This window comes from Cetorhinus maximus, chromosome 11 (genome assembly GCF_964194155.1).
Source record: "Cetorhinus maximus chromosome 11, sCetMax3.hap1.1, whole genome shotgun sequence".
Classification (NCBI taxonomy): Eukaryota; Metazoa; Chordata; class Chondrichthyes; order Lamniformes; family Cetorhinidae; genus Cetorhinus; species Cetorhinus maximus.
In genome coordinates, this window is record NC_135889.1 from 13,639,091 (window position 1) to 13,710,682 (window position 71,592).

Below are 71,592 nucleotides of genomic sequence, written 5' to 3' on the forward strand. Positions count from 1 at the left end.
ATTAAAAAGTCTCTTACCCGTCTGTCCGTTGCGCCCGTGCACTGACCCGAAGATCGCACGGGCGCCTGAAAATTGCTGTCGATTGACGAATTAAGGGCCTTAACTAGCCCATTAATTAATGGTGGGTGCGTGTTGAACTTCATCGCGCGCCCGCCCGGTGAAATATCGCGATAGCGCGTGGTGACGTCGGGGCACTCGGCCAACATCACCACGCGTCATTTTACGCGCTGACGTGCAGGGCCCACCCCCCCACCCCCCCACATGTCAAGCGGGAAATTCTTCCCCTAATTAGCACTAATGCTAAGGGGGACGAATTCCTGGAATGTATACGCCATACTCGAACAGTATGTTAAGAAACCAACTAGGGAATGGGCTATTTTAGATCCAGTATTGTGCAATGAGAAACGGCTAATTAATGATTTCATTGTAAAGAAGCCTTTAGGGAAGAGTGATCATAATATGATGGAATTTTACCACAAAGTTTAAAAATGATGTAGTTCAATCCAAAACTAGGGTCTTTAATCTAAACAAAGGAAACTATGAAGGTTTGAGGGGCAAGTTGGCTGAGGTAGATTGGGGAACTACACTAAAAGATATGATGGTAGACAGACAATATCTAGCATTTAAAGAATTCTTACATTATTTGCAACAAATTTACATTCCTTTAAGACACAAAAAGTCATTGGGAAAAGTGATCCAACCATGGCTAACAAGATAAGTTAAGGGTGCTATAAAATCAAAGGAAGAAGCATATGAAGTTGCCAAAAAAAAGTAGTAAGCCTGAGAATTGGGAGCGTTTTAAAATTCCGCAAAGGAGAACCAAGAAATTGATAAAGAGAAAATAGAATACGAAAGTAAACTAACGAGGAACATAAAAACAGACTGTAAAAGCTTCTAGGGGTTTGTAAAAAGGAAAAGGTTAGGAAAGACAAATGCGAGCCCATTACAGGCAGAGAATGGAGAATTTATAATGGGTAATAAGGAAATGGTGGAGAAACTAAACAAATACCTTGTGTGTCTGTCTTCACAGAGGAATATACAAAAAACCTCAGTGAAGTATTGGGGAGTCAAGGGACTAGTGAGATTGAGGACCTGAAAGAAATTAGCATCAGTAAAAAAAGTAGTGCTGAATAAATTAATGGGACTGAAAGTTGATAACTCCCCTGGACCTGATGATCTAAGTCCCAGAATGTTGAAAGAGGTGGCTATAGAGATAGTGGATAGGTGATCATCTTTCAAAATTCTATAGATTCTGGATCAGTTCCTGCAGATTGGAAGGTAACAAATGTAACCCCACTGTTTAAAAAAGGAGGGTGAGAAAACAGGGAACTACTGACCTATTAGCCTGACATCGGTAGTGGGGAAAATGCTAGAATCTATTCCAAAGAATATGATGACTGGGCACTTAGAAAATGAGAGTTGGGCATAGTTAACATGGATTTATGAAACTGAAATCATGGCTGACAAACCTGTTGTGAGTTTTTTGAGGATATTACTAGCAGGATAGATAAGGGAGAACCAGTGGATGTGATGCACTTGGATTTTCGGAAGGCATTTCATAAAGTCTCACACAGGTTAGCAGAATGAAAGCTTATGGGATTGGGGGTAATAGACTGGCATGGATTGAGGATTGGTTAACAGACAGAACAGAGTAGGGATAAACAGATCGTTCTCAGTTGGCAGGCTGTGACTCGTACTGCAAGGATCAGTACTTGGGCTCCAGCTATTCACAATCTATATCAATGATTTGGATGTAGGGATCAAATGTATTATTTCCAAGTTTGCTGATGGCACAAAGCCTGGTGGGATTGCGAGTTGTAAGGATGATTCAAAGAAGCTTCAGGGAGACTTAGACAAAGTGAGTGGGCAAGAACATGGTAGATGGAATATAATATGGAAAAATGTGAAGTTAACTATTTTGGTAGGAAAAACAGAAATGCTGTGTATTTCTTAAATGGGAAGTGTTGATGTCCAAAGGGACCTGGGTGTTCTTGTTCATATGTCACAGAAAGCTAACAAGCAGGTGAAATAAGCAATTCAAGCGGCAATTGGTATGTTAGCCTTCATTGCAAGGAGATTTGAGTGTAAGAGTAAGGAAGTCTTACTGCAGTTGTATAGCACCTTGGTGAGAGAACACCTGGAGTATTGTGTGCAGTTTGGGTCTCCTTACCCAAAGAAGGATATCCTGGCCACAGAGGGAGTGCAACAGAGGTTCACCAGACTAATCCTGGGGATGGCAGGATTGTCCTATGAGGAAAGGTTGAGGAGACTGGGCCTGTGTTCTGTGTTTAGAAGAATGAGAGGTGGTCTCATTGAAGTGTACAAAATTCTTACAGGGCTCAACAGCGTGGATGCAGGAAGTATGTTTCCCCTGGTTAAGTGGGTCTAGAACCAGGGTACACAGTCTAAGAATAAGAGGTAGGCCATTTAGGACCAAGTTGATAAGGGATTTCTTCAGAGGGTGGTGAATCTTTGGAATTCTCTACCCCAGAGGGCTGGAGGCTCAGTTATTATGTTCAAAGCAGACATTGATAAATTTCTAGATACCAATGACATCAAGGGATATGGGGATAATGCAGGAAGATGGCATTGAGGTAAATGATCAGTCATGATCTAGTTAAATGGCAGAGCAGGCTCGAGGGGCTGAATTGCCTACCCCTGCTCCTATTTTCCTATGCCATGCCTTCTTATCCAACTTCTCCTGCCACCTTTCAGGATCTGTGGACATACATTCCAAGGTCCCTCTGTTCCTCCACACTACTCAGTATCTTTCCGTTTATTTTGTATTCCCTTGCCTTGTTGCAACTACCAAAATGCATTACCTCCGGATTAAATTCCATTTGCCACTTTTCTGTCCAACTAACCAGAGCATCTAGAACTCCCGACAGTCTGAAGCTTTCCTTCCTACTGTCAAGTACATGGCTAATTGTTGTATTATCTGCAGACTTCCATATCATTCCCCCTACATTAGAGTCTAAACCATTGACATGAACCACTAAAAGCACAGTTCTGAAGAAGAGTCATATGGAATCAAAACGTTAACTCTGTCTTTCTCTCCACAGATGCTGTCAGACCTGCTGAGTTTTTCCAACAATTTTTGTTTCAGATTTCCGGCATCCGCAGTATTTTGCTTTTAACTAAAAGCAAGGGACTGAGCAATGAGCCCTGTGAAACCTCACAGTTAACAACCTTCCAGTCACAAAAAAACCTGTCAACCAATACCCATTGCTTCCTGCCACAAAGCCAATTTTGGATCCAATTTGCCACACTCCCTTGGATCGTAAGGGCTTTTGCTTTTTTGACCAGCCTGCCATGTGATACGTTATTAAAGCCCTGACAAAAAATCCAATCAAGTTAGTCAGATGTGATCTTCCTTGAGCAAATCTATGCTGACTTTGTTTATTAATCTATGCCTTTCTAAATTAGGGCTGATACTCTCAGTATTGATTCCAATAATTTGTCCACAGCCAAAATTTTGTTCCATGATGCTCCTGTGAAGTGCCTTGGTATGTTTTATTATATTAAAGATGCTATATAAATGCAAGTTGTTATTGTTGGTTAAAGGATTAGATATGGGTGAGCTTAGGTCTTGCAGCTTCAAAGCTTTAGCTTTAGTGAGGTTGACTGAGTTGAGATCAGAGATGCAATGGCACTTTCATCCTCTGGCAGATGTATCTCTGTTTTAATGTCAGATACCTGTTATGATGCATGATCCAAATGATGAAAGATATTGATCAGTCACCCAAAGAATACATTTCACTGGCTTCACCCTTGAGACATAGATTTATTTTCCATAAAAACCTGGTAGCAGAGTTGCAAGAACTTCTGTTACCTTTGAGGAGGTTTGATAAACACACGAAAGCAACAAGTGACTTGAACACGAGTCAGCATAATCACAAGCTTATTACACAGCCCGATTCCATACTAAACTATTTGAATTTCATTTGGAAGTTTATATTATTTAACACGAGAAATATTAACGATATTATGATGTCGTGTAGCACGTAGATGGGTAGAGTGTGATGTGTCTTTCTACCCACATTGAGCAGCTAAGTACACAGTCGGGTGTGAATTCTGTCTTTATTTGAGGCCTGTCCTTTATACATATTTACGCAGAATTCAGCTACAGCAGTCTAACATGGATGTTTTGACGTCATATTCTTAGTATGCGTTAGCAGATGGAATGCTCGTCCACTGCGCTGGCTCCTTCAGTAACTGCTTTGACACACTTTGCCATCGTCTGGGAAGCTCTGCTGATTGGATCTGAAGGAAAAGGGGAAGCGGTAAGAGAAAAGGTTTAGAGAAGCTTGAACAAGTCCAGGTTCCTGCTGAAACCTGTTGCACAAATACAGTGGAGCCCTTTCCCTGGAGCAAACAGCACACAATATTAAACAGGATTCTTCATAAAAGAAAACAACCCATGAACGCAACACTATTATTGCTGGATATCTCCCTCAAGTCAGAACAGGACAGCCAAGAGTATTCACACAATGATGCGTGTGCCATATACAGCCTCGGAGCTGTGACAATCCGACCCACAAAGTTCAGTCCTATACTCACTCACATTTCTCACAGGCTGGTTCCTCCAGTTTGAACTTTGGAGGTTTGGAAAAGGCAGTTCTTAGTGCTGCTGCCTCAGTGGTGGATAAATCCTAATTCAAAGTCATAACACCTTCAGGTGTATATGCAGATTAAGGGAAACAAACAAAAACATTTAAATCTATGGCTCTTTGAAGCTCCATAATATTAGTTTAATGTCTCCAGGGTCCATAAAGAACTGGTCATTTCTGATCTCGGCTAACAATCCAGGACAGTGTAATAATGTTGGAGATCCAGTCCTCTAGATGAGCTGTTCCAATGGTTCTATAGCATTATTTGAACAGTAGGAAGTTCATTGATGTCCTAGCCAACATTCCTGCCTTAACCAACAATGGCAAAAAATGGATCAACTGATTATTCATCTCATTTCTGTTTGTGTGATCTTACTCTGCACATCATGGCACTGTGCTTGTTAAAATAACAGACACTCAACTCGAGGTAATTTATTCTCTGCGGTGCCTCAGTACATATCTGAATTTGATAAGGTGCTATATGAATGCAAGTCTTTCTTTCACTGGATAATGTATGCACTGTCTTTGTCCATACCACTGTGACCTCCGGACTCAGTTAATCCAATGCACTTCCAGCCAGTCTCCCATCCGTCACCCTCCATCAAAAGCAGCTTATCTAAAATTCTGCTACCCCTATCCAATCCTGCATTGACTTCTGCTCACCTTGCACCCCTGTTCAAGTTCCATCATGTCCTTGCCTATTCTGATTTCTATTCTCTCTTCTATTTCTATGACTCTCCGAGAATGCTATTTCTGGTCCCTTGGTCCCCATATTGATGGCCATCGGGAATTGCCTCCTTAAACCCCTTTACCTCTGCACTTGCCTCTCCTCCTTCAGGACTTTTCTTAAAACACCTTTGACCAAAATTTGAGCTCCCTCTCTGAATATATCCTTCGTTAGATTGGTGTCAACTTTTCTCTGATTGCACTTCTGTGAAGCATCTTGGGACATTTATCCATAATGCAAGTTGAGTTAGTCATGTCACTGATTTATGCATACCTTGTAAATTTCATAAAAGTACTTTTTTAACACCTAAACTTGTGCAGTAATATATTGGCCTTAATTTTGCAGTCAGCCATGAAGCAACAGCACTAGCTACTAACCTCGAATAGAACTGCCCACAGAGATTGAGCAACCTCTGGGCCACACACTTGCCCTTTAAATTAAAAACCCAGGTACACCTCAGTCAACAAGGTGCAACTGTCTCAATTACTTTTATTGGGAGACTAACAGTGTAAAAGTGGAAATTCTCGACTGCTTGGGGATTGCGCTCTCTGGAAGGGGTTGTGTGTAGGGAGGGGTCCTCAACCCTCTGCAGAAGCATAGAATTATTGACACAAACTTCTGGATTTCAGCATTATTCTGCGCACATGCGGACTCCAAGTGTTTCTGTCGGTTTCAGTGGCGTAATGACAGTAATGCTGACATTTTTGCCATCTCTATACTGCAAAATCCAGGCCTTCCAAAGAGAATGGTATGGAACTAATGCAGAGAAGGTGCCCCATGTCCATTAAGTGCAGCTACTGCTGGTAAAAAGCACATTTAAGCTGTTAACCAAAAGAAGGAAAATTCCAGATTTTATCCTTATATGACCACAATTACTGCTGGTTCCCAAACAATATCCCAGTGAATATTTGAGTTATACATACCAGTCATGTAAAAATCTTTAATTGTAAGTTGGGGTGGAACAAGTGGTTCAGTTAGGACCTGTTGATTCACCAGCTGTAAGAAAGCAGAGAGAATGGTCAGAGGGTGCCTCGAGGAATGGAACAAAATAGAAGAGCATTAATTAGAATACACATGGCATGAAGTATTCTGACTGTTTAGAAAACTACACTTTCCCAAACACCAAGTCCCACTCATTTATCACCTCAGTTCTTATTGACCCAGATCATTCCCCAGAATGCTTCAAGATTTAAAATTCTCATGACCTTGTCTCTCCCAAGTCTGTAACCTTCTACAGTCTTACCATTGCTATGAGAAGCCTGTATTCCTGTAAATTTAACCCTTGTATCTCCTTCACTGTGAAAATGGCTGCTATTTCTTTATCCATCCAGGCTCTATGCTTTGGAATTTCCTGCCTAAACATCTCAGTCTCTCTCGTTCTCTCTCTCTCTTCTCCTTGAAGATGTTTTTTAAAACCCATCTGCTAAATGCAGCCCCGCAAACTTCTCCTGCTTTTGTCGGATTAGGATTCAATGAAGTGACTCTACATTAAAGGTGCTGTATAAATGCAAGTTAATTTTGTTATAGCCCCATGCATTCTTAACGTAGGCTGCAGAACAAAGTGCGTATATACGTGTGTAAACTCTACCAGGTTAATAGTGAAATCACGCTGACCTTTGCAAGCTCGTTTGCCTGTTTGAAGAAATTGGCCTCCTCTACATCATTGTAGCAGATCAGGTTTGGAGATATCTCGGCCAGCCTGTCACGGACCTCATCCAGAGTATCATATGGAAGTGTTACACCAGCCACCTGTGGAGGGACAAAGTATTACGAATGCACAAGACCACACTTTCAAATTCAAATTAAATCACGGCTGTTCTATTGTCACTGGTCAACCCTTCGGAAATTCGATGTGGATAAATATGAAGAACTCATTAGGTTTTAAACTGAAAGCAAAGTAAGAGTTTTCATGCAGATTCTCTCGAGAGTTCAACAGGATAAGTATACCGCATGGTGTTGTACTAAAACATACATATCAGGAAGATAAATTCCAGACTTGATCCTTGGTGTCAGATATGGTTCAGAAGATTGGGGGTTCAAGTCACAGCCTAGAGATTTAAGCACAAAATCTATGCCCAGTACCCAGGGAATGCTTCCCTTTCAGATCCACCACACAGGTTACTCCTTCAAAGAACTCTAATAAATTGGTTAAACATGACTTCCCTTTCATAAAACCATGCTGACTCTTACCTATTACCTTGAGCATTTCTAAATGCCCAGCTGTAACCTCTTTAATGATCGACTCTAACACCTTCCCCATGACGGACGTCAAGCTAACTGGCCTATAGTTTTCTGCCTCCCTCCCTTCTTGAATAGAAGGGTTATATTTGCTACTTAAAAGATCCAGCGTATTATTTCAAACAAGACCAGGGTCTTGGGCATTACTTGCACATATTAGAAAATAGGTTATCTGATCTTTATCACATGGGGCAGAATTTTGAGTTCAATGGGCAGGCGTGGTTGGCTGGGATATGGGCCGCCACCCGCGATCAGCTCCCAATGGCAGCAGGCCAATTAAGGCCTGCCCAGCATGAAACGCGGCTCTCCAGTGGTCAGGAGGGGCCGAGTGGGGGCGGGGCCCTGTCAGCTTTCGGGTCCAATGGTGACCTAGCGCCTGATTTTAAAATGGCACAAGCAGCCCTTGAAGGCCGCCACGGAAGGATGTCGCCTCTGCATTGTCAAAATTCAAGTTATGGAGTCGAGTGTGTCTGGACACGGCAGGTGGCAGGGCAGGTCAGGTGGGCATTCAGCTCCCCACTTTTTGGATGAGTGCCTTGCTGTCCTCCTGGAGGAGGTGGCTGCCAGGAGGGACACCCTTTGTCCTAGATAGGAGGAGAAGGCCACCGCACCCCACAAAGAGGGCATGGGAGGAGGTTGCAGCGCTGGTTAGCAGCCATGATGTGGTGCGCTGCATATGGATGCAGTACTAGAAGAGGTTCAATGACCTTCTGCGCTCAGGAAGGGTGAGTACCGTGTTGGCATGGGTCAGTGTGCAGAAGTGTTAAAGTGTGGCCATCCCACTGTGGACCTCAGGGTTGCTACAGTCTGAGTGCCAGCTGTCAATGATGCCAGAGCTGGCCAAGAGGGTGAGTCCTGGCTGCTTGGACTGAGTGCCTTGCAGCTTGAGGGTCATGACTCAGATGTGCCCTGCGAGGTGTTCCTCAGCTGCAGTTGGCCAGGCTGCAATGGCGCTGCAGGTAGAAAGTGGACTAATCAATGCCTTTCAGGCGAAAATAAGCCATAACCAATTAGGGAGGTCACGTATAAGCGGAGGCCCAACCAAACTGCTGCTACTCACTAGGACACCCTTGAACTGGAGAGCCGGCACGCTCCACGTGCAACCGGATATGGAGAGGTGGGAGTGCCAGACGAAGGTAAGAGATTAATGCACAGAGGTCAGAGTTTCGGATTGTGCAACCATTCTAGTTTAGTCTTTTCTTTGATGGGAGCCTCAAATCTGGAGTCCCCATTGATCACTGAAAGATGATGGCACCATGATGCAGATCTCCATTGTCTCACCAGGATGCCTGGCAGGCACAGTGTCAGTGTGATGACTTAAACTAATGACATGTCCTTGTTCTCCCTTTTAGATTTGCCAGCATGCACTCCCTCTCTGAATCCCGAAGGGCCACCCCTGACGCTAGAGGACCACTGGGCTTCATTTGCACCTGCGTCACACCCGTTCTTTGAACCAGGCACCAGCGCAGATACCAGCACCTCGGATGGGCATTAGATCAGCGGTTAGAATGTCGGTGCACAGCGGTGAGGGCACTTCACACTTGCTTGAGGTGTAAGCGGAGGCAGAGAGTGCTCAGGGCGCTGGTAGTCGGAGGACTGCTGGGGACCAGGATGACGCTCAGTCGAAGGCTGATGATGAGCCACTGGAGTCGTCCATTTGGTGGCAGATGCTGGATGTCCAGCGGGATGTACAGGAGGATCTGGCAGAGATCCATGAGGGTCTGCTTGTCGTGGTCTCTGTTGTGGAGATGTCCATGCGCAGCATAAGCACTGTGTTGACCCTCATAGCCCAAACTCACTGCCTCCTCCATCGAGAGAGTGGTGACTCTCATGGAGAGGCAGCTCCAGGAACAGAATGAGGGGTTCCTGGGGTTGTGCTTGGACCTGCAAGCCCTCACACAGGCACTGACCTTAGGTGGTCAGTGCCAGCGTGGGAGGTGGATGAGGCACCAGTATCACAACCAGATGCTCATCCATCAATGGTGAGCAGGGAGGTCCAGAGCGACCTCACGTTGGCACACGAGCTGCTTATCGTCTTTGCGGGCTTCTCTCAGGGCGCTCTGGAGGACGGCAGTAACTCCTCCACCCCTCCGTCAGTGATGAGGCTGCAATGACTGGGGGGGGATGCCAGCCATGGCACTGCTGCTGACTCCCAGGCACCTTGCCAAGGTCATCAAGGCCAACAAGACAGCAGAGTCAGCGGGCTGTCTCCAATGCCAGTGGCAGTGGGGTGGGGGGGGGCACCAAGACATAGCACTCGGATACGCAAGTTAAAGGCATTATGAGCACAAGAGGGACAGGTCACAGGTGATTTTCTGTTCATTTATGTTTGGTTTATATGTCCGCTGGTGTGGACATTAACACCAGTAATGGTATTTCATTATGCATTCAATGTGACAATAACATTAAATTTGATTTGGTTCGGATGGCCTGAGTATGCTTCACTGTCTTTCTTTCTGGCGCAGGGTATGCCCGTATGTAATGCTGGGCGTGAATGGCTGGATTTTTTTATTGCACAGGCATTGAGTGAACTTTGGGTGCAAATAAAAGGGTCATTTCAGACACCCAGGATGAAGGCGGCAGTCCTGGCATGAGGTGGAAGCTGATCTTTGGTAGCCTAGCTTAAGGAGCGTTGGATTAAGGCATCCCCCGCCTCCCTGGAGGTTACCGAGGTCTGCCTCCATGCCTTCAGCATTCTCCTCACTGTGCTTCTCTTCTGACTCACTACTAGACTGTGGCCTGTGCAGCTGCGTCAAGATCCTCTTCCTCCAGTGGGTCCCCCCTTGCCAGTGCCAGATTGTGGAGAGCACAGCATGCAACCACCATCAGTGACACCCGCTCTGGGGGGTATTGTAGTCCACCCCCTGAACGGTCCAGGAATTGGAAGTGCATCTTGAGAAGACCTATGGTCCTCTCTACCACCGCCTTTGTGGGGGCATGGCTCCTATTGTATCACTGCTCTGCCTTGGTTCTTGGGTGGCAGAGAGGCGTCATGAGCCACCTTTTCAATGGATAGCCCTGGTCACCCAGCAGCCATCCATCCGGTCAGGCTGGAGTACTGAACAGCCTCGGCGCCTGGGAGTGTCTGAGGATGTATATGTCACGGGAGCCGCCAGGGTACCTTGCACAGACTTGCAGAATCTGCATCCTGTGGTCACACACTATCTGCACGTTCATGGAGTGGAATCCCTTCCTGTTGACGAAGGCACCAGGCTGACCCGCTGGCGCTCTGATGGCCACATATGTGCAGTTGTTGGCACCCTGGACGTGGAGGGAACCCAGCAATTGCTGCAAAGCCTCTGGCTCGCTCAGCCTGGCTGGCCTCTTCCATACGGTAAAGAATAAAGGTCAGTACCTGCCTGAACAGAGCTTCTATTACCAGCTTGATGAAACTATGGCTGATTGGGAGACTCCACACAGGTCCCCCATTGACCCCTGGAAAGAGCCGGAGGCATAGAAGTTGAGGGCCACTGGCATGGGGTGTCCACCCACACAGTTGGAGCTGATCTCAGGGCCAGATGGTGGCCACTGTCTCCCTTGAGAAGCAAAGCCTCGTTCGGCAATGCATCTCAGACATATTGAGGTAGCTGCATCGCTGCCTGTAAACCCTGGCAGCAGGATTGTAGCATTTTCTGTGGCCCCTTTCACCTTGGACTTTCTGCTGGCCTTGCACCCCTTGAGCCTGTGCCTCTCCTCCCACAGGTCCTTCCCCTGGATGCTGCATTGGGATACCTGGCGTCCTCTCCCTTCTGCCCCTTTCTTCCTCCTCAGATGAGGCGCCACCAACGGAGACCACAGTCCCCATTACCAGGGTAAGGGAAGGCTGTCTGATACCTGGAAAGGTCCACACAATCTGAATCCTCCGGGGGGCCTTAGAGACACCAAAAAGTCCTTAAATAAAGCCTGGAAACGCTAAGAAAGAAGCCCCGAACAGAGATGAAGCTGTCAAGTACCAATAAGCGGCCAGCAGCAAACCATCTCTAAAACTCCTCACTACTCACACTGGCAATGTTGCTGACCCTTTTTATCCTGCCCTTGGATGAGGTTTAGCAAATTTTAGCCTGCCCGTTTTCCCTACGTGACGAACGCGAAATCTCACAGGCAGCATAAAATCCAGCTTAATTGACTTTTTAATAGCCTTAACCGGCCTTGTAATTGATGGAGGGCGCGGCTCCGACTCCAACATGTGCCCACCGACCAAAATATCACGCGAGTGCGCAATGATGTCAGGATGCTCACCTGACATCATCACGTGCCATTTTACGCTTGAGCGGGTCAAGTGTGCACCCGCTCGCTCAGCGAAAAATTCTGCACGTGGTTTGTGAGAGCTTGCTGGTTGTGGGAGATTTCTGTACACAAATTGGCTGCTGCATTTCCTACAGTACAACAGTAACTACACTTCAAAATTACTTCGTTGGCTGTAAAGCTCTTTGGGGCTTATGAGGATGTGAAAGATACTGTATAAACGTAAGTCTTCCTTTGTACCACAGTCAACAGTGTGTTTCATTAGGGGATTTTGTCAATTTGACTGAGTTAGGTCCAGAAGGTAGTGGATTATGGACTCACTCCAGAGCTGAAGAGTATGACACCCATCACCAATTTGAGAAAGGACTGGCGGGTGCTACAAGAGCAAGGATCAGTGCGAAAATGGCCATTTTAAAGTAGCCAGTCTTAGACAGGCTTTCTCCCCTGGCATGTTGGTTACTACAAACATTCATATATGCAATTTCTTTAGGGAACACTATTTAAAGATAAAAGACTTAATTATTCCTTTATGTACTTTTAAGAGAATTTTATTGAATTTTTCAATTTGTCCTGGTTTCTCATGGAATTGGACTTGCCAGTTTGGGCCCTGCTTTATATTTGGGGAGGAATGGGATAAAGGAAGACAAGGCAAGGACCGGATTTTCACTGTCCCCAGGGAGACCAAACGGAGCAAGGGCCTGAAAAAAATGGTCGCCTAGTAGGGCAGCTGGAGGTCCCACCTCCATTTCTGCCCTTGGCCATTTTCACGAGGGTAGGATATACAAGCATACAAATTAGGAGCAGGAGTAGGCCACTTGGCCCCTTGAGCCTGCTCCATCATTCAGAAGCAGCGGGCCCCAGAAACCTATCCAATCCTATTAAGGAGGCAACTGGCAGTGTCATGAGCTCATTGAGGCCTTGTCCCAGGTAAGATTTTTTGTTAATTTTCATGGGGGTGGGTGGACTTCAGCAGCTGTCAAGTTTTACAGCAGCTGCATTGCGGTGGGAAGAGGTTAATAGGTATGTAAAATAGTTTTGCCTTCTTTCCAGTTCATGATGAAATGCTGTAGCATGAGTTGTATCTGTGTTCATTAACCTCAATCCACAGTGCAATGATTGGACAATGTAACTACCCCTTGGACAATGTGTGTGCCAAATTGTTACTTCAGGCAACTGGTAAACTGTGAAGTAAAAGATCAACATCGCAAATGTGGAAACATTTCTGGATGAGTTAAAAAAAAGTCTGTCTAATGGATAAAAAGGTGGAGTACATTTCAGACTATGAAAGGATAGTCCATTATGATAACAATCAGTCTAGACATCTTTTGAGATAACAATTCTAAGGTCAGTTTGTTTATTTGGGAGGTTTTATGGGTTCTTGGCTGCAATCCAACTGTCTAAACTGTTTTATAATTGCTTGACTTGGTTTACACAGTTGGCTCGAAGAGTTTGTTTGTTTACGCAGGGAGTTTTAAGGACTATTCAATGGCTTCCAACTGTTATAAGGCTTCTGAGGTCTGTTCATGAATGGATAACGGTTGGGGGGCGGGGGGGAGACGCACTGTGTGGTGAGGGTGAGGCGGTTGGTTGAAAGGTTCAACAGTATATATATGGGCCACTGACTGCATCGGGAGCACCAGGCCAAGGCTTTTTGGGAACAGAGGCAGGCCTTTTAACCTGCCCGCTTTGGACTTGCCCTGTCTCCAGATCTTCGGGCCTGAACCCCCAGAAAATCCTGCCACCGCCAGTCTCGAGACAGAGGTGGGATTGTGACAGCAGAATTAGTCCCATCTCCTGATTCCCACCTCCAACATGAAGATCTGGCCCCAAGCCTTTGGTATAATTTGGTGCTCATCAGTGAAGGTTAATACTAGTGAAAATCTGGAACTGTCTACTCCAAAAGGCTGTTGAGGCTTTTGAGGGAAAATTTCTAAACTGCAATTGATAGATTTTTGCTTGATAAGGGTATGACAGGATAGGAAACTATGCTGGGGAAAGGAGGGAGGGGTGGGGTGACGTGGTGTAGATGAGTTTAAGATACATATCAGTCACATTCTAATCGAATGGCCAAACAGGTTTGAGGGCTGAATGGCCCGCTCTTGTTACAATGTTACGATTCCATGCACACTCCATTTTACCTCAGAAAGTGCACGTATAATTTGCCAATCTTCCCTGGCCATACCCGGTGCAGTTACTGCCACTCTGGTCTGCTGGGCACGGCCCTCTGTGTTGACATATGTGGCTGCCTTCTCTGTGTAAGCAGCTCCAGGTAGAACAACATCTGCCATGGGTGCTCCGACATCTCCGTGGTGTCCTAGTTGGAGAATATGAACAACTCGTGACATTTGACATGGCTGTGTGTGAAATCCATGACTTTTAAAAAAATTTCATACTCAAGCTGAGGGATATCAGCGCAAAGCAAATACAAAGTTGGCAATCACAGTCAGCATCAAGGTATCATGCAGCTAGTTGCATGATAGAGGATAGCTCTGTCTATTTCTGTCTGACAGGTTTTAATCTCAAATTCAAAACGGTGCCATTTATTGCTCTCTTACATTATTTCTATTTCCTACACCTGTCAGTCTTATGGACTCTCAGAATGAGACTTCAAGGAGTTCCCAATCATGGTTGGGTTTTACTGTGGACTTGCATCCATAGTGGATCTGTTATGTGTCTGCTTTGGCAGCATTTTTGCCCAAGCTAGAAGGTTGTGGGTTTAAGTCCTGCTCCAGAGACTTGAGCACATAATCCAGGCTGACATTCCAGTGCAGTGCTGAGGGAGTGCTGCATTATCTTTTGTCATCTTTTGGATGAGATGTTAAACCGCACCCTATCTGCCCTCTCAGATGGACGTAAAAGATCCCATGGCACTATTCAAAGAAGGGTAGTGGACTACTCCTGGCGTTGTGGTCAACTTGTATCTCTCAACCAACATTTAAATCAGATGATTTGGTCATTTAATTCATTGCTGTTTGTGGGAACTCACTGTATAAATATTGGCTGCTGTATTTCCTACATTACAACAGCGACTACACTTCAAAAAGTACATAGTTGGCTGTAAAGTGCTTTAGGAAGTCTTGAAGTAGTGGAAGATGCTATATAAATGCAAGTCTCCCTTTCTTTAGCTACTGGCATTAGGTAATGGCTGTCAGAGACTAGAACTTCCTCTCCCTTGACTACATTCTGCCGGGTTGCTTAGCTAAAGCTGCTGAAATCTGCCATGATACTCAATTGCTGCCGACAATTGGAGATGGGATTTTGGTCAGGATGTAGCAATGAAGATAAAACAGCTGAGGTTTTCCTGATGCAAGGCTGTTACATATGAACAAGCAAAAATGACAGGCAGGAAAAGACCATCAAGGGTACCCCACGCCATGAAGGACGAATAATCACGGGTGAACACATCCTCCCACATCCCCCCACCCCAACACAGTCATACAATTGCCAAAAGGAAAAAAAGAGAAAAAACAGGGGGCCTCCTGTGACTGAAAGCAGTCCAGGAGATCCCATCAACCATGTGTTATCTATACTTGCCTATAATTCAATCTCTGCCTTAGTCAAGAACTCTTCATGGCATGTAGAGAGTCAGCACCTAGCATACCAGCCAGCAATGCATGCCAAAGGGTCACCAGTATATGTAGATGACAGTAGCCCTGACACTTACCCTGATAAATGACGAAGCAGTCCTTTGGAAGATCCTGTCGTGTGATGCAGCCACTGTCTGCTCCAAGAAGGAACAGGACTTTTGGTGGATTTTTCCGGATTACATCGATACCAGCTTTGTATCCCAAATCCAGAGCTGCTACTTGACTGGCCACCCTGAAGGAAGACACAGATAGTAGCTTTGTTACTTCGCAACAAATAAACAACCACCAATGGATTTCAACATAGGCCAGATCCAGGGCCACAGCTCTTGTCACCATGCCTCAATAAAGTTGCTGAGTTTAACCTCTAAGTGCTGATACTTTCATAGAAACATAAGCTCAGGATATGGCCATTCAGTTAATTGTGCTGGCTTTTTGAAAGAGTTATCCAATTACCCCTTCGATCTTTCAGTCATAGCCTGGCAAATACTTTTGTTTGAGTTTAGACGTTTGAAAGTTACTATTAAATCTACTTTCATCACCATTTCTGGCAGTGAATTCCAGATCGCAACTCACTGTATAGAAAGAAAATCTCATCTTCCTTCGAGTCCTCCGATTACTAACACTCCTGCCAGTGGAAACAGTTTCTCCTTATCTCAAAATCTCTTCATAATTTTAATCACCTCTATTAAAAAGCACGTTACCACTCTCTGCTCCAAGGAGGTGAACAATCCCAACTTCTCTAGTTTCCCCACATAGCTAAAATTCTTCATCCCTGCTTTCATTCTTTGAAACTGCGATTAGTGAGTTAGAACATTTCAATTAAAGGGTTTGGAGGATGACACCAATGCTGAATTCAAATGCGGAAAATCATTTACAATTTCCACTTCAACCCCAAATTCACTGCTGCTACATTTATGTTGTGCTTCAGAGTGACAATCTTGGATTCCTCCAAGTATGTGCCTGCAGCTCCAATGGGGAACATATAAAATAGTGCCATAGAAACTGGTCACAGCAAAAACGACTGTTACACCTGCATGCGCTGCTGGTTCACCCAGTACTCTTATCTACATCTGCTGGCGTGAGGGCTAAAACAGGCTTCTTGCATGACTGATCTTGGGATCTGCATCAACTGCAGGAATTGTTCCTTCAGTAACTATCAGGAAAGACTGAACAGGCTAGGGCTCCTCTCTCCAGAAGAGAGAAGACTGAAGAGTGATTAAAATTTTGAAGTTGTTCGTCAGGGTATACGTAGGGAGACCATTTCCACTTGTGCAGAGTCAAAACTCAACATCATAAATATAAGATATAAGCTATTTCATTAAGGAATTCAGGATAACCTTCTTTACACAAAATGGTTAGAATGTGGAACTCGCTTTCGCATGGAGTATTTGAGGCAAATAACAGGGGTATTTAAGGGGAAGTTAGATAGGGACATGAGGGAGAAAGGAATAGAAGGATATACTGATAGAGTGAAATGTAGTAAAATGAGAGGAGGCTTGTGTGGAGCATAGACCAGTTGGACTGAATGGGTCATTTTTGCTTTGTAAATTCTATGTAATGTAACACAACAATTAAAAAAATAAATGTCCAGTAATTTAATCATATTATCATAGATTTGCCAGTTTGATGGCCAAATGGCCCCACTCCAGACCTCAAGCACATTATCTCAGTTCAGTGCAGTACTGGGGGAGTCCGATGTTGCTGGGGGCCTGCCTGCTTTAAATGAGATATTAAACTGCATTGCAGTCCCTCTCTTCCTGGGAGTCAGCCAACATTAAAGATCTGCCAGCACCATTCGAAAGAGCAAATTTGCATTCATATTGCACCTTGCACTTCACAACCAATTAAATAGTTTTTGAGAGACAGTCAATGTAGTAATCTAAGCAAACCCAACTGTGAAGTACTGAAGATAGCTGGGATGGCCTGTAAGTTTCCAATGTTAGGCCAAAGGCTGGTTTTCTTTTGTCTAAAAGATCATTTTAACAAAATAGGATACTTTGAATTGTGATGTCTTGTGTGTGTCACATTCAAGAGGTACTTTAATGGCTATAATGTGTAGAAAGTCACGTATACATTGTATACTTCCCATAAGCATCATACTTATTTCCTGCTAGATTTTTGCTACAAAACTGTATATTGCCTGGCTATCTATCAATAGTGCCATAGGAGATCTGCAGTTTGTAGGGGTGTGTTATAAAAGTGCAACACGCTTCAGCAGCTCTCAAGATCGAGGACAAACTATAGGCAAGTCACTAGATCATTGAAATAGTGTTGTAAACCATAAATCATTGACTCAATATTGTATTACAGCTGTGGCTGAGTGGCTAGCACTCTCGCCTTGGGTTAGAGGACCCCAGTTCAGAGACATGAGCACAAAATATAGGCTGACACTCCAAAACTGAGGGAATGCTGCAAAATCAAAGGTGCCGTGTTTCAGATGTGAAGTTTGACCAAGACCACCCTCTCAAGTCTAAAGATCCCACAGCACTATTTGAAGAGCAGGAGAGTTCTCTCCAGTGTCCTGGCCAATATTTATGTCTCAACAAACATCCCTAAAGCAGATTATCTGGTCATTATCACATTGCTACTTGTGGGATCTTGATGTGGACAAATTGCCTGCTGTGTTTCCTACACTGCAATAGGACTCAAGGTACTTCATTAGTTGGAAAGCCCTTTGGGGTATACTGAGGCTGTGAAAGGTGCTATAAAAACTCAAGTTATTTCAGTATTGCAAGTGAAGTTACATGAGATCCTGTGCTGTAATCTGACTAAATTCAATACTGGTTTGCCTAGGAGGAGTTATCATTGGGCAATGCCTAAACTGGAACCTGTGAGATTTAGGGAGCAGTCCACTTAAAACACCAAGGCTCACACTCAAATTACAAAATGCTTTCACTGTGTCATTGATCACATCGCTAACCTCTGGAGGACATTTAAAACTTTCCAGTCATCTCCGACTCCACTGCCTGCTCGAGCATTCTGTGCAATGGTGCTGACTGTAGCATGTATAGCTGCACCGTCGCTCCGCTGGAGAATCGAACTGCCCACCACCACCATGGGCTTCTTTGCTTTACTCAGGACCTGTTATGCGGTAGAGGTGGAATAAGAAGAAGCAAATGTCAGTGTACCTGTTTGCTTTGCCCTTCAATTTAGGAACAATTTTACAGTTTTCTAGTCACACCCTAAGTTGTACCTAGACCTGTGCTAAACTACTATTCTGATAATTATACTTTCTTGACTACAGGAATGATTGACTGTCTGGATCGAAATGGAGATATTTACCTAGCTGAAACAAACATCTGGTAATGGGACATTGAACAACTAATAATTCATTGGCTTTTGTTCTTTCAACTAAATTGTTCCCCAGACAGTAAACCAAAATAAACACACAAATCTGTTTTATGACTGTAATAAGAACTCCAGTATTTCACAGACCAGGGTCTAAGCGACCCAAGTAACTGCATATACAAAAACACAGCACACCCCACTAACATGCCTGTGCAAGCATGAACAGAAAGTGTCACAAATATGAATTTTGCTTATATTGTTTAAAATAAAGCTCAGGTGGGTGTTTGTTGAAGAGATCAAAGGGGTGCTTTGCTGTTCAATCGAAGGAGTGTTAAATTGCTAATGGGAACATAGTTGTAAGAGTTGGGATCCAAATGAGTTGGAATTATCCGGAAACCCTGTGATCTGAGTCAATCTTTAGTGACAAGAAGGGGTATTCTGTTGGTGTGCATGTTTGCAGAGCTCTGAATTTGCATGACTGTATTTCAATTGCTTAACAAAGCATGGTATTTCAAATTTTGAACTTGTTAAGTTTTTCTATCTGATCACTCAATTTAAACAAGCCAAACAGTTAAAGATAGGAGCATCCAAAGGACAGTGGATCGATCATGAACTTCTCAGCATTGGGAGCTTGTGCTGAAAAGAATGGAAAAGGAAGCTAGCTTTTCACAGTGAATATTTAAGAACTTTGACAAATTCATTGACAATGTGGAAAGAAGTCAGGAGCTTACTCTTTTCACACAAATTAGTTTTGCTTGGAAGTTACAAAGAATTTTTAACGTAGGCCGGCTTTATCTGACACCAATATTTGCCAACAGTTGTGGGTGCTCAGCTCCTTTTTAAACTGTAAATTAGTAGCTTACTGAGGTTGGTCCAAAAATTTACTACATTTAATATTCATCAATTGAAATACTTAAACAGAAGACAACATTAAATCCAGTAAACATATTATTGAAGAAATGGTAAATGTTCATGCTCAGTGATACACAACTCTCTATGGGAAGATTACTGAAAAAGTAGTTTCTAAATAGTGAGCGATCAGATCCGTTTACAGAAACCATTGTGAATCAGAGAGGAGACACAGTTCTATGAACACGCTGAATTGTTATAGAAGCATATTAGTTCACTCAATCAAGGTCCTGTTTTAGAAGTCTTCATTTAACATGTCCCAAGGGCAAATCACTCTACTCCCTGATGATATCTAGCCAAATTTCTTAGAGTTCTAAATGAATCAACTTTCAATATGCTAGGACAGAAGTCAATTCCATGCCAATGCCACCAAGTTCATAGCAGTTGCTCCATCAGCAACGTTATTAACTGAAATGTGTATAATGCATGGATTAAAATAAAATGAAAAAGTATGAACTTCTCATGGTCAGGAAAAGCATTACCTGGCTGAAAGGGTGCTTCCCTGAGGCAATCTCCTGTAACACCTGTGGAGAGTCTCCAAGGTGATTGTAGGTGTAGCTCAAATCCACATTTGTCCCAACTAAAGCCACTTGGAGATCATTGTGCAGCCAGCTGTAAAAAGGCAGAAACAGTTGGAAGGAATGAAACAACTTATATGGTGTGCTGCTACACATTGCCCGATTACTGGGTCCTTAACTGTTTCAATGCAATGGAAAATGCTGGAAATGTATGGTTAAGTAGCATTTGAAAGAATAATGATGTGGGTGCAGATCCTTCAGAATTTCTCCACAGTTAACATTTCTTTTTTCTCAATACCTTATCTGTAGTTGGCTTCCAGGCATTGTGCTTGCACTCTCCTTGCCCCCCCGCCAACCTGGGCTATCAGAGACTGAAAGTTTGCCATGTGGAGATTGCAAAGGTTTAGTTGTGGTCCAAGGATAAATACTAGATTGGACAGGTTAGTGAAGGAAAAGGGGTGAAAACAATATAGGGAGCAGGGTGGGTAAATGCGATCAGGACGATTTACTTGCATTGAGGGCAATCAGTGAGACAGATAGGTTGGGCCAAATGGCCTGTTATTGTGGTTGTAACTTCTAATGCATTTCTATGAATTTACTGATTCAGTACCATGTAATGATCCATCTTGAGGAATCTCAAACAAATATGATATGACAGTGGTAATATTGCTGGACTAGTAATCTGGAGGCTCAGGCTACTGCTCTGGGACGTAGGATCAAATCCCACCAAGGCAGGTGGTGGAATTTAAATTCAATTAATAAAATCTGGAATATATAGCTAGTCTCAATAATGGTGACCATGAAACTATCATCGATTGTTGTGAAAACCCATCTGGTTCACTAATGTCCTTTAGGGAAGGAAATCTGCCATCCTTATCCAGTCTGGGTCTACATGTGACAGCAGTGTGGTTGACTCTTACTGCCCTCTGAAATAGCCTAGCGAGCCGCTCAGTTCCAGGGTAATTAGGGATGGGCAAGCCAGCGAGGCCCACATCCCATGAAAGAACATAAAAATCTGCAGTTGCTCAACCTGACAACAAAGGTGTTTTCTTGCCCCATCCCTCCCCATTTCTCTTGAAGGTGATTACATTCTGAAGCGAGAACACATTTCCGCAGATGCCGGAAGCCGCCGTTTACGTGCGAGCCTTGACAACAAATGTCTGCAAAACATTCAATTGCTGGGTGCGGTAGAGGAAGAGAAGGGAGAGAGGTGACAGTGGAGTCTGATCCTGTTGACAGAGCACAGTAACAAGAAACAGGGATCCGGGAAGACAAAGGTGAACCATTGCACCCCCAATGAAAGCTGCTAACTGAGTACAGGATACCCAGAGGTTGTCAAGATCAAGCACCATTTTTGCAAAATGTTACAAATCTTATACATGTAGAGCATCAAACAGTGCAGCTCCTATTTGAGATAAAGCCATATTATTTTATGGGCTGGTATCCTTGGTTGCAACCTCAAGTAAATTCTGGAGTAACCATGCACTGCTAAAATTATAACACTTGCACTTTATCATGTCAAAATGGCTCAAAGCCTTGCAGAAAGGATTAATTTCAGTGCAATTACATACGCAAATGTTCCAGCAAGGTCCAACAAAAAAGCACGAGATCAAGGGTCTACTAACCTGTTTACCAGTGGCATTGGTATGTGGCTCAAGCCCACAATCTTCTATTCAAGGCAGGTTTACTACTAACAGAGCCAAGGTGACAAACAAACCTGCATATATTCCGTGCCTTTTAATATAGTAAAACACTCCAAGTCACTTTACGGGACTGCTATCACACAAAATCTGACACCCAGTAACACAAGGAAATATTAAGACAGGTGACCAAAAGCTTGATCAGAGATTCAGGCTTTAATGAAGATCATTCCACGTGTGTGCGATTCCTCCAGCCCTACAAATCCTGTGAGATCCCAACACTCCTCTCACTCTTGTCCTCTTGCAAACACTGATTTAATTGCTTCACCATTGGCAGCCATGCCTTCAGCTGCCCAATTCTAAGCTCGGAATTCTCTCGCTAAACCTGCCTGCTTTGCTACCTCTCTTTCCTCCTTTAAGATGTTCCTTAAAACTTTCTTTGACCAAACTCATGATCATCTACCTTTATACCTCAGTTTGTAAATCAGTGACAAATCTTTTTGTTTGCTTACAATCATTTGAAGGGTGTTACAACATTCTATGACATTAAAGGAACTATATAAATGCAAATTGTTGTTGCTGTTTTGTCAGATACCTTGTCAGCCAAAGCCAGTGAGCAAAGAGAAGCACTAACAAGCCAAGGACAGAAGCCATTTGCAACCAAAATAAGCAAGCTTCCTTTTCCAATTGAGTGATCATTCACGTGCTTACCTTTTTCTGACTCGAACATTGAAAAGTGGGGCTTCATAGCGTGGGTTAGTGCCAACCAGCAGCAGCACATCAGCCTCCTCCACTCCAGAGATTTTGGTGTTCAGCAGGTAATTGGAGCGCAAGTCGGTACTGTTTGGAAACAGAAGAATGTCAACCATTAGCGAAAACACTTTGTAACACCATGCTTTTTACTTTTGATTGGGTACTGTAGATTGTTTCAAAACATAATCCTTTCCATTATAATAGACTCACATCTAAATGGTCATCTTTTTCTTGCTAACAGTCCCTGTATCAAATATCCCAAAAACTTTTTATAAAATAGCCCTTTTTTTATCCCTCCCTCCTTCCTTAGCCTCCACAGCAAAAGAAGCCTGTTCCCAGCTCACTGCCGTTACCTTTCACTCAGCCACCCAGGAGGTCTGAGACCAGCCCCAGGTGGCTCACCCTCCCTTACTTAGCTTCTGGTTGGCACCCCCCGACAATTCTGGTGGTGGATTGGTTATTTTGTTTGCAATTTATTAATTCTTGGGACACAGGCATTGCTAGCAAGGCTAGCATTTATCACCCCATCCCAAATTACCCTTGAAAAGGTGGAGATGGGTTGCCTGCTTGATCTGCTAGAGTCTGTATGATGAAATTGTTCCTTTTGTGCTGTCTGGGAGGGATTTGTAGGATTTTGACCCACTGAATGAAGGGACTGTTCAATTTCCAAGCAATGATGATCCCCAGGATATTCATGTTGGGGAATTTGCCAATGGCAGAGCCAATAAATGTCATGGGTAAGTGGTTGCACAAGAAACCCAGAGTCCTTCAATTCAAATCCTGCTGTGCCAAGCTGCGAAAAAAATTCAATTGGGCTACCTTGTGGAATGGCACCGGACAAAACAGCCATGAAAGATGTAACATTATGGTAGAACCCAACTGGTTCACTTACGTCCTTCAGGAATGGCATCCTGATGTCCTTAATCCGATCCGGTTTACAAATAATCCTAGGGCACATTGCACTAACAGTCAGTGAAAGTGGCCTACCATCATTAACTTCCCAGGAATGGGCAATGAATGCAACATTGCCACATCCCAAGAACAAACACAAAATAATATAGATGGAGGTGGGGAGTTGCACATATGAGAATTGCAGCAATGGTTACCCACATCACACTACTCCATATAGTAGCGTGGAGAGGCTCCTGCTCTCCAAAAACATAAAGCTGTATCACATCTCAAGAGTTTCACATACACCCAACAAACGCATAGTGAAGGACACTCAAAAGCCCTGCAGTGGGTGTTGAACCCACAACTTTCTGATTCAGAGGCAAGTGTATTGTCAACTGAGACTTCAACTTGACAGTATCTGTTTAAAAGGAGAAACAGCCCCATTGATGTACCAGGGATGGTTGTTGGATGCAGGTCAGATCCCCGAGTTCTTCACTTGTTGAGTTGCTGCTCCCAGCAGGGCAGGAAGAAGGGGGTGGAAAGTAATAGATAGAAAAATGAAACCTTAGGGCAATCTTGTAATTCTGGCCATGCTACATAGGAGCACAAGCCTAAAGGCAGACTGTGTGCCTTCTTCCCCTAGACAGAAAGTTCTGTGGATAACTTAAGAGGTTCACAAAGTTGACCTAGTAAATCACTTCCCCACCTCCCCTACACCACCCCCACTCCCCACCAGGGACAGGCCAGTAGATCTAGATCAGTCAGGAGAGAGGAGGCTGAAATGGCTGTGGACCTGAGCTGATAATTGCACATTAATGTGACTTTTGTCATGCGCTGCTTCTCTCTTTGTAAGCAACCTCCACAAACCCTGCAGTGTTAGAAAACAACTGCTACAAATTCTCCTTTTACATTTGAGCTCACGTTCAGCTTCAACCCCCCAAATATATCAGGGAACAGCTGATCTATTAGTGGGCATCGGGAGTTGCAGTGAATTGACAAAGTAATAACCAATTCCTGCCATTGGAGGGTGATACCTTTCCACTGTTCCATTCCTATATTACAACAATGACAACGCTTCATTGGCTGTAAAACACTTTGGAATATCCAGTGATTGTGAAAGGCACCATCTAAATGAAAGTCCTTTTCTTTTCACTAAACCAAAGCTTCCAATGGCAGAACACTAGGAATCCAATCAGAAATATAACTAACATCAAAAAGAACAAACAACTCAAGTGGTGTCACAGTCCTACTGCAACTTGTTATAAATCATGTTGGGTTTGTTATCTGATCCTGTGTTGTATTCTCCAATGCTGCACAACTGCAACCTTACCCAGCTCCAGCCATCGGGAAGATCTCCTCTGTGCACAGTGCGTCGCTGTTCAACCTGTTGATCAAGTCCTTCAGGGCCACGAGAGCCTCGGCGTCAGCCATTCCTCCAGCAATAGCGGCCACACCTTTATCCTGCACTCTCTGCAACTGCAGCCACAATATTAATATCAATGGTGAGGGCTGGGTGTGGGGAGGGGAAAAATATCTTGGATTTCATAGAATCATGCAGCACAGGAGCCCGTCAGCCCATCATACTTGTGCCACATCTTTGAAAGAGCTATCCAATTAGTTCCACTCCCCTTCTTTTTCCCCATAACATGGCAACTTCTCCCTTTAAGTATACTTGCAATTCCGTTTGAAAGTTACCATTGAATCTGATTCCACTGTCCTTTCAGGTAGCGGACTCCAGATCAGAACAACTCACTGCCCGAAAAAAAATCCTCATCTCCCCTCTGTTCCTCTTGCTGATTATAAATTTATGTCCGCTGGCAGCCAATCCTCTTGTCTGTGAAAGCAGTTTCTCCCCATCTACTCTCCCAAAACACGTTGTAATTTTAAATCTATTAAATTTTCACTTTATTTTTCCTTTTAAAATCTTGTGTTCAACCAAGAATAACTTTGGTTTTGTATATCCAGACAGAAAATTCTTCTCCGGTCTCCCAAAGAAAGCAGCTCACCAACTCATAAGATTATTGCAAATTGGATTGAACGAAAGACAGTTTGCTGATTGTATTTGAATAAAAGTGGTGCACACAGGCATGTGAACAGGCTTGCTTCATACATGTGCACAGCAGTACCATTAAATACTTGGGGTAGAATTTAGCCCTCGATGGGCGGGCAGGCTCCACCGGCTCGGCGGTGGGCGGGCCCCGCTGCCAAATCGCTAATGGCAAAATTCTGGCCTTACTCTGCCACTCACCACACATGTTCTCTTCATCCCTTTCCAGTTTTGGACTGGATAAAAAACCAGCAGCCGTACCATGGGCTGGCAAGTGTATTCACTGGGATACTTGGATACCCGAGGGTAGGCCGGCAGAATGGTGGGAAGGGGGTTTACTGTACCATGTTTGATCTTGAGGTGGACTTCTCCTTTGCACATACTTCCAGAAGTTGGGCCCTAGACTTTTGAAGGCATAGCCTCCAAGATTGAGATGACAGAAATTGGGAATGCTCAAGAAGCCAGATTTGGATAACGTTGAGCAGTGGTTCTCAAACTTTTTTTTGCTTAAAGAACCCCTTTTAAAATGGATTAGTAATCATGGATCCTCATTTAAATTATAATAGTATATAATAATCATAATACTGAAGTGCTAGATGTAGAGTGTTTGAATAATGGTTTTATGAAAACAGACACCGGGAAGAGGTGTGTACCTACTTCTCACTGCAACTCACTGCAAAGCCTGCCTTTCCATGGCAGAGGCAGAAACCACCGGAGCCTGGAGAGAACCCGAGAGGAGAAGCAAGAGAGCAGGAGCCCAGAGAGAAAAATCAGGGGAGAGCAGCAGCACGGTGGAAGCAGAGCCTGCCTCAGGCTGCCACTCAAATGGTTACTCTTGACCAAGGCACTCTGGGTGGTCGCCCACCTCGGTGGCCAGCCCTGTGTTTTAGACGCTGTGAAAAGTGTCAATGAACCCACAGGGATCTGTGGAAACACCAGTATGAGAACTATTGTCATAGCAATCTCAGGGAACTACAGGGCTGGAGAAGGTTACAAGATAGGAAGGGATGAGACAAGGGAGGTATTTGAGTACAAGGATAACATGCAGATTCTGTGTTGGATCAAGTGCAGTATGCTCCATAACAGAACATCTCCCTCAATCTCCCACCCCGCAATGTTTGATGAACAAGTTCAGATCAATGTAACTTGCAGCCATTCCTTACCACTTCAGCAATCTGTGTTAATGCCTCCTCCCAGGATGCAGATACCAGCTGCCCCTTAGAACCCCTGACCATGGGGATGATTAACCGCTGACGCTTTAGGCCATCATATGCAAACCTGCAGAACAAGACAGGCAAAGCTAAAAATTACATCCACTTTCAAAATAAATCAATCAGTAAGATCCCCCCAAAAAATCACATCAGTATATCACAGAACTGGAAGCAGAGAGGCTTGCTGCACATTGCATGTTTATTGATTCCTTTACTGTTGTGTATTACCTGTATGGGGAATAAGTTTTCTATGTTAAGGGCCGTTGCATCGAATTGATCTAATACCGTTCAAATTTACCAATATTTGTATACTATCCATATAGCCATGTGGTTCGAGAGCTGAGGGATTGGCGTTATATGGAGAAGTGGGGTTGTTCTCCTTAAAGCAGAGAATGTTAAGAGAGGATTTAATCGAGGTGTTTAAAATCATGAAGCATTTAGATAGAGCAAGCCCAGAAAAACTGTTGACAATGGCTGAAGATTCAATAACCAGGGGGCAGGGATTTAAAATGATTGACAAAAGAACCAGAGATGACATGAGGAAAAACTTTTGTACAATGAGTGGTCAGGATTTGGAATGCACTGCCTGATGGGGCGGTGGATACAGATTTAATAGCCGCTTTCAAAAGAAAATTTGATAAATACTTGGGGGAGAAAAAAAATGCAGGGATATGGGGAAAGTAGAGCTGAGGGAGACTGACTGGAATGCTCTTCAAAAAGAGCCAGCATAGTATCAATGGGCTGTATAGCTTCCTTCTATGCTACTATCTAGGATTCAACAATCTAACAAATGTCATATTCCTCTACCTGGACTAGAAAGAAATTAACAGTCAATGAAGTTCTTTTGAAATGCAGTCACTGTGATGTAGGAAGCACAACAGCCAATTTGTGCACATCAAGCTCCCACAAAGAACAATACAATAATGTCCAGATAATCTGTTTTTAGGTGTAGCTGAAAGAGCAATGTTGGCCAGGACATGGCACCTCTGACAGTGCAGGCCTCCCTCAGTACTGTGTTTGAGTGTCAGCCAGATTTTATGCTCAAGTCTCTGGAGTGAGACTTGAATCCACAACCTTCTAGCTCGGAGGTGAAAGTGTTACACCTGGGCCAAGGCTGGCACCTGGTAAGGGTGACATTTCTCTTCCACCTCACTTTCTAACATGGGACTTGCGAATCCATGTCAATTCATGATAGAGTTGGAGTATTTTATGGGCAATGCTTTGTACAAAACACCCCATCCAATTAAAATACAACACCTGGTCTTATCAGAGATCCATTCTTCATTCACGTCTTCATTTAACTTCGGCAGGATTCTCATCACTTCCCCAGTCCGCGTGCTCACAATGATATTGCTTCCGACGGCATCCATCACATCAATGGACTCTATCTTCCTGTTGTAAAACAATTATGACTGTTGTGACAAAAGTAAGTACAGACTGGATTCGTATCTATGTGGCATTTTGGGTTGAAGAACTGGAACAAGATCCTAGCATTAAGCTCACCAAGCCCACGTTATACTTAAACATGGTCCTGAAAACACAGTACATTGCAATAAAACTATTCACAACATCACAGTTAGATAGACCACCATATCGTTTAGATGCTGGTCACTATGATTGGATTCTGTGCGTCGAATCAAAATCTTTAGGTTTCCTGTGTAGGAGGCTGTACAACTCACTTGACAGGTCTCAATGAAAGTGAAATTTCAACTCACAAGAATGATATAGAGACTAAAAGGGTTAAATAGGAGAACAGGTTTCATAAACTAGACTTTCATTCCCTTGAGTATAGAATATAAAGGGGTGATCTTAATGAGGTGTTCAAAATGATTAAAAATGTTGATAGCATAAATAGACAGAAAGTATTTCCTCTGGTGGGGAACAAGGGGCCGTGACCTTAAAATTAGACCTAGGCCATTCGGGAGTGATGGTGATAATTCAGGGAAGCAATTCTTCACAGAAAAGGTCAACTGAAAATTTCCGAACTGGGATTGATAGGCTTCTTGAAAAACAGAATAATGCGGATGATGGAAATCTGAAATAAAAACAGAAAATGTGGAAATACTCAGCAGGTCAGGCAGCATGGGTGGAGAGAGAAAGAGAGTTAGAATTTCTGGTCAATGACCTTTCATCAGAACTGGGAAAAGTTAGAGATGTAATAGGCTTTGAGCAAAAAGTGAGCGGAACAAGGACAAAAGGAAGGTCTGTTTAGAGTGGAAAACAGGAGAGATTGAATGACAGAAGAGTTAGTTTTACAGAGCCAAAGGAAATGGTGATGGGGCAAGAAAAGAAATAAAGAAACAAAAGATGTGCCGAGAGCAGGGGTGCTGCTGTCTGGAAGCAAAAATAAGAGAAAAACCAAAACCTGCAAAGAAAAGGAAACAAAATGGGGGTAAGAGATTTTTCTCTGAAGTTATTGAACCCAATGTTGAGTTGGGAAGGCTGTAAAGTGCCTAATTGAAAGATGCTGTGCTGTTCCTCCAGCTCACGTTGAGCTCCATTGGAACAGTGCAGCAGACCAAGGACAGAGGTGTCAACGTGAGGACAAGGTGGAGAATTAAAATGATAAGCTACCGGAAGCTTGGGGTCATGCTTGTGGATTGAACGGAGGCGTTACGCAAAGTGGTCTCCCAATATGTGCTTGATCTTCCCAATGTGGAGAAGATCACATTGTGAGCAGTGAATACAGTATGCTAAATTGAAAGAGGTACACGTAAATCGCTGCTTCACCTGGAAGGATTGTTTTGGGCCTTAGAGGGGGAGGTGAAAGGAAGTAAAAGGGTAGATGTTACATCTCCTGCGTTTGCATGGAGATGTGCCGTAGGAAGGGGTGTTGGGGTGACTGAGGAGTGAACCAGGGTATCACAGAGGGAACGGTCCCTTCAGAAATCTAAAAGGGGAGTGGAGGGAACAATGTGTTTGGTGGTGGCATGATGGAGGTGGCGGAAATGGTGGAAAATGATCCTTGAATATGGAGGCTGGTGGGATGGAAGGTAAGGACAAAAAGAACCCTACTGTGGTTCTGGGAGAGAGGGAAAGGGGTGAGAGCAGAAGTAAGGGAAACGTGGTGATGTGATGGACACAGTCGATGGCCTTGTCAACCATGGTGGTGGGGGTGGCAAATCCTTGGTTGAGGAGAAAAGGAGACACCTCAGAAGCACTCGTATGGAAAGTTGCATCATCAGAACTGACGCGGCAGAGACGAAAGAACTGGGAGACTGGAACGGAATCCTTACAGAGTATAAGATATGAGGAAGTGTAGTCGAGGTAGCTGTGGGAGTCAGCGGGCTTATAACGAATATTAAGTGATAGCCTGTTGTCAGAAACGGAGACAGAGAAGTCAAGGAAGGGAAAGGAAGAGTCAGAGATGGACCATGTGAAACTGGGATGGGTAGGAATTGGAACCCAAGTTGAAGAATTTTTCCAATTCAGGGTGAGAGCAGGACATACAGTCGTCAATGTACCGGAAAGACAGTTGAGGGGAGGGATGGGGTCTGAGTAGGATTGAAACAAGGAATGTTCCACTTATCCCATAAAAAGACAGGCATAACGAGGACCATGTGGGTACCCATAGCAACATTGTTTATTTGGAGGAAGTGAGGTGAGTTAAAGGAGAAATTGTTCAATGGGAGAACTATTTCAGCCTGGCAGAGGAGGGTGGTAGTTAATGGAAGCTGATTGGGTCTCCATTCAAGAAAAAAGTGGAGAGCCCTCAGAACATCCTGTGGGGGATGGAGGTGTAGAAAGATTGGGCATCCATGAAGAAGAGAAGATGGTTAGGGCCAGGAAATTGGAAACTTTAAAATGATGGATTGCTTCAGAAGAATCACAGATGTAGTTGAGGGAGGAGGCTGGACAAGGGAAGAAAAAAAGTCATGGTAGGAAGAAATCAGTTCAGTGGAGCAGGTACAGGTCTACCAGGACAGACTTGTTTATGGATCTGAGGAAGGAGGTGCAAGCGAGCTGTAGGGAGTTGGGAAATTATGAGGTGGGAAGCCTTTGGAAATGACATCAGTGACTGTTCTGAAAACAATGGCTTGATGTTCGGTGGTGGGGGTCATGGTCCAGAGGGAGGTAGGAAGAAAAAGATAGATTTTTGTTTGATAAGGGTTTTAAGGGAAATGGAAGCAAGGCAAGTAAATGGAGTTGGGTGCAGATCAGTCATGATCTAATTGAACTGTGGAACAGGCTCAAAGGACTGAATAGTGCACTTTTGTTTCTAAATTTTTCACCAAGCAGGCAAATAACTAGTGCGTCCTTGTACCCCTAACACCACATGATGCACTGCATCAGCAACCCCAACCCATGTTGCTGAGTATACAGTAGCAACGTACAAACATGTGTAACTACAAGGTACAGCAACAGGGTGTAGTAATGAATAGTTGAGAAAATACTCACCTGGTCTCCCACGGTCTGGAAGTGAAGGCATAAGGCTTAGATGTCAAAGCTCCGACAGGGCAAAGATCGATGATGTTCCCTGACACTTCGGACATGAACATCTTCTCGATGTATGTGCCAACCTGCATCTCGTTCCCTCTTCCTGTGGTGCCCAGGTCATCCACCCCCGCCACCTCACTGGCAAACCTGAAGAAGAATGAAAGTTACATTTTTCTTCTGTACGACCGTTTGTGTTCAGTAAAGTGAAGGGAAACGGGACAGCTCACCATTTTTCACATTGCCTGTCATTATTAAGGATTCTCTTTTAGGTATAGCACAGGTTATAAGTGCAGAAACCACTTACCCCCCCCACCCCCTCAACCTCCCCCGAGTACGGTGTCTCAGTTGCAATTTGCTATGGTTGTGACTTGAATGACAAAGTGCTTATTCACACACAAATTTGAAAAGGTGTTTCCTGACAATGCAAAATTACTCTACAGAAACTGCAGTGTATTATTCTTTTGCTAGTGTGGAGGTTTGTGTCCTAAGGCTACAAAGTCTGACTGATGGTAAAGGAAAATAGCTCGAGTTCATTCATGATTTTTTTCCACCTCCCTAATACTGAGATGCAAAAACTATTTGAAAAGGAAGAAACGACATTTATGGAGCACCTTTCATGATTGCAGGGTGTCCCAAAACAGTTTACAGCCAATGAAATATTTTGAAATGTAGTCATTGTTGTAATGTAGGAAAAAAGGCAGCCAATTTGCACACAGCAAGCTCCCACAAATAGCAATGGGAAAGTAACCAACCTATTTTAATGATGTTCGTTAAGGAACTAATATTAGTTAGGACACCAGTGAAAGCTTTCTTGGTCTTCTTCAGAATAGTAACATGGGATCTTTCACATCCACTTGAAAAGGAGATGGGCCCTTGGTTTAATATCACACCTGAAAGACGACACCTCCAACAGAGCAGCACTCCCTCAGTACTGCACTGGAGTTTCAGCCTACATTTTGTATTCCAGTTTCTGCACTGGGACTTGAGGAATAAATGCTAACACTGAGCCACAGCCAACACCTTGGGCCCAATTCTTTCCCCAGTTATCATAAGCTACGTTTTCACAGACCTTCTGGTTGATATGGATGCTTGCAATAGCAGGCAGTGTGCTAATAAAATAAAGTGGCTGTGGGCAGCTACCTGATGCAGCGTGTGCAGTGAATACATCTCGTCATTATTGTTTTCACAAGTGGCCCAATGTTCTTATCCTCCACAGCTCTCTTGCCCTCTGTAAATCTGCTCCGGTCACTGCCGAACATCATTGACTGATCCTGCACCAATCACAATTATTACACAGGAAATATGAAATAGGAAGGCAACAGTCAGCAAGTAACAGAGAGAACACAAATGGGAATAGCTGGGAGTATTATACTGAGTCTGACAGATATAAAATCTTATTTAAAATACTACAACTGCATCCACTTCCTGCCTGCACTGCTTAATTTCCCATTTCATGCCTTTTCTACCTACAGAAATTTGTCGTACCATAATTACAGCATCTCCACTGGTGAATGTAATTACAGCGTGACACGTTTACGTAAGCAGTTTCCAACATAAATTGAGACAATGAGAGTTGACAGGAAATGTTTACAGATATAAGGCGTTTACTAAATATGTAGATTTGTGACCTCCTGAAGTGCTATGCTATTCAACCACGTCGCTCAAGTCGACAAAGTGCTTGAATACCGCCACTACTGCTTAGAAAATCCTCTGGAGCACTCATCTGAAATTCATTTTATATTAAAGAATGCCATTCAGAAATTCTGCTGGATTTATGTTCAATGCAGCCAGTATTAATACTCTTAAAATTATTCTCATTAGTTCCTCAACAAAACTAGGCTTTATCAAACAACTGTGCAAGAGTTTCTTGGCTAATGCCTTCATCGCCTCATTCCCCACTAATTTCATCCTGAAAGCCAAAAGAATTCCTGTATGGTATCCTTGAAAAAATTGAACAATTCCATTCAGTTCTAATTCCTTCCTTCCTTCTTTTCCACTTTCCCTCCAGCTTCAGCTCTTCTCCCCAAACACTCCGCACCTTTCCTGAATACTCTGCTGATGCTGTTCTTTCAAGTACTGCTTGGAGAACTCTGGCTGGAAGTTAGTTGCTGAGAATTTTTCTTCATTGTTGGCTAAGAAGAACTCAAATGTCCATTTTGTGCAGTAAGCTGATGGGGCAGTTGAGATACTGCATTCACTGGGCAAACATCTCAGATATTAACAGTGTTTTGGCACTCTGAAGGAACATACTCAAGGAGCAAAACACTGCAAATGCCTCAGTTATAACTGTAAAGGGATAAAGATTTATGATTTGTCATGAAGGGTGACAAACACAGGGACAGGAGTAAACTCCTGAGCCCCTCGAGCCTGTTCCACTATTCGATTAGATAATAGTTGATCTACATCTTAACTCCATCAACCCACCTTGGTTTTTTCACCTTTACTTAACAAAACTGCATCAATCTTGGTTCTGAAACATTCAAATGCCTTCCAATCTCAACAGTATTTTAAGCAGCGGTAGAAAACAGTTCCAGAATCCCACTATTGTTTGTGTGAAGAACTGCTTCCAAGCATCACCCCTGAATGACCCAGCTCTAATTTTTAAGGTTATGGTTTGTTCTGGACTCCATGACAGGAAATACCTTTTCAAACTCTTTAATCACCTTTAACACATGACTGAGATCACTCCATCTTGAATACTCATGGGAATACAAGCCTGCAATCTATCATGATTTGAACACATTTAGCCCTGGTATCATTTATTTAAATCATATGAATACCTGATGTCATTGTGAGCATTATTGCATGAGCCCCATTAACACCAGGTCAATCAATACCATTGGCACAAACCATGCCAACCTCCATTACTCAGCATGAACAACACCTGAATCTTCAGAGTATTCAGCACAGGGTTTATTTATTACTTTATGGTGTTAGAACTTATTCTCTTGAATAATGCCATAAACAAGGTTGGGAGCCAATCTCACAGACCAAACAGGTAGTGTAAACAGTTAGCTCTGTTCATGGGAGGGAGACAAAAGTTATTACTGAGGTGGTGGCTCACCAGCAAATGTGTTTACAGGGCAGCAGGCAATTCCTTGTGGGTGGCCAACAGCTTTGTGGAAGGGAGATATCTCCCACAATAGCCTGTATCAGCTCTTGAGTCCTGCATATTTCATTACATTACAGCTCATGTGGAAGTGAGCACCTGAGAAACCCAGCTTCAAAGATAAGCCACATTATGGAGACTGTCTAGGTTTTGGTAACATTAGGCACAAAATACTCCACTTTTTATTATTCTCGTGTCTGAGGAGATGCAAATTAAAGGAGCTGCTGTATTAATTTTCTGCTCCCATTTAATTTTTACTTTTAATAAACCTAACTATTTGTAGCACAAGTCTCAATCTACAAAGTTTATTCAAAGGACTGTGCAAGCAACTGATAGCAATGAAAATCTTAAAATAAAACACTTCTGTTTGACACATGGGCAGCACAGCATTGATACATTACAGTTCATAGGGAACTGGGTCTCATTTATGGGAATGGTCCCTGGCACAGAACGCAAACAAAAGTGGTGGGAGCCACCAGAATTATAATATCGTTATCCTGCTATACCTTCACTCACTGAAACAAAATCTTTTAGATTTATTACTATCAATTGCAGTGTACCTGGAGATCACATTCCCCTCCTTGGTCACAGATTGGACAGTCCAATGGGTGATTAGCTAGCAGAAACTCCATCACACCTTCCCTGTTAAAACAAAACAAAAATGAAGCACAGTAGCTGGATACAATATATATGTACAGGACAGTGAAACACCATCTTCTGTTGTACTTTGAACAGAGAATGTTTCAATAACACATCATTAGAACTTGTCGGGTCTCTTGTGTATTCTAACAGAAGGACTGTGTATTTCACCAATACTTTTCAACCCACACCCAAGACCTTACATTTTATTATCCTGGAATACAGTGGGGATGTTTCTCCCATTCCCCTGCAAGTTACTTTCCCTGTCCTTTTTTTTCCAGGAGTATCTGTGTGTGTCTCAATTTTTCACAACATTCATCAGGCTACATCAATCCTATCAGTTTAACAGTTTTCTTCATTAAAAAGGTCAGACTGCAATTGAGCCATACAGACAGGTGGGTTTTTTCAGTTCTTCTTAACTGCACATTCACACAGTTATCTGTGAAGGGGTTTCATAGATACTATACCTGGCTTTCTTGCTTTTCTCTGAGTTAGTAAGGATGTTCCACCCTTTCATCACAGGCATAGCACAGGCAGCCACAGGCTTAAAAAATAACAAAAAGGACAGCAAAATTTGTAGTCAACTACAGGATAATAATATATTGAGTCAGAGAGTAACATACATAGATATATGTATATTTTATATATACAACTGTTACCATTTCATTATTATGGGGCGGGGGGTGAAATTCAATACTTATATTGAATCAATTCATTTTAAGAAGGGGGGTTCTTGTTGATCTGTTTTAAAAGTTAACCTATTTCAAAAGTTACAATTAACTTTTACTTTTTAGATATATGAAGGTGTTTTATGTCGATCATCTTCCTTTGGCCACAGGTGTACAGCGCCCCTGCCACGGGCAGCATAGTATCGATGCAGAGGAGGCAATCCTGCACTTCAAACAGTGTTGGAAGGGGTAAAGAACAGTGGATAGAGCAGAGAGGGAGAGGGCTGGGGAAAAGAGACAAGAAATGGTGTAGCTTCAGTGGGGGAGCCAGCACTGGTACAATGGTTGAAATGGCCTGCTATAGTGCTGAATGAATGTGTTCTGAATCTTATTTCTCACCCTAAAAGTCACTCTATCCCTGTGTTAGAAAAATCCTTTCCCACAGCTTTCTTCCTGTGGGAACACAGTTGCTTCCCTGGCACTGAGACCCTCTCCTTAAATCGGCCCTTGTCATGACAGATTGAATTTATTTCCCAGGACCATCACTTTTCATTGCCCATCTTTTCCAGTACATACATTCAGTTCAGAGCCCACCCATTATAACATACAAACACTCCCATTACCTTAGGTGCCCTTTCGATTTCCACCAGGCACATTCGACAATTCCCGGCAACGGACAGCCTATCATGGTAACAAAACCGAGGGATCTGTATACCAACTTTCTCGCAGGCCTGTAATCAGAAGAGAGGTCGAGTTTGTCACATTACTTCCTGAGTTAAGATCCATTTTACCTTTCTTTAGCAATGTTTCCTTGTTTAGCATGGGGAGAAGTGCTCAGCTAATGAGTTGGTGGATAGATGGATTATGTGACATAGCACTGAGACATTGATGTACTGCATCAGTTGATCTCAATGGGGCACCACAACTGGCTGTGGAATCTTACATTTAACCAACATCCAGGTGATCCCTGCAGGGAAGTACATGTGCGTGTGTAGCTATTGATTAAGGTCAAAGAAAACAAGTTCAACTGTGATAAGCCTCTACTCCCCTGCCACCATTCCCCAGTGGTGAAACAGTCCATCTATGAAAGAAAAGCAAAGACCTTGAAGTGAACTTTAAAATGTAGTCACTGTTGTAATGTAGGAAATGCAGCAACCAATTTGCACACAGCAAGGTCCCACACACATAAATGCAATAATGACCAGATAATCTGTTTTAGTGATACTGGTTGAAGGGATAAATAATGGCCAGGACACTGGGGAGAATTCCCCTCCTTTTCTTCAAAACAGTGCCACAGCATCTTTTACATTCACCCAAGAGGGCAGAAACGGCCTTACTTTAACACATCTTCCAAAAGACTGCACCTCCAATAGTGCAACACTTGCTCAGTACTGGAGTGCACCAGAGTGTGAGCCTAGATTTTGGGATCTGAACACAATTCTCTAATTCAGAGGTAAAACTCAATCAACCCACAGTAGAGGAATGACAACTTGGGTTGAGCTGGCTGAGGACCGCCCATCAATCACTGTCTTCAGTCGAGCAGAAAATCGACTGGCTGGGAGGGTGAAAGGTGAGTGACAATGACAACATGTGGGAAGAAAACTGGTTTAGAGAAGGTTCTTTAACTGAGCAGTCTGGGTAAGCTGAATTAGTATCAGTACTGTAGGTATACAGTGTATAGACCAGGAGTAGTTCAACAATGACTGCAAATATGGAGCATGGCAATTCTTGGAAGCTACGTTGCACTGCTTAACTGTATTGATGTCTTCAATGCTCTCAATTTAAATAAAACCAGTCCCCAAAAGCTGAAACAAGCCAGGGGAATGAAAAAAAAGGACATTAAGAATTAGGATATATAATTTGATCTTTACAATCAGATCCCTATGATAAAACACTGCTCCTAAAAACGAATTTGGAAGTCAACATATCCCATCTGAAATAGAGATATTCAAAATGCAGCTCTGAGGTCATATCATAGAATCTTACAGCACAGAAGGCGGCAACTCAGCACATCATGCCAGTGCCGACTCTTTGAAGGGGCTATCCTATTAGTCCCATTTCCCAGTCTTTGCTCATGGCTCTGCAAATATTTTCTCTTTATATATTTATTTATTTGTATAATCTTTATATTACTTTGTTCATTAAGGATGCCATTAATACAGTACTGAGAGATTGCCTTAGCTTGAAAAAGCAAGAAGTAGAATCAAAAACAAAAATACCTGGAAAAACTCAGCAGCTCTGGCAGCATCTGCGGAGAGGAGCACAGTTAACGTTTCGAGTCTGAATGACCATTCAGACTCAAAACATTAACTGTGCTCCTCTCCGCAGATGCTGCCAGACCTGCTGAGTTTTTCCAGGTATTTTTGTTTTTGTGTTGGATTTCCAGCATCCGCAGTTTTTTGCTTTTATTAAAGAAGTAGAATCAGTCTGGGTGAAGATAAGAAATAGGAAAGCTAAGAGGTCACTTGTGGGAGTAGTTTGTAGGCCCCCTAACAGTAGTTACACCGTAGGACAGTGTATACAGGAAGAAATAAATGGGGTGTGTAAGGAAGGTACCACAATTTAATCTACATATAGGTTAGATAAATCAGATTGGCAAAGGTAACCTGGAAAATGAGTTCATAGAGTGTATGCGGGACAATTTCTTAGAAAGCTCATGAAGCTCGACACCATCCAAGACAAAGCAGCCCGCTTGATTGGCACCCCATCCACAAACATTCACTCCCTCCACCACTGACACACAGTGGAAGCAGCGTGTACCATCTACAAGATGCATTGCAGGAGCTCATCAAGGCTCCTTAGACAGCATCTTACAAACCCATGACTGCTACCATCCAGGAGGCGAACACCATCACCTGAAAGTTCCCCTCCAAGCCACACACCATCCTGACTTGGAAATGTATTGCTGTTCCTTCACTGTCACTGGGTCAAAATCCTGGAACTCCCTCCCTTAAGCACTGTGGGTGTACTTACACCACATGGACTGCAACGGTGCGAAAAGGCAGCTCACCACCACCTTCTCAAGGGCAATTAGAGATGGACAATAAATGCTGGCCAACGCCCACATCCCATGAATTAATTAAAAAAGAATTCTTAGAGTAGTATGTTCTAGAGCCAACCAGGAAACAGGCCATTCTGGACCTGACACAGGATTAATTAATTATCTCATGGTAAAGGAGCCTTCAGGTGGTAGTGATAGAATTTCATGTTCAGTTTGAAGGTGTGAAGGGTGGGTCTAAGACTAGTGTTTTAAACCTGAATGAAGGTAATAATAAGGGCAGGAAAGCATGAAAGCTAAAGTGAACTGGGAAACTAGATTAAAAGGTAAGACAGTGGAGATGCAGTGGCAGAATTTTAAGGAGATATTTAATAACTCTCAGCAAATATTTATCCCAGTAGGAAAGAAAGAATCTTTGAGAAGGATGCATCATCCGTTGCTGAATAAAGAAGTTAAGGATAGTATCAAATTGAAAGAAACTCTGTACAAATCTGCAAAGATTAGTGGTAGGTCAGAAGATTGGTCACATTTTAAAAACCAGCAAAGAATTATTAAAAAAAAATAAAAAGGGAGAAAGTTGAGTATGAAAGAAAACTTGCTAGTAATATAAAATAGATAGTATGAGTTTCTACAAGCAATTAAATAGAAAAAGAGTAATTAAAGCTAGTGTTGGTCCTCTAGAGAGAGAGAATCTGGGGAATTGATAATGGAAAGTAAATGGTGGAAGTGTTGAACAGGTATTTTGTATATGTCTTCACTGTAGAAGACTTAGAAAATTTCCCAAAGATACTTGAAAATCAAAAGGTAAACGGGGAGGGCGGAACTTAAAACAAATCACCAGCATCAAGAAAATGATGCTGGGAAAACTATTAGACCTGAAAGCTTACAAGTCCCAGGGCCAGGTGGTCTGTATCCTAGTTATCAAAAAAAGTGGCTGCGGAGATAGTATTTGCATTAGTTATAATCTTCCAAAATTGCTTAGAATCTGGAAGGGTCCCAGTGGATTGGAAAATAGCTAATGTATTACACCTTTATTCAAGAAAGGAGGGAGACTGAAAGCAGGAAACTACAGACCAGCCATCCTAACATCTGTCATAGCGAAATTGCTAGAATCCATTATTAAGGAGGTTATAGCAGGATACTTAGAAAATCATAATATGATCAGGCAGGGTCAACATGGCTTTATGAAAGTGAAACTGTGTTTAGCTAATTTATGGGAGTTTTTTTTGAGGATGTAACAAGCCAGGTGGATAAAGGGGAATCTGTGGGTGTGGTGTACTTGGATTTCTAGAACGCATTTGATAAGGTGCCACATCAAACATTACAACACAAGAGAACATGGTGCAGGAGTAACATATCAGCATGGATAAAGGATTGGTTAGCTAACAGAAAGCAGAGTAGGGATAAATGGGTCTTTTTCAGGTTGGCAAGTTGTAACCAGTGGAGTTCCACAGATATCAGTGCTGGGGGCCCCAACTATTTACAATCTACATCAATGATTTGGAAGTAGGGACTGAATGTATGGTAGCTAAATTTACCAATAACATTAAGATGGGTAGGAGAGTAAGTTGTCAAGAGGAGGTAGTGTCTGAAAAGGGAAAAAGACAGGTTAAACGAATGGGCAAAAATTTGACAGACGGAGCATAATATGGGAAAATGTGAACTTACCCACTTTGGAGGGAAGAATAATAAAACAGTATACTGTCTAAATGGAGAGTGATTGCAGAACTCTATGGTACAGAGGGATCTGGGTGTCCTGGTACATAGCAAGTGATTAGAAGGCACATGGAACGTTGGTGTTTATTGTAAGGGGAATGGAAATTAAAAGTAGGGAAGTTTTACTGCAGCTGTAAAAGGCATTGGTAAGCCCACATCTGGAATATTGTGTGCAGTTTTGGTCTCCTTATTTGAAATATATAATTGCATTAGAAGCTGTTAAGCGAAGATTCACTCCACTCATTCCTGGGATGAAGGGCTTATCTTATGAAGAAAGGCTGAACAGGTTGGGCCTATAGCCGTTGGAGTTTAGAAGAATGAGAGGTGATCTTATTGAAACATATAAGATCCTGAGGGGACTTGATGGGGTAGATACTGGGAGGATGTTTCCACTTGTTGGGGAGACCAGGTCAGGGGAAACAGCTTAAGAATAAGAGGTCTCCCTTTTATGACAGAGAGGAGGAGAATTTCTTTCTCTCAGGGGGTTATTAGTCTGTGGAATTCTCTTCCCCTGAGAGCAATGGAAGCTGGGTCATTGAATTTATTCAAAGTAAGGTTAGACAGAGTTTTAATAGACAAGGAAGTCATGGGTTATGGGGGACAGGCAGGAAAGTAGAGTCGAGACACAATCAGATCAGCCACGATCTTTTTGAACGGCACAGCAAGCTCAAAGAGCCGAATTGTCTACTCCTGCTCTTAAGTCCTAAGTTCCTATAAATTTAATTGCCTTTTGAAAGTTACAATTGAATCTGCTTCCACCGCCCTTTCAAGCAATGCATTCCAAATCCTAACAACTTGCTGCACTGAAGAAAATTCTCATCACCCCCTCATTCATTTTCTAATTATCTTCAATTTATGTCTTCTGGTTACTGACCCTCCTACCAGTGGAAACAGTTTCTCCATATTTTCTCTATTGAAGTCTCTCAATTTTGAACACCTCCATTACTTTATACACTCTTGGCTTAAAAAACTTTTACAGAAGTCATGAGGTTGACTTTTTCCATAGGTAACGTATTTGAGGGGTTGGCATGTGCACTTGTTCTGGGCCCAAATGAAATCCAAAACAGAACGTCGCAATGCAATAAAGTAAAAATGAACAATACTAAAGATTTTACAGTAATTATCATTCATAATCTGACCACTTCAATAACTTGAATAAATGAAAACAAAACTTAAATGTATAAATGTTTTAAACATTTATCGGTACTCGTTTTCATTAGTATTCATACATTCAAAATGCCATTGAATCATTAACATCTCCAGGATTATACTTTGATTTTGACGTTTTTTTGGGCTTTGATCCCTGAAAAGCTAGGATCGACTTTAACACAAAGTATATGAAAACTTTTTTGCCAAAATTCACGCAGTGAACTTGTACATGAGATCGAATTTTCCACAAGTATATATGGTAAATCTTCCATTAACATTCTCTGCTCTAAGGAGAACAATCCCAACTTCTCTGCTCTCTTCATGTAACTGAAGATATCTACACATTGATAGGAACTTGACAGAAATTATCAACAGCTACATGTCTCCATGCAATGCAGCTGTGAGGTCAAAAACATTTCCAATTTTAAGTCTGATAGCCCATTCTGACCATCTTAAATGTTGTTAGCTCTCTGGTCTGTTATAATTTATTTTTGTTACATTCATTATTTGTCTGAAACTCTCAGTAACTTCTGCTATCCCCTATACCGACTTCAAATCTAGTTTTTAATTACAGTTCTCATACTTTCCATCTGGCACACTTCCATGAATTTGCTCATACCTGGGAGTTATGGCTTTGAGGCCTTTAACAGCCGCTTAATGAGCAGCAGGCTGTATGAAGAACTTCAAAAATGAAGTGAAATCCAATAAAACGCCATTTAAAACTCTAATGACACCATTAGCTAAATTGCTTATTTTCCTGGACCCCTTTCTGAATTGTGAAAATGAGCACATAATTTAAACGTAAGAGCACAGGAACAGGAACACTTAGTCCCTCGAGCCTGTTCCGCCAATCAACTAGATCATGTCTGATGTGACCTAACTCCATAAGCATATATTTACCCCGTATCCCTTAATATCTTTGGTTAATAAAAATCTATCAATCTCAGATTTCAAAGTTAACAACTGACCCAGCATTGAATGTCGTTTGTGGAATAGAGTTCCAAACTTTGACCACCCTGCGCGCATATAGAAGTGTTTTGTAATTTCATTTATTGAAATGTCTGGCTCTAATCTTTAGAGTATGCTCCCTAGTTCTAGACTCCCTAACCAGTGGAAATATTTTCTCCTTAATATTTTGAAAACTTCAATTGCATCACCCCTCAACCTTCTAAATTCCAGGGAACATAATCCTGGTTGTGTAATTTCTCCCCATAACTTATTGCTTGGGAATCCAGGCATCATTCTGCTAAATCTAGGCTACTTTCCCGCCAAGGTCAATGTATCTTCCAAAGATTTGGTGTCCAGAAATGAGCTCAGTACTCCAGGTGTGGTCTAACTAGAACTTAGTATCTCTGAAGCATAAATTCTACTCTTTTATTCTAAAGCCCATAATTCCATTGGCCTTTTTGATTCTTTTCTGTATTTGTCCATGACATTTTAACAATCTGTGTATATGGACCACCACTGTTTTGAGCATTTCATTAATAAGAAAGTACTTTGATCTATTCTTTTTATCTTCAATGTGGATGACCTTGCACATACAAACATTAAAATCCATTTACCATATTTTTGCAGTTATTCTATAAATATTTCTTTGTAATTTTACATTTCCATCTACACTGTTTACAATGCCACCTATCGTCATGCTATTGGCAAACCTAGACATGTGGCTCTCTTTTCCATTTAGTAAAACAGTAAATAGTTATGCCGATAGATCACTGAGCAGCAAGGGCACCCAAATTTAAGTCTGTGGACCTCACACAGTACACTCTCCTCCATCAATCCAATTCACAAAGCTGAAGCAACTGGGTCCTATTTGTGGCTTGCAAGGTTCTGTGGCTTGGACACTCCAGGGATACAGGATTAAATAATAACAAACATTAGCATTGTGCTTATTGTCATCCATGCCAATAGTTTTATTTAACTCTCAATTTCATCACCTGCCAAAATAAATCACTGCGGAAATATTTTAACCCTTTCCAACATGGCCCATTTCTAAATTCAAAATGCTTAGGTTTACAGATGTAGTCAGCAACTGTACCTGTAGGACTGTGGTTCCAGGCTCCACCATCACTTGCTTGCCATCAACGAACACCTCAACAAGGTTGCTGGCTGCTGTGGCAGTGGTGCGAACTGAAAAAACAAGACAAGAGAGCAACCAGCAGGTTGTTGTACCAGCAGGAAATTACAAGGTACCATTTTAGGACCGCAGTACATAAGTGAATAATGCATTTGGTTTCTGTCACTTAAGTAGTTTATCAAACTAGGGCATGGCAGCAAGTGACTTGTTCATGGTGGGGTGAGGTGATAAGATGGACAAAACGTAGAGAGATATGTGAAAAGTTTGCAGAGTTATGGGGGCAGAGCAGGGGTGTGAGACTTATTGTATAGCTCTTTCAAAGAGCCAGCACAGACACATTGAGTCAAATGGCCTCCTTTTGTACTATCTATGGTGGAGTGCCATCTGTGACCTCAGGACATCCCATAGCATTTTACAGCCAACTGAGATACTTTTGAAATTTGCTCACTGTTGTGATGTAGGAAACACAGCAAGCTCCCACAAACAGCAATGTAATAATGTCCAGATATTGTTTTATTGGCATTGATTGAGGGATAAATATTAGCCAGGACAACAGGGCAAACTGCCCTGCTCTTGTTTGAAATAGTGTCATGGAGTCCTTACATGCACCTGAGAAGGCAAACGGATCCTCGGTTTAATGTCTCATTCGAAAGATAGTACCTCTGACAGTGTGGCACTCCCTCAATATTGCACTGGAGTATAAACCTAGATTATGTGCTCAAGTCTCTGGTGGAACTTGAATTCCATTGCCTTATGACTCAGAGGCAGCAGTCCTACCACTGATCTGTGACTGACACATAGAACAAACTTTTACCAGTAAAACTTCACATAGCACCGTTCCTGCTGCAGCCGCTACAGTTGGCAACAGCAACTGGCCATCTAAATGTCCCAATTGTATATCTTTGGTGAAACCGTTTTAAACCTCTGGGCTAAGCTCTTGTTTCTGTTGGTATGGGAGATGCTTGCAGTGAACGAAAAAGGCACAGCTGGTAAACAATAGTCTGATATTTAGCCATTATTTTGATTTAGAGAAAGCTAGAAAGAACTTGCATGTATATAATGCTTTATTATATCCCTCGCAATCATTTCATGGATCATTTTCATGATACACGGTCATTGTGGTTACACAGCAGTCATTTTACACGTCAAGGCCCCACAATCAGCAATGAGATGAATGACCAGTTTTTTGGGTTAAGGGAGGAATATGGGCCTGGATACTGGCAGAATTCTGATATTCTTCAAATAGTGCCATAGGATCTTTAAAAGAAAAGCGATAGCTGGGACCTCAGTTTAATGTCTCATCTGAAGGGTGTTGCCATACTGATGTGTCATCTGAGATTATTTGCTCGTCACAAAGTGGGGCTTGAACCCATGGCTTTCAGATTCAGGGAATGGAGTACTCCCCATCGAGCTAGGGCTGACCCTCACCACTCCAATGGATTTTATAGACCACTGCGCAAAATCTGTGCAATTCCACACTAATGAAACCTTTATAACTTACATACTGGTTTGATATTGGCACTCAAAAGAATGTAAGCAAGCAAATCTTAAGCAGTACTCCCAGTTCCACCCTCCCCCACTATATGTACTTGTTTGACACATGCACTGTTTTAAAATTGGGTGCAGGGAAAACATTCAGATGGCTTTTTTGAGACTGACACCCAAACAATTTGTGAAGCGCTGCTCAAAAGATTACAGTTCTGTATAGAAGCACAGAATATGGCAGATACAACAAGATTGCTTGTACTAAAGGACGTCAGAAATACAGATCTTAAAAACCCTACCAACAACCAAGAAGATTAAACAATTAAGTGCAGTTACAAGACTTGCTGCTGACTGCTGAGCACCAAATTATTTCTTGAAAAAAAAAAATTCTACTCAACTTTAGAAGTAACTGTTTGGGACAAGAACAAGCTCTACCTTTTGGCTTGTATTACAGTGTTAACTGCAAACATTGAAATAACTCTTCTCCCCCACCAAGAGACAAATAATAAAAACAAACTCAAAAAATCCCTCAGCTTGAAGTTTATGGAGGCCACATACCCTCAAAATGTATCCATAAAATGGCATTTTAAAATGCTACGCTCATAACGTGTTGGGTGACAGCGGAGCAAGAGTGGATGAGTGAGTCTCAGCATCAAGCTCTTCCAGCAATGCCACAGTCTGACACTGCACTAGGAATCAGCCCAACGTCATATATCAGATGCACGGTGAAATTCCTTCCATGTGGTGGGGACAATTTGAAACAAAGGTGAATGTATTAAGGAAGCAGTTACACTGTGAAAGAAGGTTATGGTTTTAGTACAAGAAACTCAGAGGTTGAGTTCAAATCCCCCATAGCAAGTTATGAAAGTTAACCAATAAATTCAGTCATTCGTGGACTGTCATCCAGAGAAAATAAATCAAAGTGTCCATGCAAGGATTGTTTTAGAAGCCCAAATGTTTCACTACTGCCCTTCAGGGATGTGACCTTGCCAGCTGGTCTGGCTTACACATGACTCCAGCTCCACACTATGCGGTTAACTCTTAAAGCTCTTTATTGGGGCCTTGCAAGCCTATCAGTTATAAATACAGACTGCCATATTATCAGGTAAATGCAGTATAGTCAGTAAACCTGACCTGGTCAGCCTGCCCAAATCCAGAGGAGAAATTAATAAGATATTAGATTCAAAACTCATTATTAGCTTGGGTGCCACAAAAATTGCCATTTTACAATGTCCCTGTAAATCTGTGCATGGAAACCTAGTAAGCTCACACAACGGTGATCACAGTACATTGAAATGGTTGACAGGGGATCACTTCTCATCCCTGCTACTTTTCATACCATTGTTCTTTGCTCCCAGGATATCTTTGGCAGACTGGGAAATGCCTGTTAGCCTCCTGCGAATCACGGGTAATCGCAACATGATGGTGACCTGCATAAAGAGCAAGAGTTCAGTGAGAATCAAGTAACACAAACTCCCAGCTATGTAACAGACCCGCCTCAGCTTGTTTCCTGCTGAAACCCTCATCTGTGCTTTTGTTATCTCCAGATTTGACTATTCTGATCCTCTCTACAAGCCAGCCTCTCATCTAACAACCTCTATGAACTTGAGCTCCTCCAAAACCTCGCTGCACGTATCCAAGCTCACATTATTTCCTGTTCACCCGTTATCCCCGTGCTTGCTAACTTTTGTGGCCTTCCCATGTGGCAAAGTCGTGATGTTAAAGTTCTCATTCTATTGTCCAAATCCATCTGCGGCCTTACCACTCCCTCTGTAACCACATCCAACACAAGCAGTGGTTACAAGCAGAGTCAAGGCTATACGACACGAGTGAGGGAAATTATTTTAATGCCCCCATCCAGGAGCTCTGAATCGAAGTCATGCGAAGCATCATGAGTGAGGTTATTTCTTCTTTGCTGCAGCATGTTAGAATTTGACCCGCTATAAGCTCTGCACACTTGAAGACTCCCAGCCACCAAAGGAGTCTGCCACTACCATCACTAGCTGCCTGGAAGATCACTCTGTGTCATCAACATGAATCTCTAAGAACTAGAATCTGAAGGCTGCAAGATTCAATGCTGCACTGAAAGGTAGCAAGCCTGATTGCATGAGCCTGTGGAAACCGATTATTGAGCAACCACCAGGTTAGATAATGAAACAACGATTCAAACATTCCAGTGCATCAAGCTGAAGATATTAACAGTCAACATCACAGAAGGACCGGTCTATCGTCAATGGCACTCATCATTTTGGAAGACTGCGCACCCAGGTCGGTTTTTTTTTGCACTAAACTGAAGCAACATATGATGGCACATAGGTGATGGGTCAAACTGCACCCTTCTCTGCTGTAAGATTCCATTAGAGTGTCTATTTTAAGACATTTGCTAAATGTTCCTCAAAACTTTATAACATACTGTAGATTGCCACGTATAAGTTGACCCAGCATATAAGACAACCCCATTTTTTACAGCCCCAGAAATCATGTTTCTCCATCTACTAGACGTACAAGATGACCCCTCCTTTTCAGCCATGACATGCTATACTCACATTTGTAGCCAGCCTCAATTTTCCACACACAAATGGATGTTTTACTAACTGGTACCTCAGAGCTGGGCGCAAGGGATCGATCAAACAGACGATACAGGCTGCGTTGCGAAGTTCTGCAGGAGTTTAAGACACACCCACACAGAGCAAAACCGGTATAGTGAACGACAAAGATGGAGACCACCAACACTGATGGTTCACTTTTATACTTGGTTTATAAATCGACACCCATTTCTGGAAAGACTTTGAGGTTTCAAAGGTAGACTATATGCCGACATCTACAGCAGATTACTGTTACAGTAGTTTTACAGTATTGTGAGAACAAAAGTGTTTACGAATGCTGATTCCACAGTGAGGCTAAAGTGAAGCATTGCACCAAGGTGGAGCTAGTGGCTTATAAAGAATCAAAATGATGATGGTAGGGAGGCAACATCCTCAATACACAGACCAACAGAGCACTGTTGTCAGTGCTTGTTCCAAATGCAGCAACTTGCCGAGCCACCTTCAACGGCACCTTCCAAGCCTGCGACCTCTACCACATGGGCAGCAGACCCATGAAAACACCCATCACCTGCAAGTACCCCTTCCAAGATGCACAATATACTGACTTGGAACTGCATCATTGCTCCTTCACCATTGCTGCTTCAAAATCCTGGAACTCCCCTCCTAATAGCACTGTGGGTGTACCTACACCACATGGACTGCAGCGATTCAAGAAGGCAGCTCACCATCACCTTCTCAAGGACAACTAGGGATAGGAAATAAATACTGGCCTTGCTAGCTATGCTCAGATCCTATGAACGAATAAAAAAGGCAACTGCTATATCAACCAAAGACTTTAAAATTAAGGTGCATTTTGGAGAGGAGGGCAACAATAGAAATGGAATTATGTAGCACCTTTCATACCAGCCCAGAGTATTTTACAGCTAATTAAATATTTTTGAAGTGTGGTTACTGTTGTAACGTAGGAAACATGGCAATCAATATCTGCACTGCAAGATCCCACAAACAGCACCGTGAAAATGGCCTGATAATGGGTTGTAACTTCCTCAGAGTGGCAGTCAGCATCGGATTGTCACTCCATGCCCGATTACTTACGTGATTTTTCTCCTGAACCTGTCGCACCCGACCTTACGACTCAGGCCGCGCAAGATCCAGGCAGCACGGCTCATCCTCGAAGCCCAGCTCTGTCGAAGTGAAGGACACGGCCCCTATTTTATGGCACTAACTGCCGCAAACCAGGTAAGTTAAAGGTCCCTGACAGGCCAGGGAGAAGCTAAGTGTCTAAGGTAAGTGAATAGGATTTGCGGGGGGGGGGGTTCTGACCTTGGTGGGGGGCGGTTGTGGGAGGCTCGCTCCTTGGTGGGGGGTTGGATCTCAGTGGCGGGGCTCAGTCCTCGGTTGGGGAGGGGTGAATGGTCAGACCTTGGCTGGGAGTTGGGGTTGGGGCAGGGTCAGACCTCAGGAGGAGGGGTGGGGTGGTCAGGTTGGATTGGGCCTGTGGGGGGTAGGTCGGGTACAGGGAGGGGTCATGTCAGGTCGGGTCTCGGGCAGGTGTAGGGTGAGAGTCGGGCACGCGGTAGGCGAGGGTTGGGGAGGAGTCCTGTGCAGTTGGGGGGAATCCCATGGGAAGGGTGGTTAGTCTGAATCTTTACAATAGTTACCCAGGAGTTAGTAGAGGTTTTAATTCTTCTAACTTTTTCCTGAGTAACTATTGGTGTAACCATCCGAAATTTGTGATTTAACTTGCATTTTCGAATGGCTCCCAGTGCAGGGCAACTGCCCAGAGGAAGTTTACCCTTCTGGGCAATTGCCGTGCAAACCCTTACCTGTAAAATTCCGAGAAGGGTTCCCCAGTGCATCTTTGGGGTACCCCCCTCCAATCCAACGCTGGGGAGCTTGGAAGTTACGGCCCAATAATCTGTTTGGTGATGTTGGCAACACCCAGACAATTCCCCTACTCTCTTCCTTGAGATAGTGCCATGGGACCTTTCATGCCCGCCCAAGTGCAGGCCATTTAACGTTTCAGCAGAAAGTCAGCACCTTCAAAAATACTGTACAGCACTCCTTCAGTACTGCAATGGGAGTGTCAGCCGAGATTTTGTGCTCAAATCTGCAGAGCAGGGTCTTGTATCCACAACCTTCCAAGCGAGAAGCAAGGTCCTGAGGAGTTTATTTTGTAATTATAGGATTGAGTAGGTCAGCAGCTATTCACAGTCTGTGTATCCTGATTTCAGCACAATGCAAAATGAAATCAATTTGGAATAAGAACAGGGCGAGCTCAGAACCCCATTTAAATGGGGGGGAAGAACTGTGTTTGCAAACCGAGTTGCATCAAAACAGATCAGCTGACCCAACCTACAGCTCAATTTGATAAACGTTTACATGTAAAGACAGGGCAGTGCTTAAGAGTAGCTGTGGAGCCTCTCAAGCTCAAGGGCAAAGCCCAGAAAACCGGGCTACAGCCCTGCTTTGCCGACGGTGGAAGGCGGCCTTTGGTCTCTCAAGATCGCCGGCCAGGGACACCAATTACCAAGTCAATCGAAGTCCACGATCTCCGGTACCAAGGTCGCTCTCATCAGCCTGCTCGCTATTTGGCCTTCTCGACCAGAACAGCGGCGCGATGGCGGCTCCGACTCGGACTCGGCTCCTTCCGATCGCCGATCGGCAATTTCCGGCTCTCTCCGGAAGAACGGCCGTTTAAAAAAAATAGCAACAGTCACCAAGTGTTACAACGTCCCCGCCTTATTTTCTCCTTCCGCCACCATTTACTTTGAAGCCATCCTCAACAAACGAACGAAAGTTAAAAATAAAATCACGTTCGGGAAAACTGTTGGCAGCTTCGGCGATTTCCGGTCGCCTGCCCACCACGTGACCCGCCTCCGAGCCGGTCTCCTCAGACTTACTTTCATTTGAAATGAATTAAAGCTTGCGGTTTAAGGATAATTACGATGAAAAAAGGATGCTGGTTTTTATTTTGAATTTTTGTGTTTGTTTTATGTTTCGGGCCGATGCCCCTCCCCCCCCCCAGGGGTGCGAGTTTCCGGTGAGGATATAAAGGCGGCGCGCGGGCGGCGCGGCCTCTTTTAACAGCCACCGCGCGAGCTCAGGGCACAGGGAGCTGGAGTCACCATCACATCGAATAAAACATGGGTTTTGGAGACCTCAAGTCCGCCTCTGGCCTGAAGGTGCTTAACGACTACCTGGCGGATCGGAGCTACATCGAGGGGTGGGTAAGGCGGGGCCGAGACTATCCAGTGGGGTGGGGGTCGTGTCGGCAGGCGGAGGGAAGCATCTGAGGCCTACTGGCTCCACTGAGAATCTGTTAGGTATCGGTCAGCTTCCTGCGGCCTACTTCTTTCCCAGCAGCCAGCCAGCCTCTTCCCCTTTCCTCGCCTTCTCCTCCAGACGCCGCATCCCCCCCCCCCCGCAAGACGCCGCTTTCTCCTCCCCCTCCCCATCAAAGATGCCGCTCCTCCCCCCCCCCCCCGCAAGACGCCGCTTTCTCCTCCCCCTCCCCCTCAAAGATGCCGCACCTCCTCCCCCCCTCCCCCCCCAAGATGCCGCTCCCCCTCCCCCTCCCAAGATGCCGCTCCCCCTCCCCCTCCCAAGATGCCGCTCCCCCTCCCCCTCCCAAGATGCCGCTCCCCCTCCCCCTCCCAAGATGCCGCTCCCCCTCCCCCTCCCAAGATGCCCCTCCCCCTCCCAAGATGCCGCTCCCCCTCCCCCTCCCAAGATGCCGCTCCTCCCCCTCCCAAGATGCCGCTCCTCCTCCCCCCCCAAGATGCCGCTCCTCCCCCCCCAAGATGCCGCTCCTCCTCCCCCCCCAAGATGCCGCTCCTCCTCCCCCCCCAAGATGCCGCTCCTCCTCCCCCCCCAAGATGCTGCTCCTCCTCCCCCCCCCAAGATGCCGCTCCTCCTCCCCCCCAAGATGCCGCTCCTCCTCCCCCCCAAGATGCCGCTCCTCCTCCCCCCCAAGATGCCGCTCCTCCTCCCCCCCCAAGATGCCGCTCCTCCTCCCCCCCCCAAGATGCCGCTCCTCCTCCCCCCCCCAAGATGCCGCTCCTCCTCCCCCCCCAAGATGCCGCTCCTCCTCCCCCCCCCAAGATGCCGCTCCTCCTCCCCCCCCCAAGATGCCGCTCCTCCTCCCCCCCCAAGATGCCGCTCCTCCTCCCCCCCCAAGATGCCGCTCCTCCTCCCCCCCCAAGATGCCGCTCCTCCTCCCCCCCAAGATGCCGCTCCTCCTCCCCCCCAAGATGCCGCTCCTCCTCCCCCCCAAGATGCCGCTCCTCCTCCCCCCCAAGATGCCGCTCCTCCTCCCCCCCAAGATGCCGCTCCTCCTCCCCCCCAAGATGCCGCTCCTCCTCCCCCCCAAGATGCCACCCCCCCTCTCCCCCCCCCCAAGATGCCACCCCCCCTCTCCCCCCCCCAAGATGCCGCCCCCCCGGACGCCGGCCGCCCTTCTCCTCCAGACGCCCCCTCCCCAACCAGTGAAGACAGATGAGATGTTGAGTTAAGTCATCCTGGGCTTTCCTTGCTTCAACCATTCAACTTTGTATCTAACTTAAATTGTTAGTAGTAGTAGTAATGTATGGCACTCCTGTTTGAGTTTGTAGTTTTAAAAAAATATTTCATTTTTTTCAAGGTATGTTCCATCTCAAGCTGACATAGCTGTGTTTGAAGCTCTTGATGCTCCACCTTCTGCTGACTTCTACCATGCACTTCGGTGGTACAATCACATCCTGTCCTATGAAAGTACAAAGTCTTGGTATGTTATACTTGATGTCAGCTGTTTATGACACTAGCATTAATGATAACTGCAAAACTCTGGAATAGTGACTGTGTCATTGGCAATATTGCAAAAAATAAGAACACTATGAATGACCATGTTGATTGTTTTTGTGATGTTTGAGAGGTTTAATACTGAGGAGAATGCTGTTCTTCAAATGGCATATTTCGTTCATATGCATAATTTAGCCTTACCGTTGAGGATGCCACTTTAGTTGATTTAAAAGTTTGCAGTATCTAATTGCTGTATTGAGTTCCATTAGGTTTCTGTAGATTTAAAAATGTCAAATACGTTGTCAGAAATTTCCCGTGGATCTTTGGTACTCTGTCCCCTTTCAGGCTGATGCTGATTTGCTTGAATTATTGATCGTCTCACTTGTCAGTAGATATGTCCTAGTAACTTAAAATTACTTGTGAACTATGTAAAACGACACAGCAGAAGACCATTTGCCCCACTGAGCCTGCATCAGCTCTTTCAAAGAACAGTCCAGTTAGTCTCACGTTGCTACTTTTCCCCGCCCTGCAATTTTTTTCCCACAAATATTTACCCCATTCCCTTCTGAGGGCTGTTATTTGTCATCGGTTAACCTATCAGGGATGCATTCTAGATCCTAATGTTCTAATTTCTCATTGAAAGACAACAGCTGAAGTTTCACTTATGTCTTCAATTCTCGAGTGTGGCGTGAACCCACAGCATTGATTCAGGAGAGCGTGCTGCCACTGAGCCAAGGCACCCACATCCCTGTGAAAGAATTTAGAATGGGTTGAACATGATCTGTGAAAGTGAATGGCAGATGTTTTGTGGAACAAACAGCTTGATAACCCAAATGGCCTTTTCCTTGTCATGTTTTTTAAAGCGTTGTCATAGGTAAGCAGTTTAAAAAGCAATAAATATGATCAAACCAGAATTTCATGTTATATTAAGGAAGTTTAAAATAAAATAAGTCCTGCTTGTTGAACACTGTTACATGTTTTTGGTTGTTCCCCTAAAATCCCACTGTAGTTTCTGACCAAAGTGGACAGGCTTTTTTCCACTTCAAAGCTTCAAATTTTTGAAAATGGTACTCCAGCCTTGACCTCATATTTAACCTTGAAATTGAGCTCCTGGCTATATTCCCATTTTGTCACTAAGGCCATCCACTTCCAGCTCTAGCATTGCGTGCCTCTTGTCCTATTTCAGCTTGTTTGCTGCTGAAACCCTTGTGTGTAGCTTTGTTAACTCAAGCCTTCAGTATTTTAATACTCTCCTGACTGGTGGTCTTCTGTCCCCATAGCATTCAAACTATGCTGCTTGTATCCTAATTTTCGCAAAGTCCAATTTCCCCATCACCCTTGGGCTTGCATATCTAAATTAGATAATGATCTTGCAATCTTAAAATTTCTCATGGCTTTCAAACCTCCATGGCCTTACCCCACCCGTCACTAGTCCCCTCCAGCCCTGCTGTGCTCAAATCTCTACTTCAGACCTGAGTTCTTGCACATCCCAATGTTTGACGTTCCATCATTGACTGCTGTGCCTCGAGCTTCCTGTGCTCTAAGTTCTCCCATGTTTCCACTTCTGTACCCCTCCCCTCATTGGAGACACTCCTCAAAACCTGCCAAGGTTTGCCTTGAATTCTACCTTGGGATAGTTTAAACAAACCATCTTAAAGCCTCACATTTGTAACACCCCAGAATACTTTGTTCCTAAAATCCTTTAAGAGCAGAACTTATTTGGCACTGCAAATCAGTGGCTTCAGTGATCACATAATGTACCCTTTACTGTGGTTTGAACTCCACAATTTTTAAGAGTATGGATTTATACTTTTTCTAGCAATGATTTCAATGTGCTATTGTTTCTTTACAAATGCCTTGGCATTGAATGTGGTGGGTTACTCCAATGACTCCCTGAACTAACTTTATTTAATTTGTTGGAGGCTTGCAATGTCAGAAATGCCACAACGTTATTAAAGTGACAGTCATTTTTTGACCTGGGATCTATGTTAAATTGCTTAATATATGCTTTTGTCAATTCTGACAACTTATTGCCTTCTAAAAGTGTCTCATCTAACTTAATATCCTGCTAGAAATCGAATGATCCTGAAACAAAAGATAGACAGATATGCATTTATGTACTTCGTCTTTCACAACCTCATCCCAAAGTGCTTTACAGATCATGAAGTATCTTTTGATTTGTTGTAATTTAGGAAAAAATTGAGCTAAGTTGTTGCAGCTGTAATCCAATCTCTTATTTTCTGAATTCTCGGTGCAAGATCATTGGGTGCATGGTGAAACAGCAGTTTACTATCCAAAGTAATTCTTTGTGTATATTTGGAGGCGGGGTCTGATGCCTTCTGTGTTAACTTGGGAAAAGTGAAACTGGATGTGGTTAGATTGCAAATGCTGAATTGCAGGCAGTTTATATTATGGTGTAAATCTGGATCAGTATGATTTAGTCCTAGTTGTGATATTTGCCTAATTCTTTATTGCATTTCTGACCTTTAAATCACTGACAGCCTTCCAGGTGTTAAGCAGCCTCTTGGTAAATATGGCCCACAAAATGTAGCAGATACAACACCAGCAAAAGCTGTGGAAGATGATGATGATGATGACATTGATCTCTTTGGTTCTGATGATGAGGAGGTGGGTTCTATGCAACAGTTTTACGAGTTTGATCTGTGCTTTCCTGTGACTGAATCCTGGCCTGAATATCTCAAACAAATAGAGCTGAGGATACTTTGCTGTATGCAATATTGTGAAAATTTTTGATAATCTCTCTGTTTTCTCTGTTCCTACTCTTGTAAGTTAAAATGCTGTTCATCAATTCAGAATTAAACAGTTTCAGACCTCTTGTATTTTTATATGTAGCCTAAGCCTCAAACTCTGCTATTAAAATCTATGGTATGATGGAGGCACTAAGTATCTCCAACTGTAGTAATTCCAGAAAAGGCTTAACACAATTTTAGACTTGGTGTTTATAGGATTGCTTAAAAAATTGGAGCTGTTGAGTAAGTGTCAGAGACAAATCTGACCAGCCTCCATGATTGTGGCATCTGGTTGACCATCACCAGTTAAAAGTCACACTTCACTAGTTATTCAGCTATAAATTGGGATTGGTAGTGGCTTGAGAATGATTGGTCTAGGAACCAACTCAGGTAATCCTGCCAGTTTAGTATCAGTTTGGATTGTTAGTGAATTCTTGGTGTCTGAGACTGGTTTTCATGATGATTCTATAATTCACCATCTTTCGGCTGAAGTAATGATTATGCTGTATATGGTCTGACAAAACCAGTCCAATATTTAATTATGCATTGAAGTTCCACTGAGTGCAATTGACTGTTTACATCTTCCTTGCAGGAAAGTGCAGAGGCCAAGAGGATCAAGGAAGAGCGTCTAGCTCAATATGAAGCTAAAAAATCTAAAAGTACGTACTGTCAATTCAGTTTAGTAAAATGGTCTGAAATCAAGAATACTTAATTTTGGTAAACTTGTCAAAAGACTTCCTAACCATGTACAGTATAGCATCTCCCAATGGGGTGTAGATTACCAGTGTTGTGCAAATACTGTGGTAACTGTACAGAAATATGACCTGCATAACTTATTGCTGTTTTCTTAAGTTTCTTTTATAGTACACGGTTTGTCATATAGATGCTGGGCGGCATGTGGACACGAGAAAAAAGGCTTAATTTTTCATGTATCACATTTCTGTACTGAAGATGTCCTGTAACCACATTAGGTGGATTTATGCTGGTAGAACTGAAATGAAATGGTTTTGATGATGATTCCAATTCACCATCTTTCGACTGAATCAGTGATGTGAATTCATCTAATCTGACAAAACCAATGTTTCTAATACCCTGGGGAAAATTAGCTTTTATTTTACAAGTTTGTGTTTGTGGATATTGGTACTGTTAATAAATAAACTTACTAAGTAAAAGACATTTCATTTATCTTAAATGGAACATATTTGCCAATACTTCTACCCTTTGCATTTGTGGACTATTCAACCTCAATTTGCATTGCTATTGATATAAAACTTTTAAAATGGCATTTTGAGTTCTAAATTGTTAATACATTTGAGTTTGAGATTTTGAAGTAACTGCATGGAGTATTTGAGCTGGAAAGCAGAACCCCTTTTAAAAAGATACTGGGTAAGTACATGAGAAGAAGGGATAGAAGGATATGTATCTGGTGTTAGATAAAGTAGGGTGGGCAGAGGCTTTTTGGAGCATAGACACTGACATTGACCGTTTGGGCATAAGGCTAATTCTTTGTGCTCTGTTCTCTGCATAATGTAGTGTATGTAATTGGAATCTGGTCTTTAGAATGAATGACCACACTTAATTTGTGCTATTTGCTTTTAGAGCCAGCGCTCATTGCTAAATCATCTATTTTGCTGGATGTGAAACCATGGGATGATGAAACTGACATGTCCAAATTGGAAGAGTGTGTACGTTCAGTGACAATGGATGGCTTAGTTTGGGGTTCTTGTGAGTATTATTTAATTTGCATTTAACAGTAATGTTGCAAATGATGGTCTCTTTGGTTGTGATTGTATTATGAGAGCTGCACCATTGTTGATAGTTTCACAATGTTCTCTTGTTAAGGCCAGCTTTTGGGTCAATCCATTTTTAGTAGGTCACAGGCTGCCAGTTTTGGTAAATCCAGGAATAGGCTTCCAGCTGGCTGACCTGTATTGTGTTGGACAGCACCAGGGCACCATAAGCCAATCCCCTTCTGATTGCAAGTTGTAGCTATCTGTAGTACCATACTGGTTCGGAGCATTTCATCGTCAGATCATCTTGATTATGCTGCAGTTGAATGCAGGGACACCAGCCGTATCTAGGTAATGTTCAACTAGTTTCCAGTAAAATTGCATTGGCGACATTGCTGAATCCTGGCACCTGGTGTCTTTTTTTTGTTCATTTTGGTAATTTTCCTGAGTGATACTGACTGCATGTAGGATTAAAATCTGTTTAATTTCACATCAAGTGGCTTTGAATTTCATAGGGCTCCAAGATCCATCTCCAAGATGGTGTACTATCCTGTAAGATTGCATGATCCAGAGCAACTGAATTCTTCCAACCCCATGTACATTTTCTTGATGTGACAAGCTGCTTGGTGTAATCTGTAATTTATTTAGATATCCTGAACTGTAGATTGACCGGCAGCAGTTGAATATAGGAATGTAGCTGAGAGAATATATGAAGGAAGGGTAGGCTTTGTTTACTGTTGGCTTACTTGAATTTCCTACACCTCTCATTGCCAACTTTGGTTTTAATTCCTGGGGGTGGAGTTGGCTTTTGTTTTTGCAGATCACCATGAATAAACTGACAGGAAAGTGCTAATGTAAAAACAAAACGCTGGAAAAACTCAGCAGATCTGGCAACACCTGTGGAGAGAGCTCTGAAAGAGTCATATGGACTCGAAACTTTAACTCCTCCTTCCACAGGTGCCAGACCTGCTGAGATTTTCCACCATTTTCTGTTTTTTTTTCAAATTTCCAGAATCCGCAGTATTTTGTTTTTTCATTATAGGAAAGTGCTAATCTGAATGCAACTGGTATAGAGATTGTCTTCGAGAGTTGACTTTTCAGTTAGGTTAAATTTGAGATCGTGGGAGGGTAGTTGCTTTGAGTGTGTTTTCTTACACTGGTCTATTCCATTGCAGCCAAACTGGTTCCAGTGGGCTATGGCATCAAGAAGCTACAGATTCAGTGCGTAGTTGAAGACGACAAGGTAAGAATGTGGTTTCAGTTACTGGTTAGCAAACCAATCTCAATGAAGCAACTGCAATTTTATTGTTAAAATAGCTACTGCTAATGCTTGAAAGCTTGTACTAAACAAATTGCTGTGTGCTTGCATGCATTTTTTAAACTTTAATCCATTTTAATCCGTTGCAAATTATTGGCAGGTAATAAAACACTTTGGAGCGCTAAACTGGTACTGCAGAAAAGATTGGGCAGCTGATCAATGTGTCCAATATTTTCTGAGTTGCCAAACCTGATTCTTGATGCCTTCATGTCCATTCTTTAAAACTACTTTCCAGCCACAGTAGTCACTGCCAGCTTTCTGGTTTTTCCCACACAGGTTAAAATGCTACATTTACAGTTTCAAGAAGGACTGAGTTTTGTGCTGAATGTTGCAGAATATTGAACCTAAATCATGCAGGAGGGGAGGATGGTTGAAGTGAGATGCTTCTACAAATTCAGTTTTGGGCTAGTCGTTGGCAGCCCAACAATGGGGAGGGAATTAATGAGAAAACATGGACAATGTTTCCCTACCAGAAATGTTTACTAGTGTGAAATTTGAGATGGCAGGTACAACATTTGGTTTTGAATTTGGATAAAATAACATGGGCAACTTCAGTACTTGAGGCATGTTTTTTGAGTATTTTATATGCATGGTTTTCCTTTTCCCTTTCTCAAAGCCTCTTTCAGTCTTTTCTTGTGTTCAGTAAGGAACTGTTTCAGGCTGTGCCAGGCTTGAATGTTCAAATTGGCATATGGCTTTTTGCTCAATCTAGTGGTCACACTTTATAAGTTCCACAGTGCTGTTGCAACTGCAGAGATCACACTTGTCAAGAATTTGGTGCTCATTTACTGAGGCAAGTAGAATAATACAAAATGAAAGCACTGGTTTTGGTAGTCCTAGTGTGTACACTTAAAGTAGGACTTGGAACATCAGGATGGGTTGGATATGAATATGGTGAGCAAATAACCTGCCCACAGGATTTCCAAGAAGCCGAGTCTGGCTGCAGCCTCTCCACATTGTCATTTCAATGTAATGTGTTATTTACATGTACTTGATAAATTCCAGAATGGTTTGAGTAGCCTCAAGGCCTGGGGAAGAAATTAAAGGTCCCAGAGTTGAGTAGGAACTTGTTTCAAAACTGCCATCAGTTTCATCAATCTGCTCTTGAAGATATTTAATGATTCCTGTGGTTATCAGAGTTTCTGCTTGCAGAATGGATGATGAGTGGGAGCTTGGTGCTTCCAATTTAAGATGTTGAATAAACTCTCATTGGTTAAATTGAATTCATTGTGAAAAACGAGTTGTTAGCTGCAGTTGTTCTCGCTGAATAGTTTTCTGATTGTTTACTCAAATATTTTTCCCTGTTGCTTGTATTCTAATTCCCAAATGCTGCTTTGTAAAGCGTTATGGTACTTCAAGAGCATATGGGTATATTGTGAACTCTCCTTGCAGTTTACCTCTTAGAATATTCTAATTGAGTATTTCTTTTCAGGTGGGAACAGATATGCTGGAAGAAACTATCACTGCATTTGAAGATTACGTGCAATCTGTTGATGTGGCAGCCTTCAACAAAGTGTAAAACAGCAACTAATGAACACTTAATAAAAATTGGCATGTCCAGAACTTTACCTGGTCCTTTGTCTTATTGAGGTGGGTTTTGTAGGACCGAAGTTTAGAAGACCAAGGAAGCCGATTGGGAGATCAAAAGTCCGTTCTGGAAGTTTTTGCACTGCATGGTCTTCCTGAAGTTGACAAGTATAGGAGAAATGCTGTAAATGTGCACACCTTGTCAGGGCCTCCATTCATATTGCATAAGTTGCATCAAGGTGTGACGTTGTACAAAATTTGATTTTACTTGTTCAGAGTTGGAATTCCTGTCGAATCTCACTTCGCACACAACTTTGACAGTGCAAGCTTATTCCTGTTGTATAGAGTTGTTTAAACAATCAGCAGTTGCTCCAATTTGAAGTTTGGAGACATAACTGGCTTCTGTCTTCAGGTTCAGTGTATCTGTTTTCAACTATGATGTACAAAATGTTCAGGGCACCACAGGTGATTTTTAAAGCTAGAAATAATCTGTCCGTAAAAGAAAATAATTGGCTTGAACTTTTCCTGTTAATAGTATGAAAGGCAGAGTTTTCTATGGTTAGGAACTCTAACCCAGTGGCAATGTAAACTACACCTTGTTACTACAACAGGCTAAACTGGTTTTGATCAGTTACCTGTTAAGTCTCTGAATGATTTTTCCTCAACGTTTTTGTATTTAAGTTAAATATTTAATATAGACTGAGTAGCAAATGTTGGTATGCAATTTACAGGGTTTTTGACTTTTGTTCCTGGGATGTGGATGTCATTGGCTAGGCCAGCATTTGTTGCCTATGCCTAATTGCCCTCGAAGGTGCTGGTCAACCACTGCCTTAAACTGCTGCAGTACATGTGGTGCAGGTACCCCCACAGCACTGGTAAGGAGTCCAGGCTTTTGACCCAGTGACAGTGAAGGAATGGCACTACAGTTCCAAGTCAGAATGGTGCGTGGCTTGGAGGGGAGCTTGCAGGTGGTGGTGTTCCTCTGCCCTTCTCTAAGTGATGGAGGTTGCAGGTTTGGAAGGTGCTGTTGAAGGAGGCTTGAAGAGTTGCTGTAAGTGGATCTTGTACATGGTACACTGTGTATTGGTGGTGGAGTGAAGGTGCAGTGCCAATCATGTGGCCTGCTTTGTCTTGGGTGGTGTTGAGCTGCTTGAGTGTTGGAGCTGTACTCATCCAGGTAAGTGGAGAGTATGCCATCAGACTCCTGACTTGTGGATGGTGAGCAGGCTTTACGGAGCTAGGAGGTGAGTTACTCACTGCAGACTTCTCAGCTCCTGACCTCTTGTAAAAAATATATAGCTGTTGCTAAGTTTCTAGTCAATGTTGACCCCCAGGATGTTGATACTGAGGGATTCAGTGATGGTAATGTCATGGGGGGCGTGGGGGGTGGTTAGATTTTCCTTGTTGAAGATGGTCATTGCCTGCCACTTGTGTGGTGTGAATGTTATTGCCACTTAGCCCAAGCCTGAATGTTGTCCAGGTCTTGCAGCATATTTTGAAGCCTGCTTCAGTACATGAATTGCAAATGATGCTGAACATTGTGCAATCATTAGCGAACACCCCCGCTTGTGACTTTGTGTGGAGGGAAGGTCATTGAAACAGGTTGGGCCTGGGACACTACTCAGAGTAATTTCCCCAGTGATGTCCTGGGATTGAGATGGTTGACTGCCAACTGCAACCATCTTGTGTTAGGTATAACTAACCACTGGAGAGTTTTTGTCGGTTCCCATTGACTTCAGTTTCGCTTGGGCTCCTTGATGCCACGCTAGTTGAAATGCTGACTTGATGTCAAGGGCAGTAACACTCAACTCTCCTCGAGTGCTGTTGACAATGTTGGGGCCAAGGCTGTAATGAGTCGAGTGGCCCTGGTGGAACCCAAACCGGGTGTCAGTGTGTGGATTATTGCTGTGTAAGTGCCACTTGATAGCACTTGTCAATGACACCTTCCATCAAGGCTGATGATTGAGTGTAGACTGGATGAAAATTGGTCAGATTGGATTTGTCCTGCTTTTTATGGACAGGGCATCCCTGGGCAACCTTCCATATTGTTGGGTAGATGCTGGAACAGCTTGGCAAGATGCATGCCTAGTTCTGAAATACAAGTCTTCAGCACTACTGACAAAATATTTTCAGGGCCCATAACATTTGGAGTATCCGGTGCCTTCAGTCATTACTTGATATCACGTGTAGTGATTGAATTGACTGAAGACTGGCAACTGACACTGGGGACCTCAGAAGGTTAGCTTGTCATTTACCCCTCGGTCTGACTGGAACTCAAGGATTCAACATGGATTAACATGGAAGTTGCAGTCTGTCATTCTCACTTGGACACTGACTCTCTCCAAGCCAGCAATTGGTAAGATCAATTGTTCTTTTGAGAACTTACCCATTTTTTTGCTTTCCTATCTCTGCGAGAAACCCCATTAAAAAGTTGAGCTTTGTTCATTGGGGCGTAACAGGGTATTTAACAGCAATCCGAGTACTTCTTAACAACCAATTTCATCCTGAGAAAAAAATCATGGAAACTAAATGTTTGCAACTTGACATTGGGAATCCCCTTTAAACTATACTGCATCTCGTCATGCATCGGATCTTTCAGTGTAGCTTGAGGTCCTTGCCACTGATGGCAAACTGAGATGTTATCAAAATGCTGCAACACTGAATTTTTCATCCTTTTTGAAGGAATTTGAATTTATATAGTGATTTTTTTTCCCTCTGGGCATCCCATTGCACTTCACAACTCAGTGATTAAATCTGAAATGTAATTGGTTTTATTTAGGTTAGAGCGGAAGCAACTCCAAAATCCTACAAACACCAACTGAGAATTGACCAGCCAACCTGTTGCTTTTTGTAGGACAAACATTGACTGGAACAATGAGAACTTGCTGCTGTTCGTGTAGTGCCATATCTTCTATGCCAACCTTGATTTAATGTCTCATCCGAAAGAGAACCTGGGCATGACTATACAATCTGGTTAAATAACATTGCTGCTGCTTCTGGGTCAAACCTACCTTAAAGTTTAATATGGCATGGCCGATTACACTTGCCAATATTGTGTGATTTCATTTCTGCTCTTGGGCCTGATACTTTAGGACAATTTTTGCTGGTTTATGGGATAGTTGAGTTTGAGGTATGTGCATATAAATCCAAAGATAATGAAACTGGTCGGGTGGGGGCAATAGTAGAATTTCCATATTACCAGCCTACCATTTGCTTAATGGAGTTAAAATGAAAGATTGGTGATCATTGGAATGGTGCACTGACTGCCTTGGCCAGCAAGCTCTTAGATTAATCTCTGGCATTGTATGGTGACTCCTATTTCAATGCATTGTCCAGGGAAGAGATATTTAATGGCTAGATTTAACTATATTGGAATGGGTAAAGGAGTGGCATTACTAAAAAACCACAATAGTATTTAGGTATTTAAGGATTTCCTGGTTTATCATGATCCTGCTAAGCCCTCGGTTAGGCAGCTTTTTTGAAGAAAGTGCAATAGGTAATTCAAACTTGGAAGAAATAAGTTGTTTTCACAGATGAGTGTGATCTTAGTCCACTTTGATTGCAAGGTAGACCACTGAAATTCCTCATGTAACTGGTTGAACGTTTGTGGGACCAGATTTTGATGACTTTAACCACAAATCACCCTGCATTCACTGGCTTCCATACTTGCTTTTTGTGTAAGCTGCTGCGTTTGACCAACCTTCTTGCGTTGAGGCAGTGAACAAGTAGTTCTTGTAGAACATTTGAGGGCCAGAACTGTCAATAGGTGCAAATTTCAAAATACTCACCAGTACTGTGAATCAAATTTGTCAACCAATGGCAATATTGGCAATTTGCTTACAAGTTTTTACTACATGGAATGTACAGCACAACAGAACCCGGCCATTTAACCAGCCCATGCCAGTGTTTGTACTCCACTTAAGCCTCTTCCACCTTTCCTCATCTAAATCTGCTGTTGTAACCACCTACCCTTCTTCATGCTTGTCTAGTTTCCCCTTAAATGCATCTACACTATTGGCTTCCCATCGTAGTGAGCTCCACATTCACACCACCTTTTGGGTGAAGAAATTTCTTCTTAATTCCCTACTGGATTTTTTTGGTGACTACTCCTGGAGTTATGCCCCTCCCCACAGGAGGAAATCGTGTCTGCTCCAACAAAGCCTCAAGACCTATTAGGTCGTCCTTCAGCCATCTTTTTTCAAGAGAAAAGATCCCTTTCGCACTTCTCCAATATGAATTTGAATCCTGGTAAAACCCTGAAATTAATTTGCATTTTTTAGGTGTCAACCTTGGCCTCCTCCGAGTTAAAAGGTTGTGGGTTCAAGTCTGAGCTCAAAGACTTTAGCACAATCTAGGTTGATGCTCCCAATGTGCTGCTGAGGGTCTGCCTGTCCTGTCGGAGGTACCATCTTTTAGTTGAGATGTAAAGCTAGGTTCTGTCTCTGACCTGGAGTGAGTAAAAATGGTTTTTGATCCCATTTGCACTATTTTGAAGAGCAAATTAATACTCCCTGCTGTCTTGGTTAAATATTTGTCCTTAAACAGCATCATGAAAACTGGTCATTCCTACATTATTTATAGGACTTTCTGGTTTTAATTGGTTGCCTAGTTTCCTGTATTGTAACTAACTTCAGTCAATTGTAAAGTGCTTCAGGATATCAGGAGGCTGTGAAAGATGCTAATATAAATACAAGATTTTCTTTCAGTAATGTTCTTGCTGAATCTTGTGCAAAACTGATACTGAACTTGCAATGTGCCCTGCCATACATTTGTATGGTGCCACAATTATACTTGCAAGGAGGTGCTGCCTGAATTCCTCCAGAATCTAGGACTGACATTTCAGGCAATAATAGAAAAAAGTCTGCAATAGTTAAATTATCCTGCACCATGTAGCTGCTCTATAGCAAAGAAATTTTCACTCTTGTGCATAATGGAAATGTAGTTCTTATTGGCAAAGAAATATGAGATTGTCATTGACAATGTTGATGGAATTAGTCCAGTAAAACCTTGAAGTGTTGATTGAATTGCTCAAAATCTCCCATGATTTTGCAAATTGTTGGCAAAATTTGACCATGGTAATCAAGCACTCAGTAGAAGTCATAAATTGCTGGTGCTACAATTCAGCATAGCAAAAAGGTGAATTCAGTGATTGATCTATTATAAGTTTCACTGTTGTGGAGGCAGTCTGAGCTCTTTTGGGATCAGTTTTTTCACAGGCAGCGCCTCCCTGTACACGATGGTGGCACAATGCACATGATGGCACAGCACTCACTTCAAGTCCAATATCAGTCATGACTTCACCTATCTGAAAATCAATGTCTCTACTTTTTCTATATCTTGTCACAGCAGCAGTACTGTCAAATTTTGAAGAACTCATTGGCCCCAGAAGGGCAAAAAAAAAATCACTGATTTAATTTGAGCTGATGTATCTAACAAATACAATAATTTCTGTTCCATTTGCCCCACCAATAGTCATATTGATTTATTGTGTGAAGCAAGAACTTTGATTCATTGGACTGGTTAGCTGTTCCTTGATGTCTACCATATCAGCAATTCTGCAGTTAGCCCTATTGTCAATGGGGCGACATTTAATTGGTCAGCAAACTTCCTTCTCCACTTAGTGCCACTTCGATTGCTGCTGGCCGTCAAAGGTTCGCCAATAATATGTTTCACTTCCGATATTGGTGGTGGTGAAGAGAGAGGGGTCAATAATTTCCTGGCTTAATGAGGGCAGGACGTTTTGTGTCTCAAGTGGTGATTTTTGCTACCCAGAATAAAGTCAGCACAATACACAGCAGCTGAGGGTAGTTGCCAGAACGCTTCCAACGGATGCTTTTTTATCCGTTGCTTGCCTCTTTGTTCCTAAAGGATCATCTTCAACTTTACACTTTAAAATCTGTCTGCTTTGGCAATTACCCACCAAAATATCGCGCTTATGTAATTTATATTGCTCTTGGGTGGGTGCACTATGGTAGCTGAGAACAATCATTGATACACCAGTAATCCTGGAATCTGAGGGACAAAACCCATGTGCCACTCAGTGTTGGAGTGGAGTGAGCGTTGGTGTTTGGCTTATTTATCCAGCTAGACCTCATGACCCACAACCCACCTTAATTGTGTCCGTCCCGGTTTGAGAAGCTCTGCAGTCTGGACCATTTGCTAATGTGGAAGAGTTGCTGAGAATGCACTAGTCTGACATTTCAAGCCGTACATGGTTCCAGATGGAGCTGGCCAGTGTGCGTGTTTTCCACGAATGCTGAGCTAGACGAAACATTTTAAAATGTATCTTGCAATGCTGTTTGGCAGGTGATGGCCTGTGATACGATCCATACCTTTGGTGTGGAAGCGCTCGAATCTGCTTTGTACAGTTGCTGCCTGATCCGAGAGCTTTTCAGCTTTTTCAGGTTTTTTAAAGATTTCTCGCGGCACGCTGTATTTTTCTGCTTCACGGGCAGCTTATCCCTGCTTGTCTTTGAAGTGTTCGGCAGGGTGGACGTTCCCTCCCCCCTCTATCTGTCAGAAGCATGAAGTGGAGGATCCCTTTAATGGTGGGCGCGGCCTCGCTTCGGAGTCGGCGGTCAGTAAACCAGCTGCTGCCCCTTTAAAAGTGGCCAGGAAGTAGAGAAGGAAGGAGCTGAACTCTGACCGTGAGGGTGGAAGCACATTCAGCGCGCTCGAAAGACGGTAAGGGGGAGGGGGCAAACAATATAAACGGGGGGGTAAATGTGGGAAGTGACTGTTCGATTGGAAGAGACGGGTGTAGGAGGGGAGCCCGTGGTCTCAAAGCGGTGACCGCGCAATTACTTGTTACTTTAATGTTGCAACTTGCACGGTGTCAGTTTCTATATCTTCAGAACCCCCGAGGGACAGCAGATCACTAAGAGTTTGTCTTTTCTATGGGGTGTGGGTTGAACTGTAGTGTAAACAAGTGCCCACTATGCTCAGCTGTGTAATACATCTGCCCTGAAATGAGTTGGTTTATTTTGATCTGCTTGACCTGCACACTGGAATCTTAATCCTCCTCCCCGACCACAGGTCTGTCTGTGAGCTACTGATGAGCTGTCAATGGTTGGGGTTGGGGTGGGGGGCGGAATAGTGTCATACAAGTGACACTCGTACGTAAGGGAGTCATATCCATTAAATGCCCGTGTTTTCTGAAGAGTATTAAAACGAGTTATTTCTCAAAGACAAAATAAGCAATTGTTTGCAAAAGAAGTCTGGCTGAGCTAGTACATGCCTCGCAGTCAATGTAAACACTGCTTCCTATGTCCAAAATGTGTAACTGGATGTATTTTTTTCACTTGTTCAGCTCTAAGCGAGTCCTTCCAAAGGAAACGCTTGCACCTTCTAATAAAGTGCACCTTCTAATAACGATTCATCAATGTCTCCCGGAAGATCGACCAGTATTGTGCACAAGTGTGACAGCAGAGGCTAGGCTTGTTTTGAATTTAAGATTATGACTCTTTTTACTTGATCCCATTTACCTATTGTTTGGCAAAAAAAAAAATACTTTTCTGGACGAATTCTTGTATTAGGAACTTCTCTTCAAACCCAGCAGCCCTAGTTTCCTGCTGCATTAACTGGATTGGGCGCTACAGTGGCAAGCTAGCCTACTGTGTACATCCTTGTGTTAAATTGCATCACCCTATTAATTTTGTCGAGTAGGTGGCAGGGATCCAGTGGCGGCTCTGGAGTTTTGCAGTGTCATTAGAATTACATCCTTGCTGCTCCCAAGTCAGTTATCAGATGCATAATGTTGGTTTGAAGTAATCTGATACAGCTGCTGTAATCTCTCAATTGAAACAGCAGATAAAAAGTTCATTTTGTCATTCTGTATTTAGTGGTTTAGCCATGAGTATTCTAGTACGTGGAGGTTTTCACCTATTTGGCTTTGTTGAAAATTCTGTGGCTCAATGGCTCTATGTATATATAGTACTCTTTTTTTCCCCAGATTAACAAGTAACTCTTGCAATAATTGCCATTTTGTGTCCACTGTAACCAGTTTTCAGAGAGAGTGAACTGCAGAGGATATGCATTTAATTGGCCATTGAAATAGGCTCTTAAAATAGATCTGTTTAATCCAATGACGTTCCGAAGTTTGTGGAAACACTTTCTACATTTGAATAGTGAGGTTGAAAGAAAGACTTGCACTTTTGGAGATTATGAAAGGTACTACATATGTCCCAAGGTGCTTTACAGCCAATTAAGTATGTTTGAAGTAAAGACAAAATACTGTGGATGCTGGAAATCTGAAACGAAAACAAAAAATGCTGGCAAAACTCAACAGGTCTGACAGCATCTGTGGAGAGAGAGAGACAGAAATAATGTTTTGACGCTTCTGTTTGTTTGAAGTGTAGTCACTGTTTTAATATAGTAAACAATTTGCATTCAGCAATGTGATAATGACCATGGGAATATAAGACCTAGGAGCAGGAGTAGGCTATTCAGCCCTTCAAGCTTGCTCCACCGTTCAATAAGGTCATGGCTGATCTGGTTGTGGTCTCAACTCCACTTTCCTGTCTGCCCCCTGAAACCCTTGACTCCCTTGTCTATGAAAAATCTGTCTAACTCTGCCTTGAATGTATTCAATGACCCAGTCTCTACAGCTTTCTGCGGAAGAGAATTCCAAAGACTAACAGCCCTCAGAATTTCTCCTCATCTCAGTCTTAAAACAGAGACCTCAAGTTCTTAAAATGTCCCCTAGTTTTAATTTCCCCCATAAAGAGAAACATCCTCCCGGTATCTACCCTACCAAGTCATCTCAAGGTCTTGTGTTTCAGTAAGAAACATAACCTGTCCAACCTTTCTTATTAAGATAAGCCCCCTCATCCCACGAATGAGTTGAGTGAACCTTCTCTCAGCTGCTAACACAATTATATCCGTTTTCAAATGAGACCAAAAAGACCAGATCATCATCTGTTCTTGGATGTTTGCTAGAGAATAATCATTTGGTCCTGGGCACCAGGAAGAGCACTTCTTCTCTTCAAATAGCATCATGGATCTTTGACATCCATTTGGGTAGATAGGACCTCTGTTCAATGACTCAACCGAAAGATGACATCTCTGATAGTGCAGCAGTCCCTTGGTAGCACACTGGAGTGTCAGTAGGGATTTTTTCCTCAGGTCTCTGGAATGGGGCTTGAACCTAGGTGAGTGTGCCATCACTGAGATCTGATAGACCATGCTACTAGTTTAGACCATGTTCTGTAGCATGCTGAGTGGTCTACTATATCTGGAAGGTGGTGTGACTTGCATCCAGTTACAACACTGCAAGGAAGTTATGACCAGTGAAAGTGTTGTTTATCATGTCCTACATTGTAATCAGAATATATTCTCCCAGCTGACCCCAAATGACCATGGGTCAACAACATACTCTGTTGTCTCCTCAGGCTATATGCAAGTTTGAACTTTAATCCCATGGCCTGGTTTGGGTTTTGGATCAAAGGACCTTTGGAAACAGTTGACCATCTTGGACTTCAAAAAAAACATAATGGGACTCATTTTAACTCTAGCTGCAGTAAACTCTAAAGTTCGTTAACCTTTATGTTTCCCTCATGCTGTCATTCTCTCAACCTACTTCGTAGATCAATGGTTAGGCCTCAACTAGAGTATTATATCCATTTCTGGGCACTGTACTTTTAGGAGGGATGCCAAGGCATATGAGAGGTTACATAGGTGGCTTATCAGAATGGTGCCAGGAGTGTGGGACCTTAGCCATGTGGAGAGACTAGAGAAGTTGGGATTGTTCTCCTCGGGGCAGAGAAGGTTAATGGGAGATTTAACAAGGGCATGAAAGATTATGAAGTGTTTTAACAAAGTAGATGAGAAACTGTTTCCACTGGCAGGAGAGTTAATAACCTGAGATTTACAATAATTGACAAAAGGATAGGAGTTCTCTGGAATGCACTGCTTGAAAAGGTGATAAGTGGATTCAATAGTAATTTTCAACAGGAACTTGAATTTATACTTGGGAATGAGAAAAATCTACAGAAATATGGGGAAAACAGGGATAATTGGAGAGCTCTTTCATTGAGGCATGATGGGCCGGATGACCTCTGCTTTGTGATGAAGATGTGTGGTGCATGCATGGGCTGTTCACGTTGTGAACATTCACTTTGTCTATTGTGTGGTGTGGGTTTAGAATGTTACCGCTGTGAACATTCTCTGCATCTATTGTTGTGCAATGTGGGCTTGGATTGTCTAGGCAGAGGCAACATTCACAAAATAAGATAGCTGCAATTTAGGGTATGCTGTAATTTCCATGAATTATGAAATAATCAGAAAAACTGACCTCTATTGGGACACTGATATGCTATTCCTGCTCTGATATATAAATCAACGTGCAGAGCAAGGCTACTCTTACTCCAAGTGAACAAAGGTAAGGTGTCTTGTTCACACATCACCCTGTACTCATTGACCTATGTTGGGTTCCAGTCTACCAAAGCCTCAATTTAAAAAAAAAACCCTTTCTTGTTTTTAAATTGCTTTTCAGCCTCGACCCTCCCTGTCTCTCTAATCTCTCCAGCCCAACAACCCTACAAGATCTCCGTGTTCTTACAATTCTGCAGCCTGGTTTTCTTTGCTCCACCTTGGTGGCTGTGCCTACAGCTGTCTGGGCTGAAACTCTGGAATTCCTTCTGAAAATCTGTCTCTCTTCCTTTGGGACATTTCTTAAAACCTAACTCTGGCCAAATCTGTCTTACTGTCTCCTTTATATGGCTCAGTGTCAAATTTTGTCTGGTCTTGTGAAGTTACTTGGGACATTTTACTGTGTTGAAGGTGCTATATAAGTAAATGCTGTTATGTTTTGATCAACATGCTTCCTTGCATAACCATTGGTCAAGTGGTTTGATTTGTTTAGACTTTATTCACAAATGTACTGTACATAGTACTCTTACCCAGTTTCCTTCAGTAATGTGCAGGTTCAGACTGACCAGGTTTGGCTCCTAGTCCCTGTCAATGTGATTGAATGGACCTGCCAGCAAAGTTCACACTTTTTTATTTGAACTATATTTTCTGGGCATTTTTTTTTCCTGGTATACCTCAGGACTGTGTTCAGTTCTGCATAGTAGAACATATTGCAATGGAGCAGGTGATTTAATTTTGCCTCCCCATGGCTCAGTAGTTGCACTTTATGTAATGCTGAGTCCTAGGGCAGTGAAGTTCTAGATTTTATTCTAGGCCTGTTTTGCAGTAGCAGATCTTATCTGAGAGGGTATTGAGGGCACTGCAGTAAAATTCAATATCCCTGGCCTTGGGTGGAGGGTGGTGGGGGGAGGGTGAAAGAACTAGGGCCAGTTCCTGAGCACTACCCTGTGACCCTGTTGTTATTGTTCTTGTATGTCAGGTGAGGTGGGGAGGTTGGGCTTTTCTGCGATGGCCTTTGCCATTGAATAACCTGTTGATATTTGTTGTCTAGGACAATACTTGAAGAATGGCTGCTTGGGGTGAGGTACCAACGAAGCCAAATCAATGAATTATTTGCACTCCAGAGAGGAGAGGTAAGATGGCAAAATTGAAGAGGAGTTGAAGCAGGCCCACTTAATCGGTACTAAGCAACTAGAGGATGGCATGGAAGAAGCCATCTTAGCTTAACAATTTGGCTATTCTCCCCTTCCCAAATTGCTGGAATATTATGGACAAAATCTGTTATTCCCCATTAATCGTATTTTACATTTTATTCCCTGCATGTATCAGTAATTTTGCAACAAGTTTTATAAAATGGGGAACAGGCCTTAAGAGACATGTTGTAGGGATATACTATCTGCTGTTTTAATGAAGGCATTCATCCATTCATAATTTGAGTTGACAAGGCATTGCTGCTGACCCGGCACACTAGGTTTTGGTTACTACTTGTCCTGTGTCAGCTGTGGCTCAGTCAGTAGCACTCTTGTCTCAGGTTCAGAAAGTTGAATTCAAGTCCTACTCCAGCGACTACCAGACAGAATCTAGGCTGTTGCTCGCAGTGCATTGATAAGTAGCAAGGTCAGAGGAGTC

General features: G+C 43.0%; 3 protein-coding genes across 4 annotated transcripts in view; 2 read left to right on the top strand and 1 right to left on the bottom strand.

Moving 5' to 3' along the window:
• Positions 1 to 3,764: 3,764 nt before the first annotated feature.
• Positions 3,765 to 50,160, bottom strand: ndufs1 (NADH:ubiquinone oxidoreductase core subunit S1). The gene is made up of 19 exons (XM_078551555.1): positions 50,022 to 50,160; positions 46,285 to 46,375; positions 43,422 to 43,513; positions 36,141 to 36,248; positions 35,317 to 35,393; positions 34,771 to 34,852; positions 32,242 to 32,372; positions 31,063 to 31,248; positions 27,922 to 28,056; positions 26,617 to 26,731; positions 24,737 to 24,882; positions 22,474 to 22,602; positions 20,087 to 20,216; positions 18,328 to 18,488; positions 15,485 to 15,639; positions 13,959 to 14,134; positions 6,952 to 7,086; positions 6,261 to 6,333; positions 3,765 to 4,263 (listed from the first exon to the last, which is right to left on the bottom strand). The coding sequence occupies exons 2-19, from the start codon at positions 46,364 to 46,366 to the stop codon at positions 4,172 to 4,174; spliced, it is 2,205 nt and encodes a 734-aa protein (XP_078407681.1). The 5' UTR covers positions 46,367 to 46,375; positions 50,022 to 50,160; the 3' UTR covers positions 3,765 to 4,171.
• Positions 50,161 to 50,385: 225 nt separating this feature from the next.
• eef1b2 (eukaryotic translation elongation factor 1 beta 2) lies at positions 50,386 to 59,636 on the top strand. Of its 2 annotated transcripts, XM_078551556.1 has the most exons (7): positions 50,386 to 50,717; positions 52,134 to 52,256; positions 54,772 to 54,898; positions 55,613 to 55,679; positions 56,620 to 56,745; positions 57,926 to 57,993; positions 59,501 to 59,636. In XM_078551556.1, the coding sequence occupies exons 1-7, from the start codon at positions 50,638 to 50,640 to the stop codon at positions 59,585 to 59,587; spliced, it is 678 nt and encodes a 225-aa protein (XP_078407682.1). In that variant the 5' UTR covers positions 50,386 to 50,637; the 3' UTR covers positions 59,588 to 59,636. The 2 variants fall into 2 exon arrangements, with proteins under 2 accessions (XP_078407682.1, XP_078407683.1); XM_078551557.1 differs by lacking the exon at positions 56,620 to 56,745 and having other exon boundaries at positions 50,544 to 50,717.
• A 6,574-nt stretch (positions 59,637 to 66,210) lies between these two features.
• The window catches only part of zdbf2 (zinc finger, DBF-type containing 2), a 20,723-nt gene continuing 15,341 nt past the window's right edge, over positions 66,211 to 71,592 (top strand). The window contains exons 1-2 of the mRNA XM_078552806.1: positions 66,211 to 66,279; positions 71,015 to 71,096. Of these exons, the coding sequence (XP_078408932.1) occupies positions 71,068 to 71,096 (29 nt within the window). The 5' untranslated portion in view covers positions 66,211 to 66,279; positions 71,015 to 71,067. The remainder of the gene's footprint in view (positions 66,280 to 71,014; positions 71,097 to 71,592) is intronic.

What these genes read in the sequence shown, in the direction of transcription:
- ndufs1 (XM_078551555.1), bottom strand. Translation starts at nt 46,366, where the DNA reads ATGTTGCGATTACCCGTGATTCGCAGGAGGCTAACAGGCATTTCCCAG. An exon ending in CTGGAACCACAGTCCTACAG is followed by an intron (nt 36,249 to 43,421) that starts GTACAGTTGCTG and finishes TTCTGATTACAG; the next exon opens with GCCTGCGAGAAAGTTGGTAT. An exon ending in CTGCTTCGTCATTTATCAGG is followed by an intron (nt 14,135 to 15,484) that starts GTAAGTGTCAGG and finishes TTCTCCAACTAG; the next exon opens with GACACCACGGAGATGTCGGA.
- eef1b2 (XM_078551556.1), top strand. Translation starts at nt 50,638, where the DNA reads ATGGGTTTTGGAGACCTCAAGTCCGCCTCTGGCCTGAAGGTGCTTAAC. An exon ending in TGGCTTAGTTTGGGGTTCTT is followed by an intron (nt 56,746 to 57,925) that starts GTGAGTATTATT and finishes ATTCCATTGCAG; the next exon opens with CCAAACTGGTTCCAGTGGGC. An exon ending in GCGTAGTTGAAGACGACAAG is followed by an intron (nt 57,994 to 59,500) that starts GTAAGAATGTGG and finishes ATTTCTTTTCAG; the next exon opens with GTGGGAACAGATATGCTGGA.